We start from the raw sequence: 72089 nt of genomic DNA, 5'->3' as shown, positions 1-72089 counted from the left end.
CTCCCTGGGGAATGGACAGTGTCAGAAAGTGTAACATATGACAAAATAATAATAATTTATGAATTATGAAGGGTTCATAGGGGAAGGGGAAGTGCTTGACACAATGGATGTATGAATGGATTGTGATAAGAATTGTATAAGCCCCCAATAAAATGATTTAAAAAAAAGAAGCAAGTGAAATCTATTTTATTAATATAGTTTATGTAACCACATGCTTCATCCAAAACGCTACAATTTCAGCATATAAACAATATACAAAATTATTAATTAGATATTTTACTTCCTTTTTATAGTAAGTCTTGGAAAATATCAGGTGTCACTATTTGTTAAGTCATCTTTAAGAGAGTTGCATATACATCATCACAATCCATTCTAGTGCTCCCTCCCATCTCCTGCATTCATTATTTGCTCCTCAATCCCACTTACTCTCCCCACCCCTATTCCTGTTAAACCTTTGCATGAGTTATTATCTGGCTGCATCCACTCCTGTGTTTCCAAGTTTGGGTAACTAGCAGAAATGATTTAAAATGAAAGAAAGATAAATGAAACAGAAACAATAATATAAAATAAAAATATGGAGTAAGAAAGAAAAGACCACCAGAAATATATATTTTTTACAGCCAGAGAGGATATTTCTGTTGTGGGACAAGAAATATTTAAACCTAGAATACATTCATGTTGGGTCAAGAGGGATGTCATTTAACTGGATATCATATTATACTGTAGTTTCATCCACCACAATCAAATTTACAATAATCTCTGTTTGATAGCAAAATTGTTGCCATCGCTCAGCTGTGGTCAGAGGGGATCTGCCAGAGGCTTAATCTGACAAGATACCTGCAGATGGGTTTTGGGATCCCACTGTCCTCCATCACCTTCTACAGATTGGGTCTCCACAATTTAACCTCTACTACTTTTTCCTTCATCGTTTTTGGATTTTGTTACTTTCTTCTTTGGATCACACAGGCTGGTGTGCTTTTTCGATGTGGACTTAGTTGACACCTCCCTTAGCTGGCTGCTTGTTTGAATACAATCCCTTAAGACCCCAGACACTCTTCCACTTGATAGAGGGACAGCATCAGCTTTTTTCACCACACTTTGCTGTAGCGCCCTTATCTTCAGAGATCGATCTCTTCATGAAGGCGAGTGTAAAGAAGGCTGAAGAAAAATCGAAGCATTTGAATCATGGTGCTGCCAAAGAATACTGAAAGTTCTGCCAAAGAACAAACAGTTCTGTTTTAGAAGAAGCACAGTCAGAATGTCCCTTAGAGGTAAGGCTGGCAAGCCTCGCGTACTTTTAACATGTCGCCAGGAGAGATCAATCTGTGGAGAAGGGCACGCTTGGTAGAGTAGAGGGTCAGCAAAAAGAAAGTCCAAGACCAGATGCATCGACACTATGGGTACAACAATGAGCTCAGTGAGAACAATTGTGAGGATGACGCAGCCCTGGGCAGGGTTTGTTCTGCTGAACGCAGGGTTTCTGTGGATCGGAACTGACTTGATGATACCTAACAATAACGGCATTTGCTCCCTAAAAATTTACAAAACCTTTGGAAATGCTGTGTAGGTTTGCTATGAGTCAGAATGGAATCAATAGCTATAGATTTGGTTCCCATTTATTAAATGTACAGCGAATTTCAATTGAGATGACCCACCTATCAACTACTCAAATAGCCAAATGTGACCAATGCTTCGTAATTTCTTAAGAGCAGGACTAGAATGTTAGACACAAACTTAAGGCATTAACAAAGAAAGTGGATGTAAGAGAGGAGGTAGGAAAGATAACAGAGAGAGCTTCTACTTCAATGAATTTGACCAGAACTTTGCAAATTCATTTAGAAAGAACAGGTTTTAAAATAAGCATGCCCTGGTGGTGCCACGGGATAAGGGTTGGGCCCCTCTCAGTAAGGTTAGAGATTTAAAGCCACTAGCTGCTAATTGGGTGAAATATGAGCTGACTGCACTTGTAAAGATTTAGTCTTGGAAACCCAAAGCGCCAGGTCTAGTCTGCCTATAGGGTCACCATGTGTCTGGTTTGGTTTGGTTTTTGTCGACATCTTGTCTTTTCATTTTATGTTCATTTTTAATTACTAGCTATTTGTGAAGGCTCTCTGGTGGCATCTTGGGTTTGGGGTGGGGCTGAGAACCACAGGGCCATCATGCAAACACCCTAAGGGCTCCTTCAGACAAAGAGGAGATTGTCTGCTCCCAGAAAAAGTTACAGTCTCAGGGAATGGTGTGGGGAGGGGGCGGGGATAAATGGGGAGCTGATATCAGGGGTTTAGTGGGAGGAGAATGCTTTGAAAATGATGATGGTGGCATACTTGCAAATGGGTTTGAAACACTGGATGAATGTATGGATTGTGATAAGAGATGTAAGAAATCCGGCTAGACCAGAGCATGTACACTGGCACAGATAAGAGCTGGAAACACAGGGAATCCAGGACAGATAAACCTCTCAAGACCAACAATAAGAGTGGCGATACCAGGAGAGGAAGGGGAAGGTTGGGTAGAAGGGGGGAACGGATTATGAGGATCTACATATAACCCCCTCCCTGGGGACTGACAATAGAAAAGTGGGTGAGGGGAGATGTCAGACAGTGTAAGACATGACAAAATAATAATAATTTATAAATTGTCAAGGGTTTGTGAGGTAGGCAGGGCAGGGTGGGAAGGGAAAAAATGAGGAGCTGATACCAAGGGCTCAAGTAGAAAGAAAATACTTTGAGAATGATGAGGGCAACAAATGTACAAATGTGCTTGACACGATTGTGATAAGAGTTGTATGAGCCCCCAATAAAATGATTTAATATATATATTACTATAATACCATTGCCACACCTGAAATTAATAATACTTTAATTATCATCAATGAATAGTGTTTAATTTTTTTAAAGAGAGAGATATAAGAGCCCACAATAAAAGAAAGAAAGAAAAAAGCTGAAATAAATATGCAAGTGGCAAATTTTTTTAAAAGGTGTAGTCTTGGACACCCTGTATTGGGTTGCCATGAGTCAGAATTGGGTCGATGGCTGTGGGTCTGGGTCAGCATATGAGCAGTCACTTTACTCCAGGTCCTCAGCCTCACTTGGTCCCGCCGGCTTTTTACCTTGGTAAGTCTCAGCCACTCAATCCACACAGTCCATGGAGCAGATTCCGACTCACAGCGACCCTGTAGGGCAGGTTAGAACTGTCTCTGGAGTTTCATTGATCTAATTCTTTATGGGAACAGCTGGTGATTTGGAACTGCTGACCTTGGGGTGAGCAGCCCAATGTGTCCTCACTACTCCACCAGAGCAACAACACACAACTTCACTAGCCCTTTAACTTTCATTTTCTTGTTACTATTGAGATGGGACCTCATTCAGATGATTAGATATAGTCAATTTATTGGGCCCTTCTAGCCATATTAGCCTTCCTTCTAGCCTCTGCCTTAATCTGTGACAAGGCTAAAATGGGGTGGATCTTAGTAGATATAATCTTGCTAGAGGGAATGACATAAATCACTGTCCTTTGTTGTCCTTGGAGATATGGTTAGCTGAAAGATAAAACCCACACCTCCAGCACAGTCATTCCTCTGTGGATAACAACCATCTCAGAAGCAGAAAAAATGTCCAGGACCATTGGAAGCAGAGCACATTTGAGATCTCTGTCTTAAGCGAGGGAGGCTTAGAACAGAGGCACCATAGGCTGAGGCAAGAAGACCATGAGACAACAGATGATTAGCACCCAAACTATGTGTCTTTGAGGCAGAGTAGTGGACTGGCTTCCTGGTTTATGGAGGGAGAAGCCAAGGAACTACATGACTGAAAACCTGAAGGGAGAGGGAGAAGGAGAGACGGCCTGAGCCTGAGACTTTGTTTCTGACTATGGACTAGTATCTGTATTATGACTATTTATAACAGGTAGTAACCTGTTAACTCCCCTAATATTGCTGTTGTCAGGTGCTGTCATGCACACTGGCTGTACTTCTCCCAAGACAGATCTGGCAGTCCCTGTACTTTCAATATTCTTGGCCAACAACACCATAGTTCAAATGCTTCGATTCTTCTTCAGTCTTCCTTATTCAGTGTCCAACTTTCACATGCATAGGAGGAAACTGAAAATACCATGGCTTGGGGCAGGTACACCTTAGTCCTCAAAGTAACCTTGATGCTTGTCAAAACTTTAAAGAGGTCCTGGGCAGCATGTTTACCCAATGCAATGTGTTATTTGAGCTTTTGACTATGGATCCAAACAAGATGAAACCATTGACAACTGCAAACTTTCTCTGGTTATCAGGATGTTACCTACTTGTTCAGTTGTGAGGACTTTTATTTTCTTTACATTGAATTGCAATCTATACTGAAGGCTGCAATCCTTGATCTTCATCATCAAGTGCTCAAGTCCTCCTCACTTTCAACTAATAAGATAGTGTCATCTACATACCTCATGTTGTTAATAAACCATTCTCTAATCCTGATGCCACATTCTTCATCATATATTCCAGCTTCTCTGATGATTTGCTCAGCATTATACATTCAATAAGTATGATGAGATGATACGTGTTAGAGGGGGTTGACTATAGAAACAAATCCAGTGACACTCATGTGTAATGGAGAGCTTTATATCAAAGAGCAATTGTATATTGAGAAAACATCCCAGCTCAGCCCAGATCAAGTCTATAAGCCCAATATTAGCCTTTATGTCCAATACTAGTCAATAAATTCCTCTTTAGACACATGGTTGTGAAATGCAGGAAGGTCACAAGCCAGTGGTGGATCCAGTGGCAGTGGAAGCCTCTCAGCGTTGGTGTGGGTCTCCACAGGGCTCCTCCAGCTCCAGGGCTCTGGTTGCCATCAGCCTGGCTCCATGTGGCTTGTCAACAGAATGTGAAGCAAAGAGAGTGTGTGTCCCATCTCCAGGATAGAAGAGAAGAAGTCCCAGAATCCTCATGAGAAAGCCATGTCCACAAAAAGGGATCAATCAGGCTGTGACCTGATTGACAAGTTAGACTCCACCCCTTCATTCTTTTATTAACTTGGCATAAAATTGTGTAACTACTACAGCATACAACCCTGACACACACATCTTTCATGATTTTAAATCAAGCCTGATTTCAAAGTTGTTAATAAGCCTTCCTCCAAACCCGAGGCCACATTTTTCATATAGGGTTTCTTATAAAAATTGTCCTAATTAACTCCCTTAATTCTGAGTATTGCCTGTGGCATCAGCGTGGCCATTACAAAATTGAACCTGGTGTAGAAGTAGAGTCCCATGAGAGGAATGGTTGGCATCAGAATAGGGTAAAGGATGTGTGTGTGTGTGTGTGTGTGTGTGTGTGTGTGTGTGTGTGTGTGTGTGTGAAAGCATGTTTAACCCCTGCCTTCTGGCAATAGGGAAGCCAGAGGTCAGATATGGCATCCCTCCATGCCATTTTTCCCAAAGATAATGGGCCACTCATGTTGCCTCTTCTGAGAAATGACAGTTTATATATCTTTTCTATTTTTATATTAGAAACCCTGGTAGCACACTGCTTCCATGCTCAGTTGCTAACTACAAGGTCAGTGGTTCAAAGCCACTCCAGAGAGAGAGATGTGGCAGGCTGTTCGGTCCGTCAGTATCACTGCCTTATTCTTCCTGTGAGCGGCTCTGCTGCTTTGTAGGCTTGCTCTGAGTCTTCTCTTGACAACAGTGATCTTGTTTTACTTTTGAATTTGATTTTTTCTTATTAATTCATACGTTTTCTATATATTCTGGATTCTAATCATTTATCAAATAAATATCGTCAAATAACTTCCCTGATTATTTAGCTGTTCTTTCCCTTTATTATATATTTTTATAAAGTAATTCTTTATCTGTTGCAGATATTTATATTAAACCTTATAACACAAGGATCATATTTAATCTCACTGACCTGTGCATGTGAATATTGTTGAAGTGATTAAAAAATTGTTACTATAAAATTACCACACTTTTTTAACCCAATCTTTCTCTATGTTTGTGTATTACATTTAAATGTTTTTCCCTCTGAAACTAGACTTCATTTAGTGTTATTAATAGGATTCAATTTCACTGTTTTCTTAAATGGATAATGAATTGTTTGGGTGTCATACATTGAGTTGAGTATCACTCTCCATTTTTCTCACTGCTCTTTGTTTAAAATCTTTTCCATATATTTGTGTATCTGTTTCTAAACTCTCTGCACCCATGTTTTATTCTTGTAATAATCAATACCAATGGATTTTTAAAATACTATTTTTGGCACATAAGTCATGTCATAAAATTTAATTGTTTAGAGTGGGAATTGCACCTGATCTGATTCCACCACACCGAAGCAAAACACTAAGGGCGTGCAACAAAACAGCGAGGGAACAGAGCAATGAAGTCCTCAGGGAATACCAAAAATAGACTTTGGGGCCACAGCTTGGTGCCCCATCAGACTCCACCGGAAAAAACTCCTAAAGGCCAACAAACAGTCCTTGAACTAACTACAGGTTTTTTGTTGTTGTTGTTTTTATCATTGGCTCTTTGTTGTTGTTGATGTTTTGTTTTCTTATTTTCTTTTGCTCTGTCTTGTTTTTGTACACATGATTATCTCCGCAGGTCTGCCTAATTAAGATAGGCTGGATGAACAATCTGTAGGAGAAAACAACGGGGACCGACAGTTCTGAGGGGTACATCGGAGAGGGAGAGATGGGGGGAAGGAAGTGGTGTTAACAAACCCAGGGACAAGGAAACAACAAGTGATCCAAATAGGTGGTCAAGAGGGGATAGGTGGCCTGATAGGGCATGACCAAGGGTAATGTAACTGAGAGGAATTACTGAAACCCAAATGAAGGCTGAGCATGACAGTGGGACAAGAGGAAAGTAAAAGGAAATAGAGGAAAGAACTAGGAGCCAAAGGGAATTTATAGAGGTCTAAATACAGGTGTGTACATATGTAAATATATTTATATATGAGGATGGGGAACTAAATCTATGTGCATATATTTATAGGTTTAGTATTAAGGTAGCAGATGGACATTGGGCCTCCACTTAAATACTCCCTCAATGTAAGAACACTTTGTTCTATTAAACTGGCTCCATGATGCTCGCCTTCCAGACAGGATTGCTGAAGACAAAGTGGGTGCATAAGCAAATGTAGTGAAGAAAGCTGATGGCGCCTGGCTATCAAAGGTAAAGTGCCTAGGGTCTTAAAGGCTTGAAGGTAGACAAGCGGCCATCTAGTTGGGAAGCAACAAAGCCCACATGAAAGAGGCACATCAGCCTGTGTGATCCTGAGGTTTCACGTGATCAGGTGTCAGGCATCAAAGAACCAAAAGAAAAAACCCAAAATCATTGTGAATGAGGGGCAGTGCAGATTGGGGACCCAAGACCCTTACAGAAGGGTTACATGGAGTTGATGAGCCAGTCAGGGTGCGGTGTAGCAACAATGAAACATACAACTTTCCTCTAGTTCCTGAATGCTTCCTCCATCCCCCACCCTGACTATCATGATCCCAATTCTACCTTACAAATCTGGCTAGACCAGAGATGTACACTGGTACAGTTAGGAACTGGAAACACAGGGAATCCAGGACAGATGATCCCTTCAGGACCAGTGGTGAGAATGGCGATACCGGGAGGGTGGAGGGAGGGTGGGGTGAAAAGGGGGAACCGATTAAAAGGATCTACATATAACCTCCTCCATGGGGGATGGACAACAGAAAAGTGGGAAAAGGGAGACGTCGGACAGTGTAAGATATGACAAAATAATAATTTATAAATTATCAAGGGTTCATGAGGGAGTGGGGAGCAAGGAGGGAGGGGAAAAATGAGGAGCTGATACAAAGGGGCTCAAGCAGAAAGCAAATATTTTGAGAATTATGATGGCAACCAATGTACAAATGTGCTTGACACAATGGATGTATGTATAGATTGTCATAAGAGTTGTCCGAGCCCCCAATAAAATGATTTTTAAAGAAGTGGTGTCAAACATCATTACAATGAACTTCAAAATATTTTCTTCTTAAAATAATTGTGAGCTCCCTATTTCCCCAATTTTCAATGCCATGCTCTTAGGTAATTATTATCCAGTTACTCTCTCTCTAGATCAACCTATCCTGGTTTGTATATACAGAATATCATGCAAAACACAGCAGGAAGCAAAAAAAAAGCCCACAACAAAAACAAAAACAGGAAACCTCAATTGAAAAAAAATCAGAAAATATTAAAAATACAACAAATTAAAAATGTGTCACAAGGGAGATCAAATAATAAGGTATGATATTTTAACTTAGCTACATCTGCCATAAAAGGTTTTACAGTGCTCTCTCTTTGTTTCATAACCAAGCTATCACAGACAAGGGTTAAAGTGGATTCACCACCAGAGGCTTAAGCCCTGTGTGGGCCCTGCAAATGGATTTTGAACTTCTGTGGCGGGAATAGGCTCCCCACAACTAATCACGAGTTCAGTAAGCACAATTGTACGGTTGATACATCAAGATTATAATAAAGTCATAGAGAGCATGAGAGATAGAAGAGAGATTGAAGCAATGGATTCAGACAATTCATGGTAGCATGTTCACCTCAGTCCTGCTTGGTGGTCCATGTGGAGGGGCCAACTTTATTGCTAAGCAAGGTTTAGCACTACTTAGGAGGGGCGTGATTCCAGGTAAGCACACATCACAGGAAGGGGATGTACAATAGGCATGAGCGTGGTAGGAAGGGATGAGCTAGGGGTGTACACATGGGAAGGGGTGTAACTAGAGGTATACATGTGACAAGAAGGGTGGACCCTAGATTAATGATGGCAGCCTAACCTTGGTCACCCTTGGGTGGGCTTGACTTCTCTGGGGTCTCCTACAAGGAAACAGTCAACTACTATCCTTATCAGAAGGGAGTGGGTCCTACTTGTTGTTGGATAAACAGTAGTGACTGCTTGCTCTAGGTGGCTGATAACCCTCAGGGAGAATAACCTCTGACCTACTTCTGTTGACCTCTTGTAGCAAGCAGCTAAGTTTGGCATATATTTGGAGGAGACAACTTGGGACAAATCTTTGTTTCCCACAAACTTCCACTGACATTTTCTGCCCATTGGTTGTACAGCGGTGGCTTAAGTGATGCTGGAAGCTAGGTGACTGGTATTTCAAATTCCAACAGGCCACCCAAAGTGAACAGGTTTCAGTAGAGCTTGCCGATGAAGAACATACTACAAAGAAGCAATAGGCTGTCCACTTCAGCGCAATTAGCCACTGACACATTTATGGACAGAACTGCCACATTGTCAGATACTGAAAACCTCTTGAAAAGAAGGAGAGCTCTGCCAGAGATAGTACTAGAAGTTGAGCCATCAGTAGGCACTCAAAATACGACTGAGGAAGAGCTGCCTTCTCAACATAGTCAACCACAATGGGATGGAGGGAGCAAGTCCTATGGGAATAAAGTCTTTGGGACCTTCATTTGCTGATGGAGCACTGCTCAAAATGAGAAGACATAGCTGCAAACATCAACTAATAACCAGAACTTGGAATGTACGAAGTATGAACATAGGAAAACAGGAAGATCTTACAAATGAAACACAACAGCCAGAAATCAGTGTTCTAGGAGTCTTGGGAATTATGGCTACCAGATAGCAAGCCTGGGAAGATCTCCTGAGTAACTCTCAGGCTAAAGGGACCCATGTTTTTAAGTGGTGGGAGAGCAGCAACACCTGCTGACAGACTCCCCTTTACCACTGACCAGCAGCTTGAGCTGCTCCTGTGAGCTCCACTGTTTCCCCGCATAGCTGATTTTCATGGCACACGCGGTTACCCAGCCAGCCCAGCCTATTACCTTGCTAGCCTCTGCTGGCCCTGAATGATAGCAGATCAGTGGACAGCTTGCTGCAGACATAATCAGTACCAAAGTTTCATTTTTCACCATTTCCCCCCTTTCCTACTTCTTTCCTCCTTTGTTTTCTGGTGCCCTCTGCCCACATGCTCCACCTGCCCACTCCACAGCACTATCAAAACTTTGTTTTCTTTGGGTTTTGTACTTCTGTTCTATGATAACACTGCTTTTTCTAGTGCATTCCCACTTCCTCTGCTGGTGTGACCCCAGCGTCCTGAGAATTTCTCTCTAGGAAAAAACCTGCAGCCCGGTAGATTCCAGCATACTTGCCCAAAAAAGAGATTTAAAAAAAAATTTTGGTCCCCTCTGAGTGCACAGATGGACCTACATTCACATCATTTTAGCAACAGATCTTCAGCACCAACATCCAAGCCACACCTGATGTTTTGTCTTTTTGTCCCTCCGTTTTCTTCCTCTTTCAGCTCTCTCTCCTTTCCTTGTAAATTATATGTAGATGAAATGGATTAATTCTGATTACTCCTATTAAAACATACCTCCCATTATTTTTACATATCTGATAAGCTACTGAGATACTGGCTTGTATTATCATTACTTTAAAAAAATCATTTTAAAAATCATTTTATTGGGGGCTCGTACAATGCTTCTCACAATCCAGCACATTTGTACATTTGTCGCCATCATCATTCTCAAAACATTTTTGTTCTACTTGAGCCCTTGATATCAGCTCCTCATTTCCCCTCTCCCCCACCCTCCCTCCTTCATGAACCCTTGATGATTTATAAATCCTCCCCTCCCCCATGTCTTACACCAACTGCTGTCTCCCTTCACCCACTTCTCTGTTGCCCATCCCCCTAACAAGGGGTCATATGTACATCATTGTGATAGGTTCCCCCTTTCTCCCTCTCCCTCTTCCTTTCCTCTCCTGGTATCTCTGTTCTCATTATTGGTCCTGGGCTTATCTGTCCTGGTTTTTTGTGTTCTTATCTGTAGCAGTGTACACGCTCTGGTCTAGTAAGATTTGTAAGGTAGAAATGAGGTCATATAGTGGGCGGGAAGGAAGCATTAAAGAACTAGAGGAAAGTTGTATGTTTCATCAGTGCTATACTGAACCCTGACCGACTCATCTCTTCCTCGTGACCCTGCTGTAAGGGAATGTCCAACTGTCTACAGATGGGCTTTTAATCTCCACTCCATGCCATCTCCCCTGGCCACCTTGCCCCATTCCAGTAATATGAATTTTTGCTCTGGGTCTTTGATGGTTGATACCTGATCCCATTGACACCTCATCATCACACAGGCTGGTGTGCTTCTTTCATGTGGGCTTTATTGCTTCTCAGCTAGATGGCCACTTGTTTATCTTCAAGCCTTTAAGACTCCAGATGCTACATCTTTTGATAGCTGGGTATCATCAGCTTTCTTCACCATGTTTGCTTATGTGCCCATTTTATCTTTAGTGATTGTGCTGGAAAGTGAGCATCACAGAATGACTGGTTATTAGAACAAAGTGTTCTTGCATTGAGGGATTACTTGAGTTGAGGCCCAATGTCCATCTGCTACCTTAATACTCAGTACATAGATCTATTTCCCTATTGTCATATATAAGTATATTTACATAAGTAAATGCCTGTATTTAGACCTCTATAAGTATCCTTTGTCTCTGAGTTCTTTCCTCTATTTCCTTTTACTTTCCTCTTGTCCCACTATCATGCTCAGCCTTCATTGGGTTTCAGTATTTCCTCTCGGTTACACTGCCCTTGATTAAGCCCTAGCAGGCCTCCTATGTACTTCTCTTCACTGATTTCACATCACTTGTTCATTGTCCCTGGTTGGTTGGCACCCTCTTCCTTTTTCGTGCCTCCCCTTTTCCTATGTCCCCCGGGAACTGTCAGTCCTGTTTTTTCCCTCCTAATTATTTATTCCACCTATGTTATCTAGATAGACATGCAGAGACAATAATAAGCACAAAACAAGACAAAGCCAGACAAAACAACAGAGGAAGACAAAACAAAACCAAAAACCAACAAAATAACAACTAAAAAACCAACAACAAAAAATGAAAAGCCTATAAACAGTTCCAGGTCTGTGTGTTGACCTTTAGGAGTGTTTTACAGTCGAGTCTGATGGGGTGCCATGTTCTGGCCCCAAAGTCTATTTTTAGTATTCCCCAGGGACTTCATTGCTTTGCTCCCCTTGCAGTTCTGTTGCACACCCTTATTGTTTTGCCCCAGTGTGATGGGGTCAGATCGGGCACAATCCCCACACTGTGTCTCCTGTTTTGTTCCCCATAGCACTGTGATTCAGTAAGGAACATTGTGTCTCATGGTGGGGCCAGCCCTATGGTCCTCTCTGTGCATTGGGTGCTCTAAGCAGGAATATCGTCCTCAGGGCTTGGTGGGCCAGGATGTGTTCCACTCTCTTCTTCCCTCTTTGTTTGCTCCTATGTGCTCTGATCAGACACGTACCTCTCCCTGATCTGTACCTTCAGTGCTGTCCTCTGAAGTGCATTCTTATGGTGGGGGTGAGGGTCCATGTAGTTGGGATTGGAGCCGGCCTGCAGACCTCTCTACTGGTTCCTTGCTACATGCTGGTATGTTGTATTCACATCTTGGCCCACCTGGTTGAAGCCTGGTCTCTCTCTCCTTTTTCTGTGGAGATATAAACAATACTTATGTTTTATTCCTTCTAGTTTTAATCTTACTTTCCCCACTTACGCATTTTTCTCCCCCTTTCTCCATTTCACTTGAGTATGATTGTCAGCTCATATTAGACCTCTCAGATGTCACTAGACAAATCCAACTGCCTCTACACAATTCATAGAACACTAATAGCTGTACCACAATGCCAAAGAAGCAGTAGTCAACCGAAGTAAACACCCACACACCAAGAAAGACAAACACAAACAATTAAAATCACCCAAATATAATGGAGTACTCTGAAGAAGGGCCTCTGCAAGTACCAGAAAAAGAATTCAGAAGAGTAAAGTTTAGATCTTTTCAAGAAATTTGGGGAACACTCATGTGAACAATGGAAGAAATTGAAAAGCTAAAATCCTTAAACCAAAAAACTCCCAAAAGATAAATAATATGATAAGAATATTAGGCAACATAGTAAAACCCCAAGGAATAAAATGGGAAAAAGAAAAATTGAATCAGTGAGGTTGAAGACAATCATTCTGACTATAATTGATGAGGAGAAAATAAAAGTCCACGAATCAGAAGAAAGCCTGAGAATGATGTGAGACACTATCAAGGGAAATAAGCTCTGTCTCATCCAGATCCTGGAACAAGAGCAAACAAAAAAATGACAGTAAAAATGTTATGAGAAATCATACAAGAAAATTCCCCAGACTCACAAAGAAGGAGAAAATAATTATTGAAGTAGCTGAGAGATCCGAAATAAGATAGATCTTGAAAGAAAAACTTCACGACCAATTGTAGTCAAAATCACCAATTTCAAGGAAAAGGAGAGAATGCTGAGGACAGACAGTGAGTAAAGAACAGTCACCTGCAAAGGAAAACTGAAAATGATAAGCTCAAATTTCTCAGCAGAAAATATGCAGGCAAGCAAGAAGAAAATGGGGGGGGGGGGGGAATGAGGAGCTGATACCAAGGGCTCAAGTAGAAAGAAAATGTTTTGAGAATGATGATGGCAACAAATGTACAAATGTGCTTGACACAATGAATGTATGAATTGTAAGAGCCCCCAACAAAATGATTTATTACATTTTTAAAAATGAAGACAATGGAATGATATATGAGGGGGTACCTCCCGAAAAGAAAACAGATTTTTTTTCAAAGCAATGTATTTAAAAAAATTTTTACAAAACAATATTATCACTTTCAAAGTATTCTCCATTATACTTAATACATTTGTCAAATCTGCGATTCCATTCTTGGGAACATTTTTCAAACTCATCTCTTTGGATGGCTGACAGCACCTCCCTCGTTTCTTTCTCCACCTTTTCTATGTTGTCAAATTGCTGTCCTTTCATGCTCCTCATCATTTGCAGAAACAAAAAGAAGTTGCACAGAACAAGGTCAGATGAGTAAGGTGTGTGGGACACTACAGGCATGCTGTTTTTATGCCCCAAACTGGCACACTGAGATGTCTACATGAGCAGGTGTATTGTTGAGGTGGCAAACCAGTCCCCCAACTGCGACAAATCAGACCTTTTTTTTGGTCACATACTGTTACACAATCTTTTCATAACCTCTAAATAGAAAGCTTGACTAATAGTCTGACCTGGTGGAATGAACTCCAAATGGACTATAAGTTGATGTTTTTTTCCATTCAGGAAATTGATGGGTGTCCAGAACAAGGTTTGTCATCAATCGACATTTCACCTTTTTTGAAAGGAGAAAACCACTTGTATAGTTCAGTTTTTCCCGTAGTGCTGTCCTTGTAAGCTGTGTTCAACATCACAAGAGTTTCTGTGGCATTTTTCCTGAGCAGGAATCAAAATTTCACAGCCACATGCTCTTCTCTTAAATTGACCATCACAGTGTGAGGGGCGATGCTGGGAGAGCGGAGGGCAAGTGGGTTGGAAAGGGGAAACTGATTACAGGGGTCCACATGTGACCTCCTCACTGGGAGAGGGACGGCAGAGAAGGGGGGGAAGGGAGACTCCGGATAGGGCAAGATATGACAAAATAACGATATATAAATTACCAAGGGCACATTGGGAGGGTGGAGGGGGGAGCGGGGAGGGAGGGGATAAAAAAAAGAGGACCTGATGCAAAGGACTTAAGTGGAGAGCGAATTCTTTGAGAATGATTGGGGCGGGGAATGTATGGATGTGCTTTATACAATTGATGTATGTATATGTATGGATTGTGATAAGAGTTGTGTGAGTCCCTAATAAAATGTAAAAAAAGAAAAAAAATGATGAGGGCAACAAATGTATAAGCGAGCTTTGCTCAATTGACGTATGTATGGATTGTGATAAGAGTTGTATGAGCCCCAATAAAAATATTTATTAATTAAAAAATGACCACAATAAAACAAGGTTTGAGCCAAAATGCTTTTATGAAAAAATTCATTGTGATCATAGAAAACCTTCCCAGGTGATGCCACTGGGTGCACTAACTCAGAGTGAATTATTCTATGCTGCTTCCCTAGTGGGAAAAATGCATACAATGAAAGCTCCCCTCCACCCAGTGCAATTCCAGGGTGGTTTTTTTTCTTGGGGGGGGGGGGTACCTGTGTGTGTGTGTGTGTGTGTGTGTGTATCTGAAACAAAAAATTGGTCAAGCAAGAATTCTATATCAAGAAAATTTATTCCTCAAATATGAGGGAGAAATAGAGGTATAACCAGACAATGAAAAAACTAAAAGAATTCATAAAAACAAGACCACCATTCCAAAAAATATTAACTGGATCACTGTGGACAGAGAATCAACAACAACAGCAGCCCAAACTAAGAGCACAGCACCACCCAGAAACCGATACAATGAAAGCAGCACTCAAAACAACCCACAAATAGAGGAGGAACAAAGACCCAAATAAAACAACAAAAAAGGCAGGGTGGTGGAGGAAGAGAGGGAAGAAACCAAACACAAACACAGCAAAATGACAGCTGAAAACCCTCACATGTCAGTAATGACACGGAATGTCCATGGATTAAATGCACCAATCAAAAGACAGAGTAGCAGACTGAAGTAGAAAGCAAGACACATCTATCTGATGATTCAAGAGACACACCTTAAATGCAAAGACAAAAATAAATCCCCTCAGCAACTACCAAAGGAGATCAGCCAACGGGGGATATCCTGCACGTCTTAACAGTAAGAATCTCAACATAAAGATAAGTCGATCCAAGTTTTTGAATTGGGAAAGCAGACACATCTGCTGTGGTTCTCCCCTTTACCACTGACCAACAGCACAAATCACTTCTGTGGGTCCCACTCCTCCCCAGCACAGTCCATTTCCCCTGCTCCCTAAGGTAGCCCAAACACTCAAACTTCTTGTCTTGCTGCCCTCTGGGAGACAGCTTTGGGTGGGCAGCTTGTTGAAGACATAATCAGTACCCAAGCTTAACTTTTTGATTTTTTCCCCCTTTCCCTCCCGCCTTCTTTCTTGTTTTGTTCTCTGGTGCCCTCTACCCCTACTGGCCCCACCTTCTCCAAACAGCACATATGTTAATAAAATAACACTATCAAAGAGCAAATTTCCGACCCATAAGGCAGTTTTACTTTCTACTTTATATTATTTTCTTCATTTTTTGGTACATTTCCTCTATAACTATACGCTCATGTTTTCGGTGTTCTCGCCCATTTCCTCTTCCAGTGCCTTCTTCCGGAGCAGCCTAACCCTCCTGAGAATACATATTCGCCCCCAGGAAAAACAGACAAGCCTTTAAATCAGCGCTTCTCAAACTGTGGGTCACAACCCCTTTGGGGGTCAAATGACCCTCTCACAGGGGTCGCCTGATTCATAACAGTAGAAAAATTACAGTTATGAAGTAACAACAAAAATAATTTTATGGTTGGGGGATCAGCACGACATGAGAAACTGTATTAAAGGGTCATGGCATTAGGAAGCTTGAGAGCCACTGCTTTAGATTCTGGCACATATACCCAAACTAGGTTGTTTTGGCTCCTCCCACATCCACCTCTGAGTGTGCCAACACACCCATATTCACAATGCCATAGCAACAGAAATTAGTACCACACCCATGCCACACCTTGGTATTTTGCCTTTTCCCCCTTTCTCCCTGTAATTCAGCCCATTACCGCATTCTGCTCTTTCTCTTTTTTTCTTGTGAAATCTATTTCAGTGGAACTTGTTAATTCAGATTACCTCTCTTACAATACATTACCCCATTATTTATACAAATGTTGGCTGCTCCAGACATCTGCTTATTCTGAGGAAATTCTGAGGAAAAAGCAATCAATCACAGTAAAATAAAAAAGAAAAACAAACACAAACCAGTGAAAATTGCTCAAGCACAATGGAGTACTCTGAAAAAGAGGCCAGGCAATGACTGATAGAGAATTCAGAAGAATGATGTTCAGGTCCTTTCAGAGAAGTAGGGGTGCTCAAGAGAACAATGGAAGAAATCGGGAAACTGAAATCCTCCTATTAAAGGAATGACCTAAAACCTGAGATAACCACACACGGCTTCACAGGGGCATTCCACCAAGGATTCACTGAAGAGGTAGCACCAATTTGACACCGATTATTAGGACATATAGAAAGGGACAACAGATTCTCAAAGTCATTCTAAGAAGACAGTGGAACCCTGATTCCAAAACCAGGCAAAGACGCCCACAAACACAGCAAACTGTAGACCAATATCCCTCATGAACATAGAGGCAAAAATTCTCGACAAAACTCTCATCAATGTTTCCAAAAATATAATTCATCATGATCAAGTGAGATTCATACCAGGAATGCAAGGATGTTTTAATATTTGAAAACAAATCAATGTTTGCTACCACATGAACAAGGCAAAGAACAAAAACCATATGATCATATCAATAGATGCAAAAAAAGCATTTGACACTAACACCCATTTCAAACTTTTTCCCCCCAACAGTTTTATTGGCACCTAATTCACATATCTTATAATCCAACAGTTCAACCACATCAAGATAAATTGGGCAATCTCCACCACAATCAGTTTTAGAACATTTTCTTCATTCTTGTACTCAAGCATTCCCCCACTCTTTTTTAAATTAAAGACTTTTATTTGGGGCTCTTACATCTCTTATCACAATGCATTAATTCATCCATTGTGTCAAGCACATTTTCATATATGCTGCCATCATTATTTTCAAAGCATTCTTTACCCACTTGAGCCCCTGATATCAGCTCCCCATTTCTTCCCCCTCCCCCCTGCCCACCCTCCCTCATGAACCCTTGATAAGTTATGGATTATTATTTTCATATCTTACCTTGTCCTCCATTGCCCCTCACCCACTTTTCCATTGTTCATCCTCCTGGGAGGGGGTTACAGGTTGATCCCTGTTAGGATTCCCCCCTTTCCCCCTTCACTCTTCCCTAATCCTCCTGGTATCTCTACTCTCATTGTTGACCCTGTGGGGGCTATCTATTCTGGATTCCCCGAATCTGTATTTCAGGCTCTTATCTGTAGCAGTGTGCATGGTCTGGTCTAATCTGATTTGTAAGGTAGTGCATGGTCTGGTCTAAGCCAATTTGTAAGGTATAATTGAGGTCATGATAGTGGGGGGAAGGAAGCACCAAAGAACTAGAGGAAAATTGTGTGTTTCATTGGTGCTATACTGCACCCTGATTGGCCCATCTCTTCCCTGTGACTCCTCTGTGAGGGGATGTCCAAATGTCTACAGATGGGCATTGGATCTCCACTCCATGCCCCACCCCCATTCACATTGGATATAATTTTGTTCTGGGTCTTTGATACCTGATACCTGGTCCCATTGACACCTAATGATCACACAGGACGGTGTGCTTGTTCCATGTGGGCTTTGTTACTTCTCAATTAGATGGCCGCTTGTTTATCTTCAAGTCTTTAAGACCCCAGACACTGTATTTTTTGATAACCGGGTACCATCAGCTTTCTTCACCACATTTGCTTATGCACCCATTTTGTCTTCAGTGATCGTGTTGGGAAGGTGAACATCACAGAATGCTGGATTATTAGAACAAAGTGTTCTTGTGTTGAGGGAGTGCTTGAGCCAAGGCCCCATGTCCGTCTGCATCCTTGATTCTTAACATATAGATATGAGTACATGTCTGCTTATGACTTTTCCCCAGCGTTGTCTCCCCAAATATATATCTAACCTGAGAGGCTGTTTGCCAGCACACGGTGGGAGGTCAGATGCTTAGAGATATTCTCCCTGAAGGCATTCAGCCATCAGACTATGGTCTGGTCCACTGTAGGTGGGGCTCACACCCTACTGATAAGGATAGTAATTGTTTCCAGGGAGAGCCAGAGAAGTGGTTAAACCTGTTCAGTGACATTCAAAGTTAGGCTGCAATCCTGAATCTAGGATCTGCCCATCTTGTCACATGCATACCCCCAATCCCTCCCCTTCCTATTGCATGTATACCCCTAGATTTTCCCCCTCTCATTACTGTATTACTTATAGTACAACCCCTTCCTGTGACATATGTCTTTATCTGTAATTATGGGGCTTGTACACCCCCAAAAGATATATAAGCCTTGGTTAAAAATAAATCTCTCCCCTGCCATTCCCACCTTCTACAGCCCCACATGGATCACTAAATGGGACTGAGGTGAGATTACTACCATAAAATGTGTCTAACTCCTTCATTTTATTCTCTCTCCTATCTCTTTTATTCTTTGTTACTTTACTAGAATCTTTAAAATATTATTGCTTTACAATTGTGTCTGCCTGGTCTGTGATCATTTGTCAGGTGCTGGCTCCCCTGACAAGTCCATAGTTTTAGTCCCCTCTCATTATATATAAATATATTTACAGATGTCCATGCCTGTATTTAGACCTCTATAAATTTCCTTTTCCTCCTGATTCTTTCCTCTATTTCCTTTTACTTTCTTCTTGTCCCACCATCATGTTCACCCTTCATTCAGGTTTAGTAATTCCTCACTGCTACATTGCCCTTGATTAAGCCCCACTAGGCATCCTACGTCCTTCTCTCCATTGATTTTCATTCACTTGTTTCCTTGTCCCTGGGTTGGTTCCCCCCACCCCCTTCCTTTGTCCCACCTCCCCTTCTCCCGTAACCCTCTGGAACCATTGGTCCCGTTCTCTTCCTCTGAATTGTCTATCCTGCTTATCTTAGCTAGATAGACATGCAGAGACATTAATAAGCACAAAACCCAGTAAAAAGCCAACCAAAACAGCAAAGGAAGTCAAGACCAACAAATCAATAATAACAACAACAAAAGCAACAACAAAAATAAAGCCACTGAAAACAATGGAAAAACCTATAAATAGTTCAGGGTCTATTTGTTGGCCTTTACGAGTGTTTTCCAGTGAGTCTGATGGGGTGTCACACTCTGTCTCCAAATTCTGTTTTTGGTATTCCCCAGGGATTTCATCTCTTTGCTCCCCTTGCTGCTCTGTTGCATGCCATTAGTGTTTTGCCCCAGTGTGATGGGGTCAGACTGTGCATAATTTCTGCACTGTCTCTCCAGTGTTGTCCCCTGCAGCGCTATGGTTTAGTGAGAGACGTTGTGTCCCATGGTGGGGCGGGCCCTATGGTACTCTTTGTGCATTGTCTGCTCTGAGCAGGAACATTCTCCTTGGGGCTTGGGGGCCAGGATGTCCTCCCCTCTCTCTCCATCCCTTTTCATTTCTCCTGTGTGCTCTATTCAGATACGCCTCTCTCCCCAAACTATGGCCCCAGTGCTGTCCTCTGAAGTGCATTCTTCTAAGGGTGTGTGTGTGTGTGTGTGTGTGTGTGTGTGTGTCCACATAGCTGGGATTGTGGCTGGCTCCGCAGACCTCTCTATTGGTTCCCTTGTACATGCCTGGTATGTTGTAGTTATGTCTTGGTGCATCAGGTTGAAGCCTGGTCTCTCCGTCTCCTATGGAGATATAAACAATACCCTCCCCTTGGGTGGGTTAGTGTCCTGCTTCCCTCCCCCCCACCTTCCCATGTCTTTTTTTTCTCTTTCTTTCCCCTTCCTATTTAGTTGGCTGCTATATGTATCCCTTGGGCCCTGCCATAGTAGCTGGACCTCTCCTCAGGAATGTATGTATGTAGTAACTTTTCCTCTATGCCCCATTTTTTTAAAAAGCTTATTTCAGCGACTCATGTTGTACTTGTCCTTTTGTGCTTGACTTACTTCACTTAGCATGATTTCCTCCAGCTCTTCCCATGAGACAATGTGCTTCAGCATTCATCACTGATTTTTTTTCATCACTGCTTTTCAGGGATGTGTAGTACTCCATTGTATGTATGTACCATAGTCTTTTGATCCATTTGTCTGTTGATGGAAATTTGGGTTGTTTCCAACTCCTTGCAATTGTGAACTGTGCCGCGATGTACATTGGAGCACAGATGTCTGACCATGGTTTGTTTCTTGTCTCTTTGGGGTATATGTCCAGTAGGAGGATTTCTGGGTTGTACAGAAATGCCTTCATGACAGTAGTCGTAAAATAACTAGCTACAATGGATGTATGGATTGTTGTAAGAGCTGTAAGAGCCCCAATTTAATATATATATCCGATGAACCCCTCAGGAACAGTGGTGAGAATGGTGATACTGGGAGGGAAGGGGGTGTGGAAAGGGGGAACCAATTACAAGGATCTACATAACCTCCTCCCTGGGGGAAGGGCAACAGAAGAGTGGGTGAAGGGAGACGCCGGGCAGTGTAAGATAAGATAAAATAATAATTTATAAATTATCAAGGGCTCATGAGGGAGGGGGGAATGGGAAAGGCGGGGGAAGGAAAATGAGGAGGTGATTCCAGGAGCCCAAGCGGAAAGCGAGTTTTGAGAATGATGAAGGCAACGAGTGTACAAGTGTGCTTTACACAATTGATGTATGTGTGGATTGTGATAAGAGTTGTATGAGCCCCAATAAAATGATTTTTTAAAACACATATATAAAATAACTCACTTAAAACCGAAGATTCATGGAGGGTACCTCTCAGCCAAATAATAAAAAGAATTAAAATCAAACTAACTGCTATTGAGCAGATTTCAATTTGCAGTGACACTATAGGCCCAGACTATTTCTCGGAGTAGAAAGCTTCTCTCCAGCAGAGCCGCTGGTGGTTTCAAGCTGCTCACCTTGCCCTTACAGCCCAGCGCCTGTGAAGAATGTGCTCTTTATAGCAATCAACTCTGCAGAATCCGAAAGGCAAATTTTGCCCCAAGTCAAAGATAGGAAGGCAGGGGAGGCAGGAAAACCAGATGAATGGAAATAGGGAGAGTACTGTCACATTATGGGGACTGCAACTACTGTCGTGGGACAATTTGTGCATGCCAAAAAGTTGGTACTATTGATTGGAATAAAGATGTAAACTTACACCTAAAGCGTGATAAAATGTTCAACCATCTCAAAACTTAAGTGCTGGAAAGGACGGAGGACATGACATGGTCTTAAATCTACCCAGTATCGGGGACCTGTAATCCCCACAGTATAATTGGCAGCTGTGGTGGTTAATATTATTTGTCATCTTGGTTAGACCATGATTGTCTGTGATTTGGGAGGTATTTTGTATTCATTCTCCGTTTTGGAATCTGAGATATGAATATCTCATCAGTTTGGATTTAGAGGATTCAGAAGGTGAGATTTTTTTTAATTTGGAGTTAATCTAAGACCTTTGGGATGAGGTGATGGCATAAATGTGTTTTATATGTTGCAAGAACATGAATTTTGGAGGGTCACAGTGTGGACAGTGATGAATTGAAGTGTGCTTCCCAAAATATGGGTTGCAAATTCTAGCCCTTATAACTGTGGGGTTTCTCTGTATGTTAACCAGACAGGATTAGTATAGGGTGTGTCTTAAATCTATCTCATTTGAGATATAAAAAAGAGATTAAATAAGCAAATGAGAGAAGTAGGGATTAGGCAGACACTTGTCAAGCCAGTTGAAGATCACCAGGAGCAGAAGCTCAAAGAGATAAGGATTTTCTTCCAGTGTCAATAGAGAAAGAAAGCCCTTCCCTTAAATCCAGTACCTGAATTCAGACTTCTGGCCTTCTTGATAAGGAGTATGCCAGAACACTTCATTGTGCTCATGTGGAATTTGTTCACAGATCAAGAGCCAGTTGTGTGAACAGAAGAAAAGAATACTGCATGGTCCAAAATCAGGAAAGGTGTCTGTCAAGGTCATATTCTTTCACCGTACTTATTCAATCTGCATCTGAGCAAATCATCAGAGAACCTGGATTATATGAAGGAAAATGTGGCATCGGGATTGGAGGAAGGTTTACTAACAGCCTGTAATGTGCAGATGACACAGCCTTGCTTGCTGAAAGTGAAGAAGACTTGACCCACTTGCTGATGACGGATTGCAGCCTTTAGTGTGGATGACAACTCCATGGAAAAAAGACCAAAATCCCCACAACTGGACCAATAGGTAACATCATGGTAAATGGAAAAAAGGTTGAAGTTGTCAAGGATTTTGTCTGGCTTGAATCCACAATCAATGCTCATGGAAGCAGCAGTCAGGAGATCCAACATGCATTGCACAAGAACACTCTCTTTCACAGGCATCGAGTCAAGGTTGACTGTCACTGTTTACAGGAAGAGAAAGCCCAGTCTTTCTCTTGTGGAGCTGCTGGTGATTTTGAAATGCTGATCCTGTGGATCACAGCCCAACACTTAACCACTACACCACGAGGACTACATAAGACCTCTTTAGAGTGTTAAAAAAAACAAACATGTTATTTTGAGGACTAAATTGCACGTGACCCAAAGCATGGTATTTTCAATTGCTTCATATACATGTGGGAGAAATATGGGCTTTCTACTCACAGGGGGCCTTCTACTCTGCCCTATAGGGTCGCTATGAGTCGGTATCCACTGTGAGTTGGGTTTGGCTCCTATGCATGTGCAAGTTGGCATTGAATAAGGAAGACTGAAGAAGAATGAACGCATTGGATTATGGTGCTGGAGAAGAATATTGATAGTACTATGGTCTGCCAAAAGAACAAATAAATCTGTCATGGAAGAAGTACAGCCAGAATGCTTTTTAGAGACAAAGATAGTGATGCTTCGTTTCACGTACTTTGACATGTGATCTGGAAAGACCAGTCCCTGGAGAAGAACATCATGATTGGTAAAGTGGAGGGGCAGCAAAAGAGAGGAAGCCCTCCACAAGATGGATTGACACAGTGACTGCATCTATAGGCTCAAACATAAGAACAATTGTAAAGATGGCACAGGAGTGACCAGTGTTTCGTTCTACATAGGGTTGCTATGAGTCAGAACGGACTCAATGGCATTACAAAACGAGTCTCCTTAGCTGTGAAAAAAATAAATTTATTGAGACTGTATATCTTGAAAGGAATAGAAAGGCTTCATCTTTCCTCTGCAGAGCAGCTGTTGGTTTTGAACTGCTGACCTTTCAATTAGCAGCCCAATCCCCAATCCACTATGCACAGGGGTCCTCAGCATGCTTTAGTCTACTTAAATAATAGGCACAGACAAAGGTGATCTGGGCACCTCATTGAAATAGAAATCCAGTTTTAAAAGGAGCTTCATTTTTTTTTTCATTTTTTTCTCTTTTCTTCTTTTACATTTTATTAGGGACTCATACAACTCTTACCACAATCCATACATATACATACATCAATTGTATAAAGCACATCCATACATTCCCTGCCCCAATCATTCTCAAGGCATTTGCTCTCCACTTAAGCCCCTTGCATCAGGTCCTCTTTTTTTTCCCTCCTCCCTCCCCATTCCCCCCTCCCTCATATGCCCTTGGTAATTTATACATCGTTGTTTTGTCATATCTTGCCCTATCCGGAGTCTCCCTTCCCCCCTTCTCTGCTGTCCCTCTCCCAGGGAAGAGGTCACATGTGGATCCTTGTAATCAGTTCCCCCTTTCCAACCCACTCACCCTCCACTCTCCCAGCATCGTCCCTCACACCCTTGGTCCTGAAGGTATCATCCACCCTGGATTCCCTGTATCTCCAACCCTCATATGCACCAGTGTACAGCCTCTGTCCTATCCAGCCCTGCAAGGTAGAATTCGGATCATGGTAGTTGGGGGGAGGAAGCATCCAGGATCCGGGGGAAAGCTGTGTTCTTCATCGATACTACCTCACACCCGAATTAACCCATCTCCTCTCCTAAACCCCTCTATGAGGGGATCTCCATTGGTCGACACTTGGGCCTTGGGTCTCCACTCTGCACTTCCCCCTTCATTTAATATGATATATATATACATACATATATACATATACACATATATACACATACATACACACACTTATATCTTTTTTTTTTGTGCATGATGCCTTATACCTGGTCCCTTGGGCACCTCGTGATCGCACTGGCCGGTGTGCTTCTTCCATGTGGGCTTATTTGCTTCTGAGCTAGGTGGCCGCTTGTTCACCTTCAAGCCTTTAAGACCCCAGACACTATCTCTTTTGATAGCTGGGCACCATCAGCTTTCTTCACCACATTTGCTTATGCACCCATTTGTCTTCAGCGATCCTATCATGGAGGTGTGCAGTCAATGATATGATTTTTTGTTCTTTGATGCCTGGTAACTGATCCCTTTGGGACCACTCGCTCACTCAGGCTGGTGTGTTCTTCCATGTGGACTTTGTTGCTTCTGAGCTAGATGGCCGCTTGTTTATCTTCAAGCCTTTAAGACCCCAGTCACTATCTCTTTTGATAGCCGGGCACCATCAGCTTTCTTCACCACATTTACTTGTTCACACACTTTGGCTCCAGCCGTTGTGTCGGGAGAGTGAGCATCATAGAGTTCCAATTTAATAAAAGAAGGTATTCATGCATTGAGGGAGTGTTTGAGTAGAGGCCCAAGGTCCTTCCGCCACCTTAATACTTGACCTATAAATATAGACACATAGATCTATTTCCCCATCCTCCTATATATATTTGCATGTACATGTCTTTGTCTAGACCTCCATGAATGCCAAAAGGAGCTTCATTAATGGAGTGAGGATTTTGTAAAATAAGGGATTCTGAATGAAATGGGTTGTTGACAGATAAAAATAAACCTGCAGCGTCTCCCAGAAGTCACACCATTGATTCACAGGCAAGGAAGAAACCAAGCGTTCTTGTGCTGTTGTAGAAATGTCTTCCTGGCTCATCGGGGTAAACCGTTTTCATTCTTAGTGTTGCTTGCTGGGTTATTTGTTTGTTTGTTTGTTTGTTTGTTTTCTCAGTGAAAAGTTGGAATCCAGACAGGCTGGCACCCAGAGATTGATTTCCTAAGGACAGACGTGCAGGCACTGCGGCCTGCAGACTCATCAGTCCAGAGAGACGAGCCTCTCCTTACCCCATTCCAGCACGGGAATCCGTTACCGGGCTGCTATGTTCTCCAGCACCATTCCTTGGAGGAAGCTTGGGAAACCACTGTGCTGATCCCCAGCTGCGGGCTGGGCGGGAAGCGGGTCGGGTTACAGACAGGCGAGGATGTGAACTGTGGACACTAGAGCGTCTTCCCAATCCCTGGAGGCTGGATTGTCTGATCACCCCAGGAAGGGGACGCACACAGCCTCCAGGAGCCGGTGCAGGGCGTGTCTGGGCATCCCCTGACTGGGGCGTGCGTGCACAGGGGCAGCGTGTCTTTCTCTTTCTACTTTCTCCCAAGGATCAAAAAACAAAAGCAAACAACAACAAAAAACAAATGTACTGCCAACAATTCAATTCTGACTCCTGGCTACCCTGCAGGAGAGGGTAGAGTTGTGCCTGTGGCCGGCTGAGATGGAAAGCCTTCACAAGAGTGAAACTCATCTTTCCCGCGTGGAGCAGCTGCTAGGTTCCTGGGCTTTTACACAGGGCCGTTAGGAACAAACAAACACACAACACAACACATAACAACAAACCCACAAAAAACAAATGGAAAGCTTTTCCTCTAACTTCCCTGGATCTGTTATGTTGAAAGGTCATTTACCAAAAAAAAAACTGTCACTTGCCAGCTTCAGAATTTGGTGAGTGAATGGATAGCGGAGACAACAAATGGGTGGAAGAGGTACGATCTGATTTCAGAAGCTGTACTGCACAGCATGTACTTGACTTCTGTTTTCATGTAGGTGAGAGGATCTTGGGGTGCTAGATCTTCGGCTGGAAGCTGTTTGGTCAGAGCAGCCGGTTTCTTTAGATTGTCTGGCACGAATCAGTAAAATAAAGTGTTCTCGAGATGCTGAGAGATGGCGCAGTGCTTAATCATTGAGTTGCGATCCGCAAGGGCAGCAGTTGGAAACCATCAGCCGCTTCGGGGGAGAAAGGCAGGGCTTTCTACTCCCTTAGAGAATCCCGCGGGCAGTTTCATCGTGTCCCATAGGATTGCCTAACGAATTCATCTCTCGGGAACTCGCAGAAGCAGTCTACCCTGTCCTACCGAGTCGTTCGGAGTAATCACAGACTCCACGGCAGTGGTTTTTTTAAATTTTTAATGAGAGATGCTGAATTTTAAAATCCATGAATGCTGTGTTTATTTGAGGGGTTGTCGCAGATAATGGGAGCTTAGTTTAACAGGTCCTCCTTCAGCCAGACAGATCCATGTGGAGTGACCCCCACGGACGCCACTTCAGCCCACAGAGATTTCAGAAACCTCAACATTCACTTCCAGAACTGGCGAATATGTTGGAGCCAAATCCACTGGGGGAGGGGGGTGGGGACATGGAACTGGTGGAGGTGGGGGACTGACAGGAGCCTTGGGGACTAGATCGGGGTTTATCAACCAGTTTCCCTTACTGTCCCTATGATGGGTGGGTGGGGGGTCGTGATTTGAACACACCTTTCCTTTTTTTTTTTTATAAAGGGGAGGGGGAGAATCAGACGTTACATTCTTTTGCAAACATTCATGCCTAAGGAAGGGCTGGATCAGGCAGGCGGCCGCCGGAACCGGTTGGACAGGTAGCAAGCTTGTTGACACCGTTATGTTGCAGGGCGCATGCTCACTCTCAAGTTTCCTGGTGCCTTTTCTATTCCACTTTATGAAACTTTTCCCCGCCGGCGTGGTCTTGCCTATGCTTTAAGGCGTGGGGGGCGTGAAGCCCGAAGGGTGGGAATCTCGGGGTGGGCGTGTGGCCCGCCGGGGCTGGAGGGAGAAGTCTAGCGAAGCGGGAAGGTGAGCTCCGGGGTCTGAAGCTCAGGACCGAGTCACCGGCTGCGGCCGACGCCCCTAGGGAACAGCAGAACTGGGGGGTCGCTGCTGGGGAGGGACCCATCATGCCTAAAGTCTTCCTGGTGAAGCGGAGGAGCCCGGGGATCATGCACCGCAGCTGGACTGAACTCCCGGATGAGGAAAGGGCAGACACCTACATCCCAGGTAAGCCAGGGCGCCAGGCCTGGGTGCTGGGCTCCCCGGTGGGGGAAGGGATGGGCCAGGAGGGCCTTTGGACTCCTATGCCTGCTTCCTCCTGCAGAGAGTAACGGGGGTCTTGCGGGAGAGGAGAGGGGTGGCCCATGCTGCCGCTAGAGAGGCTTGAAATGGACACCTACGTTCCCATTAGTGGGTGCCTCTTAATTGTCTTGCGGAACCGTTGGCCGAGACACAGGTAGAGATGGCCCCTGGAGGCAGGTGTGTAAAAGACCCTATCCTACTTCCTCCTGCTGCCTAAGGAGCCCCCAGCGCTCTGTGACCAGATGCAAAGAGGGCCGCTTCCCTTGCACTAGAGGAAACTTGAAGTGCTAGGTCCGTCTGGTTTGAGCCCCCCGCCCCCCCGCGCCCCAGTTCCTCGTGGGCTCCAGGCCTGGGAATTAGGAGCCGACTTCAGCATCCCCAGCACTCTGGGAGGCCAAGCTAGCCGGCCTCCGAAACATTGTCTATGGGGTGTGATGCCCAGGTCCGGGGTGGGGCTGTGCACCTGAGGTCTAGTGTTTGCCCCCCTGCAGTGAGCCTAGGCTGTCTGCTTCAGGAGCCCTCGGAGGACTGCCGCAGTGACAGCGGCGATAGCAGCATCGCCGAGGAGCCGGCAGGGTCCCGGAGCAGCTCGTCCCCCGGAGCCCCTGAGAGCAAAGCCCGTGAGCCCGGCAATGCCCAAGGTCCTGGTGGACACCTGGCGGCGAAGCAGGGCCCGGTTGCCCGGTCGAAAATCAAGGTATGGTGTCAACTCTGTCCCCCGCCATTATTTGCACCACACCCTGGTGACAGGCTCCCGGGTCTGAGCCCCTCCCCCGCGCACCTTAGCTACTGGGCCCAGGGCGCCAGTCACGCCCTGCCTGCACCTGCCCCTGTCCCTGGGTTGCACTGGCGAGGGCGCCTCCCTGCTGAGCTGTCTTCCGGGCGGGCTGCTGTACTCGCCTATCAGCTTGGCTCCATAGGGTGGCCTTAGGGACTGCGTACAAGAAAATAGCCTGGCTGTCTAGGTTCCTGGGATTTGAAAAGGGGGGGGGGACCCCACTTTTGGACAATTCTGCCCCTGAGATGCAGTGGGCAACACAAGTGGGTTTCACACTTCCCCTGTGTCCTGGAGAGAAATGACTGCAGTTTGGCACATGGTAGGTCTCTCCCCATAACAATGGTTTCCAGTGTCAGTTATGGAGTGTCACTTTGACAGGAGGCCTACCTGGCACTTCAGATTTGTCCTGTCTCTCATATCTATAATCAAATGGATGAATAAGAGTTCAGCTTCCAATTGCCTTAATGCTCCTTCCACCCCAGTGGGTGGGGGTACGTATCTTCTATTGTGTGTATAGACTTGTAGGCCATAGGCCACTAGAGACAAATTTATCTAGGTATCTATCCTCATATTCCCAAATAGAACTAAGAAAATTGTTCAAAGGCATCCCCAGCCCCCAAGATTAAGGAACCTGTTCCACTGACTCATAGCCGCCTGGAGTTACGGGCTTATGAATCTCTGGACCTCATTTCCTCACCTGGCCTTCCCTAGCATCCTTGGGTGGATGCTAACTTTGGCATGTAATAGGGCAATCCTGGAGGTGAGCGAGCAGGACGGGGACGAAAATTAGCTTTAATTGGAAAGCCACCAGTATTGTTTCTGGGAAAAGCTTTTATCTCTGTGAATATTCCTAGATGGAACAGAGTTTGACAGCGGAGGCTGGCTGGATTGGGACACATTTAGTTTTGGACTGAGGCTAGAGACTTTTGAGCTAGAATACAAAGGGAAGAGATCTTTAAAGGATGCTTCTGTTTGGATGAGCTCTGGTGACTTATGGGCTAAGTATTGCTCTGCTAACTTCAAAGTCAGTCTCCCTGCAGGAAGAAAGATTGTCTGCTCCAGTTAAGATTATGGCCGCAGAATCCATAAGAAGCAGTTTTACTCTGATTTATATGGTCCCTCTCCAAGGCACTGAGTTCAGGATTTTCTTACAAGTGTTCTTGGACTTTCACTTGGCTCTCTCTCCCAAGTCTTCCTGTAGCAACTTAGAGTCATTTTCTCTTCCTCTTAATTTTTTATTATAAACTATTTCTCAGGCAGAGTAGTATGTACCAGCCCCAACAACCCTTAACCTGGCCAATATTGCTCCATCCACATAAGTTCTATTTTACCATTTATATAATTTAAAAAAATTTAAAGTCTGATTGTTGAGAATATAATATACACATCAGAATATACACCATTTCAACTATTTCACCACAGGGGAATGGGTGGTGACTGAGGTATGGATGGCAACTGGGGTAAGGGTCGTGACTTGAGTCGTACCCTATAGTAAGATGTTGACTCCAGATAAATCTCACATTAATCTTGCCTCATTGGCATTATGGATAATTCATTCTCATGGCCACATGCGACCATACTTATAGAAGAATCAAAAATACATTCCACAACACTGAAAACAGGGCACTGAGTGGAACCATAGCCAGAGGCATAGGAAGTAGGATTTATAACACACCCCAAATGGAGGATGGTCATAAGTATGGTGAATCCTGGCAAAGCCAAGTTGACTCATCACCCCAACTATGACATATCCCAGATATCTTATTTGCATGGTTCAATTTAGTCTAGACACAACAGAGTTGGTGTCTAGAAAGGCCATATTAAGTTATTTATTGCACTAAAGAACCATCGAGGGGTTTGTTGCTATTGTTGAGAATATATGAAGGGGATTCAAAAGCTCATAGAAAAAATAGAAATGAAGAGGACCTGATGCAAGGGGCTTAAGTGGGGAGCAAATGCCTTGAGAATGATTGGGGCAGGAAATGTATGGATGTGCTTTATACAATTGATGTATGTATATGTATGGATGGTGATAAGAGTTGTATGAGTCCCTAATAAAATGTAAAAAAAGAAAAGAGGAGAAAAAAATGATTAGGGCAAAGACTACAGATGTGCTTTATACAATTGATGTATGTATATGTATGAACTGTGATAAGAATTGTATGAGCCCCAATAAATTGTTTAAAAAAAAAAGAACTGTAAAAGCCCCAATAAAATGATTTGTTAAAAAAAGGAAAAAAAAGAAAAAATAGAAATGAAAAGATATAATTTTTAAAGCCCCCTGTACATAGCAGAACATGCATCAATTAATCAATTTCTAATTCTCTTTTGGTGACATTGATTACTTTCTTTGAGTTGTACAGCCCTTCTAGCCCTCCTTTTCTGAGTGGTTCCTCCTCCATTCATAAACTTACTGGCCCCTAAATTTCCTCCCTAAACTTCCAAGATGCTGTTGTCAATTATAACCATATAGATAATTTTTTTTAATTTATAGATTTATTGAGGGAGGTGCGGTTTGTAGGGAACAGGAAGTCAAAGGAAATTAGGTGAAAGAGGTTTAGGATAGTAAGGTAAGAAAGGTTAGAACTGGCCCTTCGTCTGAAGCCAGAGGATTAGCTAAATTACAAGGTGTAAAGTCCATGAGACCCGCTGTTACATAAAGGAAGAGAACATTAGGCTTAACACAGACCCATGAACGACTACAGCAGAATGGGTGAGGAAGGGGTTAAACAGCTCTAATGTCTGCTGCAGAATGGCAGAGAGAATCTAAGCTGGAGGGAGAGCCAGCCTTAAAGGTAGAGAGAAGAGATGAGAGCCAAGGAGGCCAGAGCAGCAGGAGGGTAGAAGGAGCCCAGTCCAGTAAGAACGAAGGATCAATTTGGGTATGTAAGTCTTTGGGGTGTCTGTAACTCTTTGATAGGAGGGTTCCTGCACATCTTTCTGGTGGGTGTGGATAACTCCAATGGAATGAGTGCCAGCTTCCACAGACTGACATCACTTAACTGGGCTGCAAGATGAGAGGAGTAAGCTTTGTAAACAGAAGAAACCTGTGCTATCCTTAGTAAAGGCTTCCAATAGACCCTAGAAGGGGTCTGGCCCTTCTATAGAGACCTGCAAGCCTTCCCAAAAAAGACTGGGCCTCGCTTGGGCTGAGTTCAAGGTCATTGAACCCCATCTTTCTAGAGCTGGGTCTATGTCTTCTTCACTTGCCAGCTGCCAGAGTGTTGACTAATAGCCACCCAACTAATAGCCACCCAACTGAGCCATCTCCTTGAGGCCCCCAGTCCTGGAAGGGCTTAGCCCAGCAACCTGGGAATGCCACTCACGTTTTGGGGCACGGTGGTTGCGCTGGAATATCACTTCAACACCCACAAGGCTCCCTGCGGCCACACCCCAGCTGGCATGAAGAGCCAGGGAGTTTCTAGACCTGGACCTTGGGTTCTCCCCCTGCGCCGCTCCAGCTCCCAGGAGAAGGTACCGCACAGGTGACAAGACTTAGCAAACCTCCGGGGGAAGCCCTTACGTTTTGTGCACCAGCTGCAGCCACTCGCTTCCTGAGACTCTCTCTCTTCTTAGTAGTGAGAGAAGCAATAGGCCCGGGGGCTCACCTTTGAGCTGAAGAGCTACAAGGTGTCTCTGGGAGAAGGCACCGCCTGGGGAAGGGGAGGAAGAAAGGATGCTTGCACCCCAGCAGGGCTGCTGTGTGCACCAGGGTACCCCAAACTGACCACCGCCCACACGCATGTCCCTGTAGCCGAGCACCCCTCACCTGGGAGCGCTGGCTACACAGAGCTCAGGTTGCGGGCGCTCCTCTGGCTACACGTGCAGCGCACAGTCCCATATAGATAATTCTTGCAAGAGCACAGTGTTCAAGGCAGACATTCTTCACTAGTTATTTTATTGTTTGCTATTGGCAAAATTTGAACGATGCAAGAAGCATCCAAAGAAGATGGAAAGAACACACAGAATCACTGTACCCCAAAGAACCGGCTGACATTCCACCATTAAAGGAGGTGACGTAGAAGCAAGAACCAACGTGCTGAAGGAAAAAGCACTGAAAGCATTAGCCAAAAGCAAGTTTCCAGGAATTGATGAAATACCAATTGAACTCTTTGAATAAGCCAATAAAGCACTGGAAACACTTAATCATCTATGCCAGGAATTTTGGAAAACGGCCACCTGGCCAACTGACTGGAAGAGATTCATATTCATATTCATTCATATTTGTACTCATTCCAGAGAATGGCGATCCAACAGAATGCACAAACTACAGAACAATATCATTGATATCATATGCAAGTAAAATTTTTCTGAAGATCATCCAACAATGGTTGTAACAGAACGTTGACAAAGTGCTGCCAGAGTTCAGGGTGGATTCAGAAGAGGACATGGACCAAGGATATTATTGCTGATGTTATATGGATCTTGTTTCAAAGCAGAGAATATCAGAAAGTTGATTATTTGTGTTTTAATGACTATGCCAAAGACTGTGACTGTGTGAACCATAATAAACCACGATAGCCTTGAGAAGAATGAAAATTCAGAACATTTCATTGTGTTCATATGAAACTTGTACACAGATCAAAAGACAGTTGTTTGACCAGAACAAGGGGATACTTCATGGTTTAAAATCATGCAGAGTAAGTTGTAAGTTAAGGGAAGGTGTAAGTTAAGGTGTATTTTCTCACTGTATCTATTCAATCTCTATGCTGAGCAATTCATTAGAGAAGCTGGATTGTATGAAGAAGGATGTGGCAACAGGATTAGAGGAGGGCTTATGAACAACACACAGTATGCAGATCACACAACCTTGCTTGCTGAAGAGGAAGAGGACTAGAAGCCCTTGCTGATGAAGATCAAGGATTTCAGCCTTCGGTATGGATTACAACTCAGTGTACTGAAGACCAAAATCCTTACAACTGGACCATTAGGTAATCTCATGATAAATGGAGAAAAGATTAAAGTTGTTAAGGATTTCACTGCTTGGCTCCACACTCGGTGTTCACAGAAGCAGCAGTCAAGAGATCAAATGACTCATTACATAGGGTAAATGTGTTGCACAAGGCCTCTTGGAATATTTGAAAAGCAAGGGTGTTAGTTTAAGGACTAAGGTGCACCTGATCCAAACCATGGTATTTTCAATAGTCTCATATGTGTGAGAAAGCTAGGCATTAAATAAGACTGACCCAAGAAGAATGGATGGGTTTGAATCATGGGCCTGGCAAAGAATATTGAAAATACCATGGAGTGCTAAAAGGAAAAGCAATCCGTCTTGACAGGAGTACAGCCAGTGCTCCTTGGAAGCAAGATGGCAATGCTTTGTCTTACATACTTTGGACATGTTGTCAGGAGAGACCAGTCCCAGGAGAAAGGCATCATGCTTGGTAAAGTGGAGGGGCAGCTAAATAGTGGAAGGCCCTTGAGGGGAAGGACTGACATAGTAGCTGCATCAGTGGGCCCAGGCAGCAAGCCACTAAAGAGATATTGTGTACTCTGAGCAGGGAGAGAGGTGTTCCAAGCGCCTTCCCCGTTAACTACACTCTCATCTGAGCATCAAGTTGACACTACTTTGAAGGGTAAATACATTTTTCTATTTTATATGGACTGTGTATTTATAGTATCATTTCTGTTTTTACTAAACCCAAACTAGGCTCACTGCCACCGAGTCGACTGTGACTCACAGCGAGCCAGCAGGACAGAGCGCACTGCCTCTGGGGTGTCTGCGGTGGTGCATCTTTACAGCACTAAAGCCTCATCTCCTGGGAGCAGCTGGTGACTTCGTACTGCTGACCTTGCAGTTAGCAGCCGAATCTCCTATATGCCAGCGCTACTTTAGGTTTCAGGTGTTCTTTCGTACGATTCAGCAAGTTATTTCTTGGCTTGATCAAAAGTTTTCCCATATAAATTGATGGTAATGTCTTCTGTATAACTTTTTAGTTTACAAAGAAGTTTCATAAGAACACTCTACTTTCTGCTAACAGGGGAAACTTGTATTAGACTCTTTAATTTTAGATATATAATTTTCAAAGATAGCCTCCCAACCAGTAGTTTGTCTCTTCACTTTTATTGTAAAATCTTTTGATGAACAAAAGTTTTTAATTTTTGTGAAGTCTCATTTATTAATTTTGTCATTTGCTGTTTTCCACTTAAATAATTTTGAAAAAAAATCTCAGACATCATGTTATTCCACTCACAAATATCTCAGAGTCAAATGCTGAGATTATTCAAATTGTATTCAAATTGCTAATTGTCTCATGAATTCATTTTTTTCAATTTGCTTATTGATGTGTAAGTAATGTCTTGAGGGTTGCTATGAATCATAATGAACTCAAAGGCACCTAAGAACGACTGCAATGTCCACAGGTTTTAATTGGTTGATAAGCCTTTATTTTTTATTGTCCAAAATGGATTTCTGGGGATGGCGTCCCGCTCATCTTGATTCAGGGTCTTTTGGTGCTGCTTCTGAAGCAGCATCCTTCTGCAGCCTTGCTCTTCCTTCTGTGGGCTGACAGAGGGCAGAAGAGCAGCCAACACATGCTCAAGACTGTGGTCATTTTATAGCAGCCTGGGCATTTGACGTCATGAAAGAGGAATTGGGGCTCTGCACCAGGTGCTTCCTGTGATTCCTCTTCTCTCCTGGAGAGGGATGAAGGAGATCCTTTGTGAGAGGCGTGATCGCTGTGGGGATGGCGTCCTTTCAATCTATTTGTTGAAGGAAAGGGTAATTTACTTTGTAGAACTCTTCCATAATCTGAATTTTGCTGATTGCCTCAATGTGATACTTCACAACTTCAGTCCCTTAGGCTGCCCATTGCCACCCCGTAGATTCTGAGTCAGCAACGCTGTTGGACCTAGTAGAACTATCCCTTTTGGTTTATGAGGCTGTACATTTTCAGGGGAGCAGAAAGCCTCACCTTTTCCCCATGGAGTAGCTGGTGGATTTGAACTACCAACCTTGCAGGTAGCAGCCTAAGATGCAACCTGTTACACCACCAGGGCTCCATGTTGAGTCCCCTATGTTTTCCCTAAATGGTAGTTCACTTTAAAATGGCAATGTCCAAAAGACATAGCTACTTGTATTTAGATTAATTAAAATTATGTAAAATTAAACTCTTCAGGCTCGTCAGTCATATTTCCGAGATTCAGGAGTCATGTATGTTATATGGTGCCTGTATTGGACAGTAAAGAATAAAGATTTCTATTACTGAACAGTCTGTTGGATAGTGTTGCTCTAGAATCTAGATGTTTAGTTAGGTACATTTTAATTTTGGCTGTATTTTGTCTCGTGTTGTCGTAAGGTGCCATCCAGTTGCCTTATAGTAACTCAGGTAAAGCAGAACAAAACCCTGCCCAAGTCCTGGGCTGTCCTCCGAACTGTTGCTGTGCTTGACCCTTTGTTGTAGCTTCTTTGTCAATTCAGCTCAGAAAAGAAGAGTGTTCCTATTTTTCACTGAGCCTCTGCTTTACCAAACATAGTGCTCTTCTCCAGGGCCTGCTGTCTCCTAATAACACATCCAAAGAAAGGGAGACTAAGTCTAATCATCCTTGCTTCCAAGGAGTATTTTGGCTGTACCACTTTCTTTCTTTCTTTCTTTTGTGATCCAAGTAAGTTGGGTTTTTTAAATAGTTTTATTAGGGGCTCATATAACTCTTATCATAATCCATACATACATCAATTGTGTAAAGCACATGTGTACATTCATTGCCCTCATTATTCTCAAAACATTTACTCTCCACTTAAGCCCCTGGCATCAGGTCCTCTTTTTTTCCTCTCCCTCCCCACTCCCCCCTCCCTCATGAGCCCTTGATAATTTAGAAATAATTATTTTGTCATATCTTGCCCTGTCCGACATCTCCCCACTTTTCTTTTGTCTGTCTCCCAGGGAGTAGGTCACATGTAGATCCTTGTAATCAATTCCCTCTTTCCAACCCATTCTCCCTCTACCCTCCCAGTATTGCCACTCACACCACTGGTCTTGAAGGAATCCTCCGCCCTGGATTCCCTGTGTTTCCAGTTCCTATCTGCACCAGTGTACATCCTCTGGTCTAGCCAGACTTGCAAGGTAGAATTCGGATCATTCTAGTGGGGGTGGGGGGGCGTGTGTGTGTGTGTGTGTGTGTGTGTGTGTGTGTGTGTGTGTGTGTGTGCGGAGGAAGCATTTAGGAACTAGAGGAAAGTTGTATTTTTCATCATTGCTGCATCGCACCCTGACTGATTCATCTCCTCCCCTAGACCCCTCTGCAAGGGAACTCCAGTGGCCTGCAAATGGGCTTTGGGTCTCCACTTTGCACTCCCTCGCTCATTCACGGCTGTACCACTTTCAAAACCGATTTGGTCAGTCATTTGATGGCCCATGGCCCATTCACTGTTCTTCACCAACACCACCATTGAAATGCATGAGTTCTTCTTTGGTCTTAATTATTTACCTTCAAAGTGACATATTTGTTTTTAGAATCTAAAAAGAGGTCTTTCATCCCCATTTTAAATTTATTCTAGTTTTCATTGTCTGCTTTCCCTTGGTTTGAATCTCCTCTGTGGCTTTCTGTTTGTTTTATTATTATTTAAGTGTTTTAATTTTTTGTATGATTTTCTTTATATGAAAACTGGGATCTATGTGAAAAGGGATTTTAAGAGGTGTGCCAATATTTGTTAATTAATGTGGAAGTGTGTTTCACTAGGAAAGGGAGGCGGGGGTCTTGAAGTAGTGGTGGGTGGGGTTGGCAGAGGGTACAGTTAAAGAACAATGCCCAGGCTGAGTGGCAGGAGCGATAAAGCTGTGTGTCTTTTTTTGGTGAGTAGTTCTTAGAGCTAAAAATCCTAAACACCTTTACTGAGGGCAACTCTTTCCGTGTCTCTCTGATTTTCATTCCTCAGAAGTGGGGGTGGTGCCCTGTTAGGCTTTTGGAGAAGGGAATGTGGTGGGAGTGTTTGTCCCACCTGTTTCTGCAGCCATGGGTGTGTGGTGAGAGGCCTAAGGTTCAATAGCGTGCATCCACTAATCCACAAGCAACAAGCACACCAGCCTGTGTGACCCAAGGATTGTAAATAATAGAATCCAACTCTGAAGGAGGAAATGGTATCAGAACTTAAATTGTGAACTCTTGGTTTTCAGAGGCTATGGGTGACAATGGAAACCTAAATCTGTTTGCAGGATTTACACAGAATCAAACTCCAGTGATTTCCCTGTAACCATAGTTGCAGGATGTGAATAATATAGTCATCAGACAGAGAGCATTGTAGAGATTACAGTAGATTAAAATATAGCATCTGATGTGATCCGTCAACCCCCTGTTTTTTTGACTTATCTAAAAGTTCTAGCAGTTTAAAGAAAAAAAAGGGGGGGTGGAGGTGGGGAGAGAAATACATCTGGATGAAGCCTCCAGTGAATCTTCTCCGAACACAGACCAGGAATGTGAATGGCCTTGCTCTCAGACAGACAGTCTTAGAAAATGTAATATGACAGATACAACTAGATTAAAATCTAACACCTGATTTGATCTGCATTTGGACCCATTTTAAAGTTGTTTTAGTTCTTCATATTTTCAATATTCTTTCTAAATGGGATTTTCCCCTATTTTATTTTGTTTTTGTTGTTAGCTTTTTTGACTCCTTCTTTTGTATTTTTGGATTTTTTCCAGTATGTGAAATCCAGGATGGGTGAAACAGTACCTGGATTAATGGTTGCTGGGGAATATTGGGAGGGAAGGTTGAGGGGGTAAAGGGAGCTAATAACAAGGAATACATGAAAAAAATAAAATGTCAGAACTGATTGTGGTAAATCCATAGAGATAGTAATTAGATTGATAGTTTTTAGGAGAGGTTGTGGGGAAGTAGGATGCTAATGAGTACAAGAATAAAGAAAATATTCTGAAATGGAATTATATAGTTGAATCATATGTCATGTGAGTTATATGTCTATAAAACTTCAAGTAAAAAAAAATCTGCACCCTTAGAAATACATACATATATTGTAGCATATAAAGCCCAAGAATAACAAAAAGAGGTGTTTTGACTTGCCATCTGATTTTTCGGCTGCTGCTTTGATTGTAGATTCAAGTAAAATGAAATCCTTAAAAATGTCAATCCTTTTTGCATGTATTGTGTTGTGATGCTTTATGGTCAAGTTGTAAGGATTTTTGTTTTCTCTGTGTTGAGTTGCAATCCATACTGAAAGTTATAGTCTTCCAGAAATTTCTTCAAGTCCTCTTTCCTTTCAGCAAGTAAGGTTGTGTTGTCTGCATATAGTAGGCTACCTGTTGAGTCTTCTTCCAATCCTTCCACGTAGTGCAGTTTCTTAGGTTATTTTCTCAGTATACAGAATGACTAAATATGGCTAAAGGATAACAACCCTGATGCATGACTTCTTTACTTTAAGTTCCACAGTATTTCCTTGTTTTATAGAACTGTTCAATAGAACAATCTGTCTCAGGTTTGTATGAACAAACAAAACGAAAGGTTCTGACATCATTTTTTCAATTGGCATAGTCGATAAAATACAGGTAAAATTTTTTCTAGTGTTTTCTGCTTTCAGACAAGATCCATGCAATATCAGCATGAATTTCTGGCAGCTCCTTGTCATGTACTGATACAACCAATTTTAATTATCTTCAGCAAAATTTTACTTGCGTGTAATATTAATTGTATTGTTTGATAATTTTCACATTCTTTTTTTTCTTTTGAATCACCTTTCTATGAGATGGGTACAAATTTGAATCTCTTCCAGTTTGTTGGCCAGGTAGCTCTCTTCCAAATTTCTTGGCATAGATGAGTGACTGCTCCCAATGTTGTATTGATTGTTGAAACTTAAAATTGGTAATCAATCAAATCCTGGAGCCTTGTCACTAATGCTTTTATTGCAACTTGGACTCCCCGCTTTAATACCATGGGTTCTTGATTAACAAAACACCAAGCTCACTGCCCTGAAGTCGATTCTGACTCAGAACCACCCTAGAGGAGAACTGCCCCTGCTGGTTTTCAAGAGGGTAATGGCAGTATAGAGCTGGTGGTTTTGAACTGCTGACCTTGTGGTATCCCACTATGCCACCAGAGTCTATGCGACCTCCACGTAGCAGGTTAAGCGTCTTTTGGCACAGTGATTCTCTATTCCTTTCACCTCTTTTTGGTGCCCCTTGTCACTCCTACTGCCATCAGGTCAATGCTGACTCATGGTGACTGTGTGTCATTCAATATTTTGCCCACTGAACTTTTCAATATTGTAACTTGAAGCTTAATATTTTGCTTTTATTCCAGCTGGAGAAATGCCACGCACATTCTTTCCTTTTGGTTCTCTAACTCCAAGTCTCTTCTCATTTCGTTATAATATTTTATTTTGTCTTCTCAAGCTGCCTTTTGGAATTTCCTGTTCAACTTTTACTTCATCTTTTCTTCTTTTTTACTTTAGTTTCTCTAAATTCTAGAGCAAATTTCAGAATCTCTTCTGACATATTTTGGTCTTTTCTACCTTTCCTGTATTTTTAATGATCTTTGATTTATTCATGTATGATGTATATGATATCATTCCACAAATTACCTGGTGTTCGATGTGTAAAATCTATTATTGAGTTGGCCTCTAAGTTCAGGTGGAGCACAATAAAGGTCGTACTTCGACACTCATGAACTTGCTTTAATTTTTTTCACTTCAACCTTGGCTTGCATATGAGAAACTGATGGCCTGTTCCACAGTTGTCCATGGCTTTGTTTTAGCTGCTCACGTAGAGCTTTCCCATTGTTTTTCTACAGACGCAGTTGGTTTGATTACTTTCATCCTGCGAGGTCTATAGTCACTGGTTATGTTGTTGGAAAAAAGATAGTTCTGACATTTAACCATGGAGATGTAAGACATGTAAACACTATATTAAGAAAACTACTTAAGAAAACAAAAAACTTGACCAATAGTTGCCATGGGTGAAGGAGGAAGAGTTGTTGCGTAAGGGGCATTGTGTTTATATAAATAGTGATGGGCTAATTTGGAAAAGGATATCAATATTTGTTGTAGAGCATGAGGAATATAATCAATGGTCTGAAATATTCATGTCGCAGTTGTGGAATTGGAGAATGCCCTGTTGTGTAGATTTTTGCCTCAATTAGAAAATAAATAATAATTACATGAATAGCAATAAGTACAAGGAAGAAGAATATATTCCAGAATTAAATGTGATAATTGTATAACTCTTCTTGATATGATTGAATTATTGAATTGTATGACATATGGATGAAGTGCTAGTGAAACGGTTAAAAGAAAAGGATTGTTCTTGGTCTTGCAAAATTCTATTATAACATCTCTGGTGTTTTTTCTATCTTCAAGGCCAAATTTTCCAACTACTGGTCCTTCTTTGTTTCCAACTTTTACATTCTGATCATCAATAATTTCCAGTACATCTTGGTTGTCTGTTTGATCAACTTCAGACTATGTTAGTTGATAATCTTCAGTTTTTCTCACCTTAGACATTTATGGTTGGTGTATAAATTTGGATAATAGTTGTATTAATAGGTTTTTCTTTGTAGGCATATAACTATTATCCTATCACTGACAGCATTGCGCTTCAGAATATATCTTGAAATATTTTCAACAGTGACCGTGATACCAGTTCTCTTAATTTATCATTCCCAACATAATAGGCCATATAATTATGTCATTAAAAATGACTGATACTAAAAAAAAAATGACTGATACTAGTCCATTTAAGCTCACTAATACTTAGGATACCTATCTTTGTGTTTCATTTCATTTTTCACAACTTCCAATTTTCCTTCATTCATATTTGTACATCCACATTCTGATTATTATGACTGTTTGCAGATTTTTCTTATTATTTTGGATTGTGCCACATGAGTAAATGAAGACCTTGACAACTTGGCTCCAGCCATGTCATTGACGCTATTTTGAGAGAGCACTTTTCTACAGGCATATTTTGAGTGCTGTAAAACTTGAGAGGCTCATCTTCCATTATTATATCACAAGATAGTCCACCACTGCTCATGAGGATTTCAGTAGCCTTTTCTTTTTTAGAAGGGGGTAACCAGTACCTCCTTCCTAGTCTGTTTTACACTGAAAGAGCCACTGAAACTTATCCACCATGGACAACCCTGCTGGGCCATATTTGAATTACCAGTGACAGTCTCCAGCATCACAGCAACACAGAAGCTACCAGAGTATGACAGGCTGGCAGACAAGAGGCATAGTAATTTCTCTTTTTGTATTGTGTTCTCTTAAGACTTAGTTTCTTAATACTTTGGGTATTAAAGTTTGCAATATAGTGGTTTTCTAATTTTACTTTTATTATCTGACATATGTAAATAGAGACAATCCCCTTCAGCTACTATTTGATCTCCCAGTGGAACAACTCATTTAGAACGGTATATTAAGACTTGATTATTCCATTTATTTTCTAAGACAATCAGCACATCAGAATAAGTGATAACCAATTAGTTGGGGGCACTTTGGGCCCTTTGTTTCTATATATGTACATTTTAACATTACATATATCGATTGTGAATTAGGTAAATCTTTACAGAGGAGAACATCAATTTTACATTGAACAATTCGTACCAAAAAATGCATCCACACTCTGACTCAATGCATGCGTGGCAATCCCTCACTGTACTGTTGCTTACCCCACCTTCACCCTGTGATTCCTGTTCCCATCTCTCCTCCTTTCTGAACCCTCTGAACTTCCTCCTTGAGTAACTGCAACATTTTTGGTCTTAAATATTTGATTATGCTAGCATCAGTGTGAATCCAGTTCCATCCCTCAGGGCCATAGTCTCAGGAGTCCCACCAGCTTCTATCCAACCCATCAAACTGGTCTCTTGCATGATTTTAAGTTCTGTTCCACATTTTCCTCCTACTCCATCCAGAGACCTTGTACTGTGGTCCTTTTCAAAGCAGTTGGAAGTGGTAGCTAGGCACCATCTAGTCTTCTGGTCTCCAGGTGTGGAGTCTGATGTTGTGCGATATAGTGGGCTAGTTAATGATTTCCATGTTTATTTTCATTTTCATCCTTCTTCCTCTAGATGGGATCAATGGCTGCATCTTAGATGGTGGCTCACAAGCTTTTAAGACCCCAATCGCCACTCAGTGAACTAGAATATAGAACACTTTCTTATGAACGATGTTTCGCCAATTAACGTGTTGTCCACAAGACTATGGTACTTATCCTTCAAGCCCAGCAACTCATTCCCTCAATGTGTTGGTTTATGTCTAAAAAGTTTTCATAACTTTGTCCCTGTATGCACCACCACATTCATGGATATAATCGCAGCAAAAGTGACCTCGCACATGCAAATAGTTCTGTAAGACCCAAGAATCCATTCATTTGAATTATGCTGCTGGAGAACATTGAAAGTACCACAGACTGCTAAAGGGACAAACTGGTCTGACTTGGAATAACTTCTTTAGAAGCAAGGATTGCAAGGTTTTGTCTTACAGACTTTGGACAGTTCAGGAGAAACCAGTCGCTGGAGAAGGACATCGTGCTTGGTAAAGTGGAGGGGCAGGGATAGAGAGGAAGGCCTTCAAGGAGATGGATGGACACAGTGGCTGCAACAATGGGCTCAGGCAGAGGAACAACTGTGGGGCTGGTGCAGGCCCAGGCAGGGTTTCGTTCTGTTGTGCACGCGGTCACTATGGGTTCAATTGACTCCATCGCACCTAACAACAGCAACTAACAACATTGTTAGCATATGATTTTTGTATGTTGATCTTGCCCTCTGCCACTTTGCCAAATCTTTCAATAATTTTCTTGAAGAACCTTTGGAATGTTCTTTCTTTCTAAAATGTGCCCTAGGCATGAAACAGCTCTGGCCACCAGCCAAGCATCAAGCTAGGATGAACAAAGGACTTCAAGTTGGCTCTGGCCCTACTGATAGAAGAGCTCCACCACCAATCAGGTGTCTCTTTGCCCAATGGAATTTTCAGTGGTTAGGACCATATCATTCTCCTCTTTTTCCTGGAAACCAAGTCCACAGGTGTCAGTGGCCAAACTCAACCCATCTCTTTATTGCTGCATTTCTCCCACTTCCACTCAACAAGTAGATCCAGCTGGTCACCTAGCAAGCACCTCAGCCTTCTGGAGCACATGCAATGACGCTGAATGCAGGAAGATCACAGGCCAGTGGGTATAAAGCCTTGTACATCCAATGGGTTTCCACATGGCTCCTCCAGCTACAGGGCTCTGGTTCTATCAGCTTAGCTCCATATAGCTTGTTCAACAGGAATGTCTAGCAGGGAGAGTGAGTATCTGGCCCCCAGTCAGCTATTTATCTCCATAGCACCTCCAAATGAGGTCATCAAGCTGTGACCTGATTGATAGGCTAAACCCCACCCCTTCACTTTTAATAGTCTCAAGTTGACACCAGATTATGTAATTTCCTCATCGTATGATAGGTATTATTCTTAGGTGTCATCAGGTCGATTTGGACTCCTAGCAGCCCCCACGGACAACAGAATGAAACACTGCTCTAACCTACGTCATCTTATAATTGTTGCTACATTTGAACCTGTGTCCATCTATCTCATTGCAAGTCTTCATATTTTTCACGGACACTTTACTTTTCCAAGCCTGATGCCCTTCTCCAGGAACTGGTCCTTCCTGATGATAGGCCCAAAATATGTAGAAAGGGGCTTGCCACCTTTGCTTCTAAAGAGCATTCTGACTTCTTCCAGCCCAGATTTGATCATCATTCTGGCAGCCCATGGCATATTTAGTATACTACCATGTAGGTGTTGCTAGGAGCCTGAGTGGTGTAGTGGTTACACATTGGGCTGCTAACCACAAAGTTATCAGTTCAAAACCACTAATTACTGTGAGGGAGAAAGATGGGCTTTTTACTCCCATAAAGAGTTACCGTCTCAGAAACTCACAGGGGCAAATCTGCCCTGTCATAGGATTGCTATCAGTTGCAATCAACTCAGTGGTAGTTTGTTTTTTTTTCAATGTAGTAATTATTAAGTCCTTTTGCATCAGTCTGTACTCATAGCAACCCTATGCACAACAGAGCAAAACATTGTCTAGTCCTGTACCCTCCTTCACCATGGTTATACTGGTTGACACAGCCACTGTGTCAACTGATGTGACTGAAGGCTTTCCTCTGTTTTTGCTGGCCCTCCTCTGTCCCACTATGCTGTAGGTCCCATTGAACTGAACTTTTCTGATTGAATTCCTTGATAATTTTGAGGCAAACATTATGATCTACATTTTACAGGTGATGAAATTAAGATGTAGAGAGTGTAAGTAACCTGTCTAGCTCACACAGTCTTTAAGTGTTGGCGAGTGATTGGAAATAAGCATGCTGGAAAACATGTTCTTATGTGGTCTCTTATTATATTTCTGAAGAGACCATCTGCTACCCTTTTATCGTGTTAGGCTCATAAATGACATTCTACATCGCACAACTAGCCAGCTCTAGGTTTTTCATTTGATCCATCGGCGTCTTTTCTCTTTTCCTTCCGCATTTCTTGTCTTTCTACTCCACTGTAATCTGCAACTAGGATGACTGCTTTCGCCTCAGTTTGATCTAGATAAGATTGGTTAACACGATTTTTAACTTGTAGAATGTTGTGTATAGATGTGTGGCCTCCCACTCACTTAGGAACTAGCCTGTTATGTAGAAATGATGACCAGGGCCCTAGCTCAAGGCGACCCATGTGTAACAGAATAAAATGTGGCCCAGCCCAGCACCATCCCTATAACTGAGTGGTTCAAATAATACATATGTCCAATGAGTGGACATACAATCCAGAGGGAAAATCCCATTGCGATTCCTTTAGTCATTTCTCTAACGAACTGTTTGGTGGCCAGTTTCGACTTGAATTTTATGACGGTGTAGGGATGGAGTCCAAACTGATGATGCCTCCTGGGGGCATGAAAAACAGGGAATCAATCTCTCTCTCTCTCTCTCTCTCTCTCTCTCTCTCTCTCTCTCTCTCTCTCTCTCTCTCTCTCTCTCTCTCTCTCTCTCTCTCTCTCTCTCTCTCTCTCTCTCTCTCCTTTGCCTTCCTGTTTGCCGGACTCTGCCGCCAGGGGCGGCTCCACGTGGGCTGCAGGACCCTGAGGGCTGTCGGCGCCCTGCCATGCTTCCAGCAACCTTGGGTGCATGTGACTCTGCACCCACCAGCTTAGGACCGCCCTGCATCTGGCCGCCCCTTTCTGAATTATCAGCCTGGCTTGGATCCGACTTACAGTCTTGAGTTGGACTGGGCTGGAATGCTTCTTGACCTAAAATTACTGCTTGATATAAGGCTCTTTCCTGTACATATGTGAGTGTCCCTGGATTTGTTTCTCTAGACAATCTGGCCTAACACATTACAGAACCAGGGGAGTGAGGTACGAGTGAAAACAAGTCATGGTAATGAGTGGAATTGGATGTTCCTTCTCCTTGGGCAGCTAGAGGCTCCAAATATAGCCACATGGTTTACTTAGTTATTATCTGAAAAGTGATATAAATGAATATTATTTTTAGAGGGGACTTGTAAGCCCACCACCACCACCACTAGACTAAGATGAATCAGAAAGGAAGGTCTGACAATCTAAACAAATCAGCCAGTGAAAATGCTATAGATCCCAATGTGCATGAGGTTTTCTTGAGCCAGAGACTTCTAGGGATCAAGCAACAACCTCTCACTGTCCTTTGTCCTTGGGAAGCTCCGAATACTCGGTTTGCCAAGACAATGGCCATATTTGGTCTTTGCCTATCCTTCAAGGAAGGAGTTGATCCACAAAGGGGACTTCCAGACAGAGGACACTGTGAGTGCGCTGTGGCAGGAAGAGCCCTGAGTAGAGCGGAGTTCTCCTGGGGCTGTGCGGCTGCCATGTCACTGTAGGGGAGCTAGTTGGGGAAATGCTACAACTTCAGGATGTGAGTCAGCCAGAGGTTGTCATACTCAACCCCTGGGGCTATCCTCCTTTACTTCCATCCAGCAATTTCTCACCCTTTTAATCGATTATTAGGGTCACCAAGAGAGACCCTGTGGCAGTTTCATAATTTCAAGTCAAGTTGAAGACAAGTGTAGGGGTGGAGGTTAGCCTGTCAATCGGTCACAGCCTGATGGAGACTCCTTGTGGGCGTGGCATTCTCATAAGGCGGGCCCTGGGAACCTCCCCTCTCTCTGCCTTCACCTTCCTGCTGGCCGATCCTGGTTGCTGCCTGAGCCCTGGAGAAGTATCCATCGCTGTTGGATCCAGAGGACTTTGCACCCACCATCCCGTGATGTTCCTGCATTCTGCATCATTGCCTGTGGCTCCATGAGTCTGAAGAGCGACTTATGGATAGGATCAGACTTAGGGACTTGAGTTGGACTGGGCTGGGGTGTTTTCTCGATATGTAACTACTTCTTGATATAACGCTCTTTTTTACACATAAATGAGTTTCACTGGATTTGTTTCTCTCATCACCAGGCCTGCTTTTCTCATTCACTTCCTCCTTTCTCTGTCTTCCCTCAGGCTCAGTTCCGAAGACAAAACCAGCACACTTCCCCCTTTATCACTGGCCATTTCCCCTCCCTCCCTTATCTGACTGAGGAATTCACTTTCTCTGAAAATGTTTTTCTTAGCATTTCATGTTTAGGGTAGCTAGCCCTTCAGGTGACTATTGCAGACTGGAGTTCTTGGAGGTCTGTGGCCCATGAACATGTCTGCTCCTCCGGTAGACTGTGGCAGAATCTTGGGGACAAGCCATCCCTGGGTGCCATACTACCTGCAGCTGTGCACAGAGGGCCTGGCACTTAGTAACTAGTAGCTGCTGAGTCAATTCCAGCTCATAGCAACCCATTAGTGGCAGAGTGGAACTCTGATCCACGGGGTTTTCAAGGAATTAAAAAACAACAACAAAGATCAGCAAGCCTTTCTTCTGAGGTGCCTCTAGGTGCTTTTGAACCTCCAACCTTTTAGTTAGCCGGTGACAATGCTAACCATTTATACACCCAGGGACTTCTGTCACGGATGAGGCTGTGTCTGGAGGTACAAAGAGTAATGAACCTGGGTCCTAGAGGAGGATCAGGACCACTGTGGAGAAAGGAATTGCAGCCTGGGAGACAGTTCCACAACAGCACCAACTGTTTTTGCTAGTGATGTTTTTTATTTTGGTTATACATGTATAACTTTCAATACACGTTTATTTTGCAGAAAGAAGTACATGATTTGAAAATACAATTAAAGACCATTGTGACAAGTAAACAACATTATTCAGAACAGGTCAAAGATCTGAAATCTGAACTTGAAAATGAGAAGTATGTTTCTGTTTGTCTATAAATAGTCTGTGTTCAAATTATAAGCTTTCCGTTAGTAAATAATAAGTAAATTATGCTTAATATTTATTGGAGTGGACTTAGAGTTTTTATTCCTAATTTAAGATCACAATAATTTACCAGCTTTATTGCTAAGTATGTATAACCAACATCCAAAGAGTACATCACAATGTTGGGAACTGCTTTAAAAGAACAATATATTATTACTTTTATTGGAGATACTTAGTTCATAATAGGTATAATTATTTATAGTTGTCTCAGCTAGTGATGCTTTTATGAAAATAATTTTTAGGCCTTTTATATGAATAGAATTTTTTGTGTATGTGTGTGATCCAAGTGGGTTTTTATAAAGGATAGAAGAAGTTTCCGGTTTCACAGTTAACTGAACATGGGACGAGAGCGAGCGCGAGCGCGAGCGCGAGGTACCCTGAGTGGAAGGCAAAGGAGAAGCAGGAAAGAGTATGAATAGAATTTTGACCAAGGAATTAGATCAATTTCCTTTTGAAGGATCTGATTTGTAACTAGAAATCCTTCAAGCGTTTCAGCTATGGTGTTATATTCATCGCATAGTTGGTTTCAGTTTTCTTCCTTGGCAGCAGAAAATGTAGTTGAGAGATCACTGGGCTCAGAGTCTAGAGATTGGGGTTTGGTTGTGGCTCTGCTGGTAATGAACCTGTGTTCCTGACCAAGGCCGTTCCCCAAAGGACAACCGTGTCCTTTGTTCATGAGTTTGCGGATAAGGAATTGAGATGTGGCTCAGCTAGGCCACGGTTCTGATCTTGGTGGCATTGGCTGGGAGCAGAACCGGGAGTGTTTCGTCCTTTTACACCCATCATTGCTATGTGTCTGAGCTGACTTGACAGCACCCAACCACAACAACTCTCCCAGCTGGTGGCAACACAGGGCTAGGGTGGAAGGTCAAGTGAGGCCTTTCAGTGTTCCTCCTTCTACTTGGCTCGCTTGGGCTCCTTGGACTTCTTACTTGGTAGCTGGCTTCCAAGAGGAGGAAGTGGAAACTGCAAGGTTTCAACCTGGGAATAACAAGCCATTGCTGCTTTGTTTTGGTTCAAGCAGTCACAAGCACAAGGGGAAGAGGGAGTGGTCACAATCTCTTGATGGATGGAATTTGTTTTGACGTGGTTTCATGAAGTCATCAGGGTCCTAAACTCCTTTTTTTTTTTTAATTAATTTTTCCTCAACACTGGTTTCACCTCATGGTCAAGATGTCTGTTAGGGGTCTTGCTAGCTAGAAGAAAGGAAGGAAGAAGGAAGGCATGGAGCTTATCCCCACCCCACCCCTCCGCCTCATTTGGTAATTTTGTTAGTTGTCATTGAGTTGGCTCCAATTCTTGATTTATTATAGAATGAAGCATTGCCTGGCCCCGTACAATGTTCATGATGATTATTATGTCTGAACCCATTGTGTGGCCAATGTATATTTTGAGTATTTTCCAGCCTAGGAGACTCATCATTCTAGCATGGTTTGCACAATAATCTGTTGTAATCCATAGGATTTTCGCTGGCTAATATTTGGAGGTGGGTTGCCAGACCTTTCTTCCTACCCTCTCTTACTCTGGAAGCTCCACTGCAACTTCTCTATCATGGGTAACCATACTGATGTTTAAAATACCAGTGCCATAGCTTCCAGCATCATAGCAACATGGCAAGCTATCACAATGTGACAAACTGACAAGCAGTTGTGGACTGCTCCTTAGAGGTAGGGTCACATGGCCATTCATTGCTATAAGATTAGAAAAATTGTTATTTAGCTCCAAGTAATGTACTCAACTAAAAATCAGCAGTCTTTCATGAGGAATAAGGAAGAATGGTGATCGAAAGGAACTGTCCATTTTTATTTCACCTTTCTCAAAGCCACAAGCTCCTTGTCATTTTTAGAAACTCTAGTCTGGCCACCCCAGAGGCACAGGGATGTGGTCTCCTGGAGTGAGCCGCAGGATATCTTGAGTGGTAAGGGCTCATTTTCAGAAGGTGCTGGCTCGCTCACAGTTTCTCTCTTTTTCTCTCAGTTTACAACAGGCTCATGTGATGACTCAGTGGTTCACAGCTGTGACCTTTGTGGAAAGTGTTTCCGCCTTCAGCGCATGCTCAACCGGCACCTCAAGTGCCACAACCAGGTGAAACGGCACCTGTGCACCTTCTGTGGCAAGGGCTTCAACGACACCTTTGACCTGAAGAGACACATCCGTACGCACACAGGTGAGGGAGTGGTTATTTCTCTTGCCAACGCTTCTTGTTCCTTTCCAGCTAGAAAATCAAGTCAATGGGTATGTAGTAGTGTAGTATTTCTGAAAAGATCACTGGGAAGGACATTAGTGGCCAACCCAGCTGGATTTAACAACTAATCAAACCAACTAATCAAACTAACATCAAACCAGTTACTGTCTCTATAGATTCACCTATCCTAAATTTCATATCCTGAAAAACATACAAAAACAAAGAAATAACAACAGATATATAACTATAAAATAGAGGGGGGAAACCTTAATTTAAAAAAGAAAACAGAAAATATTAAAATCTAAAACAACTTTAAAATAGGTCCAAAGGGTAGTCAAATGATACGGTGTTAACCTGTAATTACTGCTGCCATACTCCACTTTCCAGTGCACTCTGATGATAGCAAGGCTGTTTATATCCCTGATCTGTGGTTAAACGGAATTCACAGGAGGCTTAATCCATGTGTATTTCCCTTTACTGAAAAACATTGATTTGGCCTCCACTCAAGTACTCCCTCAATGCAAGAATACTTTCTTCTATTAAATTGGCATTCTATGATGCTCACCTTCCCGACATAACCACTGAAGTCAAAGCGGGTGAATAAGGAAAATGTGGTGAAGAAAGCTGATGGTGCCTGGTTATCAAAAGATATAGTGTCTGTGGTCTTAAAGGCTTGAAGGTAAACAAGTGACCATCTAGCTCAGAAGCAACAAAGCCCACATGGAAGAATCACACCAGCCTGTGTGATCACGAGGTGTTGAAGAGATCAGTTATCAGGCATCAAAGAACAAAAAAATCATATCATTGTGTGCTCACCTCCATGATATGATCACTGAAGGCATCATCAGAACAAAAAATCTTATCATAGTGAATGAGGTGGGGAGTGCAGAGTAGAGACCAAAGCCCATTTGTAGGCTACAGAAGGGTCTCGGAGAGGAGAAGAGCCAGTCAGGGTGCAATGTAGCAACGATGAAAAATACAACTTTCCTCTAGTTTCTAAATGCTCCCCACCTCCCCCCCAACCCCACTATCATGCTCCCAATTCTACCTTGCAATTCTGGCTAGACCAGAGGATGTACACTGGTACAGATAGGAACTGGAAACACAGGGAATCCAGGGCGGATGATCCCTTCAGGACCAGTGGTGTGAGTGGCGATACTGGGAGGGTAGAAGGAGGGTGGGTGGGAAGGGGAAACCAATTACAAGGATCTACATGTGACCTCCTCCCTGGGGGATGGACAACAGAAGAGGGGTGAAGGGAGATGTCGGACCGGGAAAACAGAAAAGTGGGTGAAGGGAGATGTTAGACAGGGCAAGATATGACAAAATAATAATTTATAAATTATCAAGGGTTCATGAGGGAGGGGGGATCTGGGAGAGAGGGGAAAAATGAGGAGTTAATGCCAGGGGCTTAAGTGGAGAGCAAATGTTTTGAGAATGATGAGGGCAATGAATGTACAAATGTGCTTTACACAATCGATATATGCATGGATTGTGATAAGAGTTGTATGAGCCCCTAATAAAATGATTAAAAGAAAAAAATGATATAACTTTAAATGAGTCAAGAGGGACGAAATAGATGTTACATTTTAACTTGACTATATCTACTGTAATCACCTCTATAACACTCTCTATCTGATAGCGAGGCTCTTTATATCCCTCCACTAGGGTCAGAGGAGATTCACCAGAGGCTGAATCTATGTGTGGATCATGCAAATGGCTTTGGACTGATACTTTTATCCATAGCTATCTGCAAACCAGGTGGTCACAATTGAAGCTCTGATATGATTCTTCCTTTAAATTAGGGTTATATTATTTCCCATCCTTGGATCACACAGGCTGGTGTGCTTTTTCTATATGGACTTATTTGATGCCTCACTTAGATGGCTGGTTGTTTAAGACAAGCTCCTAAGGCCCTAGATGCTACTCTTTCTGATAGCTGTGCACCATCAAGTTTCTTCACCACATTTTACTATAGCACTCAAATCTTCAATGATCACTTCGTGAAAGTGAGTATCAAGCAGGGCCAATGCCATAAGAACTAATTGTTCTTAGATTTGGGCCATAATTAACTGCAAGCCCAATATCCATTCATATGTTCATGGTTCCTATATATGCCTCTGGTTCACCTTAGAGACATTATTGTCATATTATGTTAGAGAACATTATCAATCATCTCCCTGGGGATTGATTATGTCATTGATTTAGCCAATAGTACAGAATTTAAAGCACAGTTAAGAAAATAAGATTATAGGCTTGGTCAAGGGTAATGTAACCAAGAGGAATTACCATAACCCAAATGAAGGCTGAGCATGATAGTGGGACAAGAGGAAAGTAAAGGGAAATAGAGAAAAGAACTAGGGGGCAAAGGGCATTTATAGAGGTGTAAATAAAGGCATGTGCATAAGTAAATATATTTATGAGGATGGGGAAATACATCTATGTACATATATTTATAGGTTTAGTATTAAGGTAGCAGATGGACATTGGGCTTCCACTCAAGTACTCCCTCAATGCAAGAGTACTTTTTTCTATTAAACAGGCATTCTAAAAAACAAAACAAAAAAACGGCATTCTATGATGCTCACCTTCCCAATGTGATTGCTGAAGACAACGCAGGTGCATAAGCAAATGTAGTGAAGAAAGTTCATGGTGCCTGGCTATCAAAAGATATAGTGGGGGTGGGGGGAGGAAGGAAACCGAGCTGATTCCAGGAACCCAAGTGGAAGGCGAATTTTGAGAATGATGAGGGCAACGAATGTTAAGGGTGCTTTGCTCAATTGATGTATGCATGGATTGTGATAAGAGTTGTATGAGCCCCAATAAAAGGATTTATTAATAAAAAAAGATATAGCATCTAAGGCCTTAAAGACTTGAAGGTAAATAAGTGGCCATCTAACTTAGAAGCAACAAATCCCACATGGAAGAAGCACACCAGCCCGTGTGATCACGAGGTTCCAAAGTGATCAGTTATCAGGCATCAAAGAACAAAAAATCATATCATTGTGTGCTCACCTTCCTGATACGATCACTGAAGACAAATGGGTGCATAGCAAATATGGTGAAGAAAGCTGATGGTGCCCGGGTATCAAAAGATATAGTGTCTGAGGTCTTAAAGGCTTGAAGGTAAACAAGTGGCCATCTAGCTCAGAAGCAACAAAGCCCACATGGATGAAGCACACCAGCCTATGTGATCATAAAATGTTGAAAGGATCAGGTATCAGGCATCAAAGAACAAAAAATAAACTCATTGTGAATGAAGGAGAATGCAGACTGGGGACCCAAGACCCATCTGTAGGTAACTGGACATCCCCTTACAAAAGGGTCATGGGGAGGAGATGAGACAGTCAGGGTGTAGGGTAGCAACCATGAAACATACAAATTTCCTCTAGTTCTTAAATGCTTCCTCCCCTCCCCCACCCAATTATCATGATCCCAAGTCTACCTTACAAATTTGACTAGACCAGAGGATGTACACTGGTACAGATAGGAACTGGAAACACAGGGAATCCAGGACAGATGACCCCTTCAAGACCAGTGGTGAGAGTGGCGATACTGGGAGGGTGGAGGGAAGTGGGGTAGAAAGGGGACCGATTATAATGATCTACATATAACCTCCTGTCTGAGAGATGGACAACGGAAGGTGGGTGAAGGGAGACATCGGACAGTGTAAGATATGATAAAATAATAATAACTTATAAATTATCAAGGGTTCATTAGGGAGGGAGAGCAGAGAGGGAGGGTAAAAATGAGGAGCTGATACCAAGGGCTCAAGTAGAAAGAAAATGTTTTGAGAATGATGATGGCAACAAACATACAAATGATGGCAACAGACGTAACACAATGGATGGATGGATGGATTGTAATAAGAGTTGTACGAGCCCCCAATAAAATGATTTTTAAAAAGAAAATAAGATTATACAAATATAACCTGGTTTGTACAGATTAAAATCTTAAGTGACTGGACACTATTTATACAAACATTGGGACTTGGCATTAAGGTAATACTTTCAATAATATTCATTGACAGTGCTAAAACCAGGCCTACCAATTAATACATACCTTAATAAAGCAAGGAGGGCATTAAAATATTAAGTATATGGTAGTCCTGTGTCACTATCTATTAGACACCAAGGCAAGAGATCCAAGGCAAAGTCTGACAACCCCCAGTTCTATCCCCTTAGTATAGTAGCCATCTGCTTCTTCTCACTTTGAAGTTTTGGCTTTATGTCCAAGGGCTACAGGTGAGTTTGCGGTAGAGCCCTGTTCACTTAGTGGGGTTTCCATCTAGTCCTTCTGGTCTAAGAAGAATGGTATGTGCCTCAACAAAACAGGATGTAAAATCTCACTAGTCTATAGTACTTGCCTTGGTTCACCAAGGACTGACTAGAAAGTGGGTCAATAGAGTCTGATTGGGAACAGTACTAGGCATAGTTGTAGCGTTGTTGCGTTGTTGCTGGGGAGAGTGCTCTGTGTATGTTTAAGAGGTCAAGCTGCTTGATTGTGTTGTTTAGCTCTTCAGTTTCTTCATTGAGTTTCTTTCTGATGATCTATCTTTCCTCGAGAGAGGCTTGTTGAAGTCTCCTATTTAAAAAAAATCATTTTATTGGGGGCTCGTACAACTCTTTAACACAATCCACCCATCCATCCATTGTGTCAAACACATTTGTACATTTGTTGCCATCATCATTCTCAAAACATTTTCTTTCTACTTGAGCCCTTGGTATCAGCTCATTTTTACCCCTCCTTCTCTGCCACCCCCTCCCTCATGAACCCTTGATAATTTATAGATCATTATTATTTTGTCATGTTTTACACTGTCCAATGTCTCCCTTCACCCACTTTTTCTGTTGTCTGTCCACAGCAAGGATCTGTAGATCCTTGTAATCTGTTCCCCCTTTGTACCCCACCTTTCTTCCACCCTCCCGGTGTCACCACTCTCACCACTGGTCCTGAGGGGTCCTTCTGTCCTGGATTTCCTGTGTTTTCAGTTCCTATCTGTAGCAGTGTACATCCTCTGGTCTAGCCGGATTTGTAAGGTAGATTTGGGATCATGATAATTGGGCGGGGGAGGGGAGGAAGCATTTAAGAACTAGAGGAAATTTGTATGTTTCATCGTTGCTACTCTGCACCCTGACTGTTTCATCTCCTCCCCACGACCCTTTTGTAAGGGGATGTCCAGTTGCCTACAGATGGGTTTTGGGTGCCCAATCTGCACTCCCCCTCATTCACAATGATATGAATTTTTGTTCTTTGGAAGTCTGCTACTATTTTTGCCAATCTGTTTATTTCTGTTTTCAATTCTGAGCATTTGATTGATGTATTTCATAGGTCTTTCATTGTATTTGTATGTTTATTCAGGTTATAGTTTCCTGGTGTAGTGTTTCTTTAATCATTATATAATGTCCATTCTAGTCTCTCATTATGTTATTTGCCTTAAAGTCTATTTTATCAGAGATTAATGTTGCCACTTCTGCTTTTTTTTTTTTTGGTTGCCATGAATTGGTAGATTTTTTTTTTCACAACCAATCCTTTGGTATGTAGTTTTGTCTTTTGAGATTAAGATATGTATCTTGTGGGTAGCATATAGAAGGGCATTATTTTCTAATTCAGACTACTACTCTCTGTCTTTTGATTGGTGCTTTTAGTCCATTGACACTCAGTGTCATTATTGATATATGCAGGCTTATCACTGGCATTTATCTCTGTGTTTGGTTTCTTTTCCTTTTCTCTGTGGTCTTGTATTTCTGTATTATTTTGAGTGCTGTTGGTAGTGTTGTCCTGTTTTGTGCTCTCAGATTCACCTGCTGTTGTTCTTGATTTTCGGTATATAGTGTTTCAGTTAATATTAGTTGTAATTCTAGTCTCTTTATTAATTCTTTGAGCTTTTCCTTGTCTGGAACTATCTTTATTTCTCCTTGATATCTCAGGGATAATTTGGAAGAACGTAAAGTAAAGTGAAAAATAAAACCACTCTGTGTGTGGATTCCTCCTCCTTTGGTTTTGTTATTGTGTGTGGGGTGGGGGCCCCATGGGTGGGGGTAGAAATGGAGAACATAGCAGGAAAAGGGGTGCGTGGCAAAGAGTGAAGCTCGAATACTGATCAATTCTGCACCAATCTGTACACTCCTTCTGCTACCACCAAGGCTCCTGGAGGCCAGCAAGGTAAGAAGTTTAACTGACTGGGTTGCCTCAGGGTTAGGAAAAATTGGCTGTACTCAGGAGGAGGAGTGGACTCATAGAAGCAGCTCATGCTGCTGATAAGCAGTAAAGAGGAGTCTGTCCACAAGCACTGCTGCTCTCCACTTTAAGAAACTTGGTTCAAATTAGCTTTTAAGTTAAAATTTCTCACTACCAGTAAGTGCAGGATATCCCTCCTCGTGGAATCTCTAGTAGTTTCTGAGATGTTCCCCTTCTTATTATCTGGCCATCATATTCCTGAGGCTGTCAGTAGGCATTAGTCTTGAAGCTCTGCTGAGACCTGTTTACCAGGTTACCGACATGTAACCCTCCAATGACAATGGATAGTGGTTGTATATGAAGTCCAATGTCTGAGAATCAAAGCCTGGTCTTTTGCATGGAACAGGAATTCTACCACTGATATCACTTTAGATGTATAATTAATTTTTCAAAGAATGGTACCTCACATTAAGCCTGACATTCTGTATTTAGAAAGGAATGCCATTGCTCTATGAGCATCAACATGGAAAAGTCTCCAAGAATATTTTTAAGTTTAAAAAGTAAATTCAACTCTGTCCTGTAGGGTCACAGTGAGTCAACATCAACTCAATAGCAGAGAGTTTGCTTTTATTTGGTGTGTATGTTTCTATGCATAAAGCATTTTCTTAAAATACTTCCAAAAATATTTCCAGATACTCTAAAATACTTAAACATAATAATAATAAATATTTGAATACACTTTTAAAAAAAAGTAAATTCAGAAAATATCATTTGAGTGTTTACTCCCATCTTTCACTTTCTAAGAGGGAATCGTTCTAGAAGCAATTTTGTTTTTGTTGTTGTTGTTTTTTTACATTTTATTAGGGGCTCATACAACTCTTATCACAATCCATACATATACATACATCAATTGTATAAAGCACATCCATACATTCTTTGCCCTAATCATTCTCAAAGCATTTGCTCTCCACTTAAGCCCTTTGCATCAGGTCCTCTTTTTTCCCCCTCCCTCCCAGCTCCCCCCTCCCTCATGAGCCCTTGATAATTTATAGATTGTTATTTTGTCATATCTTGCCCTATCCGGAGTCTCCCTCCCCCCCCTTCTCTGCCATCCATCTCCCAGGGAGGAGGTCACATGTGGATCCCTGTAATCAGTTCCCCCTTTCCAACCCACTCACCCTCCACTCTCCCAACATCGCCCTTCACACCCGTGGTCCTGAAGGTATCATCCACCCTGGATTCCCTGTGCCTCCAGCTCCCATATGCACCAGTGTACAACCTCTGCCCTATCCAGCCCTGCAAGGTAGAATTCAGATCATGATAGTTGGTGGGAGGAAGCATCCAGGATCTGGGGGAAAGCTGTGTTCTTCATCGGTACTACCTCGCACCCTAATTGACCCATCTCCTCTCCTAAACCCCTCTATGAGGGTATCTCCAGTGGCCGACAAATGGGTCTCCACTCTACACTTCCCCCTTCATTCACTATGGCATACACACACACACACACACACACACATATATACACATATTATTTTTTTTTTGGCATGATGCCTTATACCTGGTCCCTTTGGCACCCCGTGATCGCACAGGCTGGTGTGCTTCTTCCCTGTGGGCTTTATTGCTTCTGAGCTAGATGGCCGCTTGTTCACCTTCAAGCCTTTAAGACCCCAGACACTATCTCTTTTGATAGCCGGGAACCATCAACTTTCTTCACCACATTTACTTGTTCACCCGATTTGGCTTCAGCAGTTGTGTTGGGAGGATGAGCATCGTAGAGTGCCAATTTAATTAAAGAAAGTATTCATGCATTGAGGGAGTGCTTGAGTCGAGGCCCAAGGTCCTTCTGCCACCTTAATACTAAACCTATAAATATAGACACATAGATCTATTTCCCCATCCTCATATATATATTTCCATGTACATGTCTTTGTCTAGACCTCCATAAATGCCTCTTGACTCCTAGCTCTTTCCTCCATCTCCCTTGACTTTCCTCCTGCCCTACCACCATGCTCCGTCCCCACCTGGGCTACAGCTATACCTCTTCTCTACGCACTCTTACCCTTGATCGTTCCCCACCAGGCCTGCCACTCCCCCCTCACTACCATTTTGGGTCCCATGTTGTTCCCTTGTCCCTGTGTTTGTTGACACCACTTCCTTACCCCCCTACTTCCCCCCACCCCAAGTCCCCCTGGAACTGTCGGTCCCATTGTTTTTCCTCCATATAGTTCATCCAGCCTGTCCTATTCAGACAGACCTGTGGAGACACTAACATGCACGAAAACAAGAGAGGAAAACAAAGCAACAGTATATAACCAGACAACAAAACAACAAAAACAAACCACTAACAGAGAACAAAACAAAACACTTCACGAAAGAAAAGCTTGTAGTTAGTTCAAGGATCGTTTGTTGGCCCTTAGGAGTGTTTTCCAGTCCTGTCTGTTGGGGCACCACGCCCTGGCCCCAAAATCCACTTTCAGGATTCCCTGGGGACCTTGCCACTCCATTCCCTTGCTGTTCCGCTGCACTTCCCCAGTGCTTTGCCTCGGTGTGGTGGGATCAGGTCAGGTGCAATTCCCACACTGTGTCTCCGGTGCTGTCCCCTGTATCGCCCTTAGTCACTGAGGGGCATCATGTCTCATAGTGGGGCCAGCCATGTTGTTCTCTCTGTGGACTGGCTGCTCTACTCAGGAACATCATCCTCATGGCCTGGTGGGCCAGGCTGTGTTCCACTCTCTCCTCCTGCCCCTTCATCTGCTCCTGTGTGCTCTGATCAGATATATCCTTCTCCCGGAGCTGCAGAATCAATGTTGTCCTTTGAAACAAATTCTTCTCGGGGAAGGGGGCAATTTTGTTTTATATAACTATATATTTTAAAAGAATCTGCTTTGGTTTCCCAAAGTCTATTTTTGGGGACGAGAAACTTGGCTTCAAGCAGAAGGATGAGGCAAATTAGAGCTGACTCGATTTGAGGGGTCTGTCCCTGTATCTCACTTAGACCCTAGACTTGCCTCTCGGAATTCCTCTTGCCTGGTTGTTGACTCTGTTCATTCCATATCTCTTCTCACATTGTCCGAGAGTAAAAAGCTCTCTGTGCCAAAGGAAGAGAAAGCCTAAAGTATCTTATTATCTATTAAAAGAATTTTAAACCATGAGAAATATATGTTTAAAGATATTCACCAGAACTTTAAAGTTCATTATATTAAGTGTTTATCCCGAGTGAGAATAGTAAGTACATAACTTCTAGTTAGGTTCCTTTCCCTAATCTCTTAGGTTGTGTGTATAGAGTTTGCTTGGACCAGTCCTGTGCCCACTAGTCCCCTGCCATCTCTATGTATGAATCAGAATAAGACAAGCTGCACTGCACTTTCAGAACCTCCTTCCACTTTGTTGTGTGTTCAATTATCATAGCTTTTGCTTTCATGAAATAAACTGGAAATTTTGGGTGGTTTAGGCTTTGTAAACTTTTTCAGCGGAGAAGTTTGATGCTGAAGTAGCTCCTCTGGTATTAGCTTTGATTGGCACTTACCTTGACAGGCAGCCACTTGGGAAATGTCTCACAACACAGGGAAGATTGAGAGAAAAGAGGGGACATGACTGGCCACTTTGTCTACTCTCCACCACTCACTGCAGACTTCATTCCACACCTACTGAGGAAACAACAGCTGAGTCCAACCTGGAGTTGGGTTCATTCCCTTATCTGAAAGGATGGATGGAAGGATAACCAGGCTGTGTCTGTCAAGGACCATTGAAAGACGTTCAGGTTGTTGAATAAAAAATAAAAAGTTGAACTACCAGGTCCAGTGGTAGCAATGTCTGATCATAGATTGCTAAAACCATAAAATCTATCTCTGTACGTCAGGATTTAAATCAGGAAAAGTGTGGGAAAAAATGAACCTTTCTTTCTTTTTTAAGGGAGCTCTTTGATTTTTAAAATAATTTTGTCAGGAGCTCTTACAGCTCTTATAAAAATCTATACATTAATTGTGTGAAACATATTTGAACATATGTTGCCATCGTTTTCTAAACATTTATGTTTTAGACAGGGTTCTCTAGAGAAACAAACCCAGGATATTTATGGTTTTATATATATATATATATATACCTATATATGGATAAATACATACAGCCTAAAGGAATATAACAGCCTATTAGTCCATATAGCAGTACAGAGGGCTCAGTTCAACTCACTTTGGTGGAAGAGTTAATATACTGGAAGTCCTTCAACTCAGAAGGGCTTCTGGGTCCAAGGTCAAGGGAGCAGACAGCTGAGTCTCTCATAGTACAATGCAGGCAGTCTGGCCGCAGGCAGCAAATAGCAGGAAGGGTCACCAACAGTCAGCCAGATGACAGGATCCGACAGTCCCAAGCTCAAGCAATGTGTACACCAGCAACCTGGCGAAGCAGTTCTTGAAGGAACCTCAAGCTCTAGCGACATGATCCACAGGTTGGGTGTCCCACATGTAGTGTAGTTCTCAAGTCAAAGCAGAGAACTAGCTAAGCAGGCAACCTCATGCTATTCTGATCACCAGGGAGCAAGAGAGAAACAGGTGAGGCTTGCCGAGCCATTTATCTCTTTGCCCTCCAATCAAACTGCGACCTTATTAATCCCACATGTTCCTATTGGTCAGGTTTGCACAATAAACCACCTATCACAATTTACTTTCTATTTGAGTCCTTGGTATCAGCTCCTCTTTTTTTCCCTCTCTCCTCCCTCCCACCCTTGTGACCCCTTGATACATTATAAATTATTATTACTTTCATATCTTACACTGACCACTGTCTCCCTTCCCCCATGGTTTCTGTTGTTGTTCTTTCAGGGGGTGGTGGTTATGTGTCAACTATTGTGACTGGTTCCCACTTTCCCCCTTCTGCCCCCACCTTCTCCCTACCCTCCTGGTATCACAACTCCCCTTTCTGTTCCTGAGGGGTTTATCTGACCTGAATTCTATGTGTCATGAGCTCTTATCTGTATCGGTGTACATGCTCCAGTCTAGCATGAAGTAAAAGGCAGGACTGGGCTCATGACAGTGGGTGTGTGAAAGCCTCAAGGAACCAGAGGAATATTGTGTGTTTCATCAGTGCTATACTGCACCCTGATATATATTTCTGTGTCTTACACAATCCGATGTATCCATTCCCCTACTATTCTGTTATTCAATCCTCTTGGGTGGGATTATACAGTCATAATTTCTATCCTTGCCCTCTTCCCTCTCCCCCCTTCCTGTACCCTCAGGAAATCATTACTTCTGTTACTGCTTCTTAAGGGTCACATGTTTAACAAGATTAATGAGGTAATACAAGAAACATAATAGTGAGGGGAAGAAATATTAGAGGACTACAGGATAGTGCTATACTGCCCCCTGTACTTAACATCCCTTTCGTGAGGTCCTTTTGTGTGGCCCTTCTGTGAGGGACTGTCCAATTATCTTACAGGTGGGCTTTGGTTCTCCACTTTGTCCACTCTTCTCCACATCAATATTGCTTGTTTTTTGAATTTCTGACATCTATTCCCACTGAAACCCCATAACCACACAGGCTGTGTGCTTCTTCCATGTAGGCTTTGTTGCTTCTCTGCTAGATGGCCGCTTGTTTAACTTCAAATCTTTAAGACCCCAGACACTATATCCCCAGGCACCATATGCTTTCTTCACCACATTTGCTTATGCACCCTTTTTGTTTCCAGCTATCATGTTGGGAAGGTGAGTATAAAACAATTATTAGAACAAACTATTCTTATACTGAGGTAAGATTTGAGTAGGAGGGTAAGCCGAAAGTGGGGGTGCAAAGGGGAACCGATCACAATGATCTACATATAATCACCTCCCTGGGGGAGGGACAACAGAAACATCGGTCAGTGTAACACGTGAAAAAATAATAACAATTTACAAATTATCAAGGATTTGTGAGGGAGGGAGGGTAAAAATGAGGAGCTGATACCAAGGGCAAATGTTTTAAAAATCATGATGGCAACAAATGTATAAATATGCATGACACAATGGAGAGATGGATGGATTGTGATAAGAGCTGTATGAGCCCCAATAAAATGACTTAAAAAAAAGAAAAGATTTGAGTAGAGGATCAAAATCCAACTGCTTCCTTGTTGTATATATGTGTGTATATATACACAGTATACCTGTGTTTATATCTATTTATATATTTGCATGTATACATAGCTATATTTATCTCTCTATCTATAATTTTAAATTTCTTCTTACTTCCTTTTTTCTTTGAAAGTTGAACTTTTCCATGAAGGCAAGGTGGCAGTGGCCTTGCCAGCCCTCATCGGTTCCCTATAAGCCATTAATGCAACTCCTGCCCAAGCAAGTGTGGGCTAGGATGAAAGGAAATCCTTTCTTTGGCAGTTTCTGGCAAATTTTTTGTGCACGATAATATTTTGGTGTTTTAAAAAAATGCTTGGAAATCCTGGGATCTCGAGAGGGTGTGCCTCCAAGTTGGCTACTGAGGGTGTTTTCAAAGTGGGATCCGGGTGGACGTGCTCCAGAGGAGTCCGGAGATCCTGTCTTGGCGGTCTGGTCAGGTCAAAATACAGAAACTGTTGAAATTTTTGTTCAGTTGCATTGGCTTATCCAACTCGAATAAACCCATTCAAGTAGCAAGCTAGTTGTCATTGTCACACATACACCCAGATTTTAAAATATTTACTGTTCCCCTAAAGTTACTGAATATGAGATTATGTAAATTACTGTCTATAGATCCTTTTCTGAATGATGACATCCACATTTTAAAATCCCCTAAATCAAATCTCCTGTGTTAATTAATTTCAAATGGTTATATTTTGTTCATCCTGGATATTTTGCATTCATTTTTATTTCTACTACAGTGCATTAAAATATTGTTTATCTTGACAGCTGAGGTTTTGGTGCCACCTTAAATTTCATGTCTGAGGCATATGCCCACTCTAATACCAGCCCTGGAATGCTACAAAGGGAAAAGTAACTGCCCCAATAGTTGCTGTTAATATTAAAATATTATTATTAATACTGATATGTGGTCTGCAATTTCAACTAGCACAGAAAGGGACACAGTGGAAAACATTACCAACCTCCCGTCCCCACCTCCCTACACACGCACATGCACATTCCAGGACTCTCTCCAGAGCTTGGTGTTGCTTTCATTAAAACTCATGCTGTATGTGTTTCAGCTCAAACACAAATCCTCATGCTGGGCCGCCAGTTAGATTCTCCTACTGCTCATGTCTCACCCAGAGTAACCATATATATTTACGTATCTCTAACTGTCTATCTCTATAGCAATCATCTATCTATTTACACAGACACATGTGCATGTGTGTGCACGCAGAAATCTTGATTAGTGCACAAAAGACTTCACAGTGGATCTAGGCATGGGAGGTGCATGGACGGAAAAGGGATATTTTCTTTTCCACCTAAATATTCTTTTGTGTTCCATTTTATACTTTCATATTTAAACATTTTTTAATGTTAAAAATGAGAATACATCTTCCTCATCCCAGCCCCAGACCTAGTACCCAGGAATCTGTATAGGGATTTGGGGGTTCTTGTATCTCCTCAATTTTAAGGTGGTCTGGTGGCTCCTCAAACTCCACATTCCCCCTGCAGGAAGTTCCCTGTCTCTGGGGTTTCTCTGCTGTGCTGCACTGTCCCCGCCTTTCGAAATAGACCTCACTATGATTGTTTCTGAAATCTGCTTATTTCCCTGCAATGTTTAGTACAGTAGGCTGTCCATAGCAAATGCTCAATAAGATCTGTTAAAGTGCAAAGCTGGAATCTCCTTAAAACCTGTCCTGGGAGACTTCAAGTTGACTGCCTTTCTTTCAGTCAGGAAGCCCAATCTTCTCTTTGTCAGACCCTAGCCAAACGCCTGCTGAAGGGATAGCCTGGGCCAGTGGAAGAGACTGAGTTAAAGGTGGACAGTGGTCTCCGCACTGCCACAAACTCACCTGATCCCACATGACTCCACACGAGCACTAGCCTTACTTGATGCCTCCATAAAACCAGTTCAAATATCAGGATAGGGGTGTTTGTTAAAACAGATTCCAGATTACAACCCAGACCCAATGAGTCTTAGGAGAAAGATATAAAATATTAATAAGCTACTAGGCAATTCTAAAGGTTCCAGCTAATTTATAAAAGATTGTTCACTGAATTAATCACCCCCCTGTAGTTTGCAATAATATTTCTGTATCTGCGCTTCTACCCCCACAGAGTTGTGACAGTCTAATGCCAGAAGGAAAAAGCACTTGTGCTTTGATAGGCTGAGCTCTCTGCTGTGTACTGTACCTAAGCACAATCCATCTAGAGGGAAGCCTCACGGGGACGAAACCAATGCTTATCAACTTGACGCCAACACATGCTGACCCATGTGTATCCGAGAAGCCTGTGCTCCATAGGATTTTCAATAACCAAGTTGAGGGAAGTAGTGGTGGGTGGACTTGAACCTCTCATGTTCTAGTTAGCAGCTAATCATGTTAACCATTTGTACCACCCAGAGACTCTTTCACTAATATTAGCCATATTCCAAAGCTAGCCCAAGATTTTGTTTAGAAATGTATTCATAGTTGTGACTGATGCTGTCAGTATCCCACCCATGACAGCACACTTACCATTTCTGGGTTTCTCTCTATCAGGGTAGATACTCACGGTGTCCCCACAGGGCAGGGTAGAACTGTCCCTGTGGGTTTCTGAGACTGTAATTATTTATGGGAGTAGAAATCTCATCTTCCTCCCAAGGAACAGCTGGTGGAGTCAAACTGCTGACCCTGTGACATAGCCCATTATGCCATTGAGTCTCCTTTCCAACCTACAACTCTGTCTAAGGAGCCTCCTCTGTGCAAGGCCAGATGTCCCAGGGAGGGGGACTCAGTGCCACTCAGGATCAACACTCAAACAATAAGTGATGGACCTGGTGGACAGACAGTTCTGAGGCCTGGGACAATTCAGAGGTGTATGCGCTATACTGTGTCCCATAGTTCCCCAGCAGGACTGAGCTCCAGTTACCCACTGTGGTTACCAGCTTGATAACACCAAGTTATCTGTGTTCCTTTTCATGCTTCTGAATTCCCTTCCAGGTGTGTGCTGAGATCATCAAATAAACTACTTTCACTGTGGTCTTCATATCAGTGTCCGTTTCCCTAACATCAAAACGAACTTGAATTTGCTCACTCTAAGATTAAAGCAAACTCACTGCCAGAGAGTCAGGTCTGACTCCTAATGCCCCTACCGGGTTTCCGAGGCTGTAAATGGTTACAGAATTAGAAAGCCTCGTCTTTCTCTCACAGACTGACGAGTGGCTTCCAGTTGCTGACCTTGTAGCCAGCAACCCAACACATAATCTACTTTAGCACCCAGGCTCCTTCACATTAAAACACTAAGGCATAAGTGTGGGAGGATAAAAGTCTTCCTCCCAGGGTGCAGAATGTTAGATGGGGTTTGATCAAGTGCAATGTAGCCACGAGGAATTGCTGAGAGCCGAATGAATGTCAAACATGATAGTGGGATCAGAGGAAAGTAAAAGGAAATAGAGGAAAGAACTAGGAGGCAAAGAACATTTATAGAGGTATAAATACAAGCATATACATATGTAAATATATTACTATACAATGATAGGGATATAGATTAATGTACATATATTTATAGGTTAAGTATTAAGGTAGCAGATGGACATTGTGTCTCTAATCAAGCACTCCCTAAACACTTTGTTCTAATAACCTGGCATTCTGTGATGCCCACCTTCTCGGCATGTTTACTGAAGACAAAATGGGTACATAAGCTAATGTGGTGAAGAAAGCTGATGGTGCCTGGCTATTAGAAGATATATGTCCTGGGGTCTTAAAGGCTTGAAGATAAACAAGCAGCCATCTATCTGGGAAGCAACAAAACCCACATGGAAGAAGCACACCAGCCTGTGTGATCCTGAGGTGTTGACAGTATTAGGCATCAGAAGACCTCAAACAATTAATCATATCAATGCAAACAAGGTGGGGCGGAGTGGAAACCCAAAGTCCATCTGTAGACAGTTGGACATCCCCTCACAGAAGGGTCACAAGGAAGGGACAAGCTGCAGGGGTGCAATATTGCACCAATGAAACACAACAGTCCTCTAGTTCCTCCCCCATACTATTATGACCCTAATTCTACCTTACAAATCCAGCTAGACCAGAGCATGTACACTGGTACAAATATCAGCTCTTGACACATGGAATCCAGGTCAGATAAACCCCTCAGGACCAATAATGGGAGTAGTGATACCATGAAGGTAGGGGAAAGGTGGGGATGGGGTGGGGAAGGGGGAGAAAGAGGGAACTGATTACAATGATTGAAGTATAGTCCCCTGCCCTATCCCCCGGTGACGAACAACAGAAACATGGGTGAAAGGAGACAACAGATGGTGTAAGATATGAAGATAATAATAATTTATCATTTATCAAGGGTTCATGAGGGTGGGAGGGAAGGAAAAATGAGCTGATACCAAGGGCTCAAGTAAAAAGAAAATGCTTTGAAAAGGATGATGGCAACGTATGTACAAATGTGCTTGACACAATGGATGGATGGATGGATTGTGGTAAAAGCTGTAAGAGCCCCAGTAAAATGATTTATTCAAATTTTAAAAGTCTTCCTTCAAAATCCATTACCCTTTAAAAATTGTGTTCATAACCATTTTTGTATGATTTGCTCATGTGACTGTTATGCTCCTTTATAGATGATTTGTGCCTCGTTTTAGTCATTTCCTCGTTATCACAGATACTGGGCCATAAGTTTTACTGACTCCATAGTTGGAGACTCTGGCTTCGCTCGCTGTTGGTCAGCCAGTGACGTGTCTTCCTTCGTCCTTGCAGGCATCCGCCCCTACAAATGTGACATTTGCAACAAAGCTTTCACTCAGCGCTGCTCCCTCGAGTCCCACCTGAAGAAGATCCACGGGGTGCAGCAGCAGTATGCCTACAAGCAGCGCCGGGACAAGCTTTACGTCTGCGAAGACTGTGGTTACACAAGTCCCACGCAAGAGGACCTGTACCTGCACGTGACCAGTGTCCATCCGGGCAGCATACTTCTCAAAAAGACGTCCAAAAAGTTGGCAGCTATTTTGCAGAACAAACTGACGTCCACATTGCAGAGGGACGCCGACCTGAATGAGAAGGAGAAGTAAGGGAAGGAAAGGTGTCAACACAGCCTAGTTTACATGGTTTTCCAGTTTTGTGGGTCTCCCACCTCTCTGCGTCTTTTTATTTTCTCTCTATGTCTTTTGGGACCGCACTGGGGCGCCCACTCTGGCGCTATCAGTTACAATAGTGACATCAAGCTCCTGGTGAGCACCGTTGCATCTGGCTTCCCACGGGTGAGCGCATGGACATTTCTTTTCCACACGCTGACAGCCATGATCACCATGCAGACATGGAAGCAGAGGTGTTCTGAAGGGATGCCATCATTTTATGGTATTTTGAAATAAAAGTATTTCCACTCGAAATGTTACTCAAGCAAGGAACATGAACTTCATTATTCTGAAAGAGTTTACAGAAGTTATTTTAAGAAATGAAATGTTCCTGTGAAACTTAACTTAAAAAAAAACCAATAAAACAAAATGGGAGAGTGTTGACCTGTTCAGGGGTGGTTGTGTGATGTTTGACTTCAAGTTGTTGGGGATTTTGATGATTTTGTATTAGGAGATGGCTCAGAAGAGGCATGTTTTGAGCACAGGATAGAACAAATAAGCAAACAATATAGGAAGATAAAAGAACGCAGGCCAACAGGAAGATGCCTTGAGTCAGCATGGTGGATTCTTCAAATAAAAATAGGTAAATCAACTCTCTTGTCCCTTTTTATGCCTCTGGAGTCCCTGCAGGATAGTTTGCCTTGCTTGAAGCCTTGCTGGATGTACAGCATTCAATGGGGGAGAAATGCTCGTTGATGTACAAAGGCCTCTGGCAAGATGGACAGTAGTGTCAGGGATTCTTTGCTGGTGCTTGATGGCCAAGTGTGGTGACCTTCGGCCACATGGATCTCCTTACTTTGGAGGCCTGCCCCCAGAGGTGTAAGGTGCGAGTTCAAAAGAGGGCACAGTTTGGGGAAGTTTTCCCATGGTGCTGCCCTTGCTGCAAGGGCACCAAGAAGGGCTTAGAACCCTCAAGAAGGCACCAGTCCCGAGAGGGACTTCACCTCGGTGTGTGAGCTGCTGCCTGAGGAGCACATGGTGGTCAAGTCCACCAGGAGTCCTTCAGTGCCTGCCCCTTACTCCCAGCACTTCATTTCCACACTGGAAGATCAAAAGAATCCTGTTTGGGGGTTGCTCCCCTCCTGGCTCTAAGGAAGTGTTTGAAAGATGAGAGCATTTCCCTACGCCTTCCCTTGCCTCCCCCTTTCCTGCTCCCTGCCTTCCTGTTCCTCTCCTCCTCTTTCGGTAGTCCATCTCTTCCTGTCCTACACTACGCATTTGTTATATGGAAAACCAGTTCAACCCCCATCTGGATAGTTTAAGTGGCATACGCTGTACCTTGAGCTAACATTTTTTCATTTCTGAGTCAGCAATTTCCTTTTGGAACAAAGGAAGCAAACACATATTTCTCTCCAGCACTTAGGATGTAGGTGGTGCTGGGCCAGGCACCCCTTGATGGGTAGATAGAGTCTGGAGAAATGCGGACCTATTTCTGGATGTCAGCATCACAGTGCCCAGGAGCAGATGTGATAATCCCAAAGCAGAGGCTAGTAGTTGGTAAAAGAGGCTAGAAATCCCAAACTCTATTCTCTCTCAGAAGGAAAGGGCAGGATGTCAGGTTGGCCTTGGACTGAACTAGCGACAAGGCGAGAGGAGAGCCGCTCTGGAGGGCCTTCCCATGGGGGTTCTTCTGAGAGGGAAGTTTAGGCTGCTCTGGACACTCTGGCACTTAGGTAAGGCTAAAGCACACGTGATCTGAAGGACCACACCCAGGAATCAGCAGGAGTGGGTGGGACAGGGAGCTCAGCTGTACAGTGGGGCTGCTGGCAGCAAACAACCATTGCCCATCTGAACCTAGGCTTCAACTGGGAACTTCAATTGTGTGGCCTCTCCTAGCACTTGATAGAGGAGAGAGAGGCCAGTAGGCAACAATCTTATTGACTTTTAGGTTATCCAGGTCATTCAGACAACAAAAGTGAGCATCACCTGGGACAGTGAATTACGTCTGACCCATCTGATATGCTATTTGGAGCCAGACTTCTATTACAGAGTTCTGGGTTGCTAGTAACAGAAAAGGGGATATATTAGCTGAAAAGTGTAGGGTTAAGCTAGCTTCAGGTATGGCCGGAATCCTTAAACAATATCATCATCCTCTCTCACCTTTCTCTGTGTCCTTTAGCTTAGTTACCGGCTTCTTCTCAAGCAGGCTCAGAAGGAGGCAGGATGGCCACCACTGGCTTGGGAGTGATGTCACACAATATAGCAACACAGTAGGGAGATTTCTCTTTCAACCCAACATGTTGGACTGATGCCCTGGGTCTCTGATCGGTCTGATGTTGGTCTGATTCAGGCCCACCTCAGAATGAATCATGGAGCTCTGGGAGAGATAATGTGTTGGTCCAGCCCAGTTCTAAGCTCCTGCTTCCTCTGAGTCAGGGGCTGAGTGAATAATGAAGGCACCAAGTCAACTACATCTCCGGCTTGGGCGTGGGGAAAGATGCACGCCTCTCCTACTCCCCCCTCCCACACACCGCCCCCCCCACCAGATGAAATCAGGGCGTTGTGACTAGAAGAGGAAGTGGGAATTGAACAAGCATACCAGTCAAGATAAAGTAAAACTGCAGTAACAAAAGCTTCCCAACACATTCTGTTTCAACAAGAGGAAAAATTGCTTCTTTCTTTTGAGACATAGATTGTTTTCCTTGTGTTTTCCTGCCATGCCCTAGGGCATTATAAACGTGCAAGGTTGAAGCTGGGTCTCAGTGGGTTTTAGCCGACATAGAAGTAAATCCTGATACCAGGATTCAAGTTCAAGGACATGGTGATCTCAGGAAACATCTGTCTGGGTTGGGAAATTGTGACAAGAAAGATAATCAGTAGAATACGGTCAAGGAAGTTTACTTCTGTGGGTAATTGGAGCTTAATCCTACTGGGAATGCTTGGGAGACTGGATAGAATGTTCCTTGGCATCCCCCTGGAGGGATATAAGAATACACTTGTTTAGTGACTCCCCATCCCTTGCTAGAAGAAAGCTAGTGGGACTGGGGGCCCTCATTTCTAGGCCCTTCCAGCTGGCCAAGCGTACTTTCTGTAGAGGCAAAAACCTCAGGCAGTCCCAGCAGCTTTCAGCATAGAGGGAACCCAGGGAGCCATGCCTGCCATCAGTGCAGAATGGTCTCATCCTCCACTTGAAGTTATTGGCTTGGATGTGGCTCATACACACCCTGCCCGCACGCCCCCTACCTCTCTCCTCACCCACTTTCTAGGTGAGGATGTAGCTATATTAACATCCACTTTTGAAGAAAATTATGGGAGAATGGATTAAAGTGAATGTCTTACTTGGCACAGCAGCTCAGTGTCCCCTAGGCGATGAAACCCACGTAGGCAATGAAACCTCACATACACATCCCCTAGGAGACATCATCAGGCTCAGTTCTGTTGAGAGGTTGGACCCATACACCCTGGACCAACCTGACTCAAAACCTACCGCGTGCATGCACATCCCTGTCACACGAGCTTAGGATTTACAACATCTAGGATGAGTGCCTTTACAAACAGAGGAAATAAGGTCTAGCCAAGTTGGCACAGATTTTTAGGGGGACACAATTCAATCCATGACATTTTCTACATTTTTATACATGTGGAATCATACACTATTTATTTATTCATGACTAACTTATTCCACTCAGCATAATGGTTTCAAGGTTCCTGCATGCATGAGAATTTCATTTTTCCTTGTGGTTGTATAATATTGCATTGTGCAAATCACATTAAAAATCTACATTCATTTGTTGATTGTCATTTGGGTTGTTGTTTCAAACGTTTGGCTATTGAGACTAATGTTGCAATGAACATTAGTAGACAAGTATCTATTTCAGTGGAATTGCTGAGTCATATGGTAACTTTTGCTTCTTTTTATTACTATACAAGGGCATTTCAACTGTGTGGCCCGTAATAAACTATAGAAAGCCTTGGGAGGAATGGAAATTCCAGAACATTTCATTGTGCTCATGAGGAACTTGTTCATGGATCAAGATAGAGTTGCGCAAAGAGAACAAGGAGATGCTGCATGGTTTAGTCAGGAAAAGTGAGCATCAGGGTTGTGGCCTCTCACCATACAGTCTTGTTCAATCTGTATGCAGAGCAAGACCTCAGAGAAGCTGGGTTGTTTGAAGAATGTGGCATCAAGATTGGAGGAAGGCTTATTAATAACTTGCAGATGACACAACTTAGCTGGATGAAAGTGAGGAGGTCTTGAAGCACTTGCTGATGGAGATCAAGGGTTGCTGCCTTCAGTGTGGAGTACAGCTCAATGAAAGAAAACGAAAATCCTCGCAAATGGGCCAATAGGTAACATGATAAATGGAGAAAAGGTTGAAGTTGCCAAGATTTTTCTTGCTTAGATCCACAATCAATGGTTATGGAAGTAGCCATCAAGAGGTCAAAAGATGAGTCGCATTAGGTAAATCTGTTAATAGTTGTAATCATATCTAATTCTTTAGAGTATTGAAAAACAAGGATGTTAATTTGAGGACTCATCATTGCGCCTACTCAAGCAATGATATTTTCCATTGCCTCATATATGCATGGGAAAGCTGGATATTGAATAAAGACGACTGTAGAAGAATCAATTCACTTGAATTGCGATTCCGGAGAAGAATATTGAAAGTACGAATGGCTGCTAAAAAGACCAACCGACCTGTCTTGAAAATTCAATATG

General features: G+C 42.9%; 1 protein-coding gene and 1 non-coding gene across 2 annotated transcripts; one reads left to right on the top strand and one right to left on the bottom strand.

The window, feature by feature from the left end:
• Positions 1 to 27609: 27609 nt before the first annotated feature.
• On the top strand, positions 27610 to 67440 carry OVOL2 (ovo like zinc finger 2). The gene is made up of 4 exons (XM_075527846.1): positions 27610 to 27709; positions 28276 to 28481; positions 49834 to 50023; positions 67056 to 67440. Exons 1-4 carry the CDS (start codon positions 27610 to 27612, stop codon positions 67364 to 67366), a joined length of 807 nt encoding a protein of 268 aa, XP_075383961.1. The 3' UTR covers positions 67367 to 67440.
• On the bottom strand, positions 43337 to 43476 carry LOC142423691 (small nucleolar RNA SNORA48). Its single transcript, XR_012779294.1, has one exon. It is a non-coding gene; the product is annotated as a small nucleolar RNA SNORA48 (small nucleolar RNA).
• Positions 67441 to 72089: the final 4649 nt, after the last annotated feature.

The sequence above is a fragment of the Tenrec ecaudatus genome, chromosome 12 (genome assembly GCF_050624435.1).
Source record: "Tenrec ecaudatus isolate mTenEca1 chromosome 12, mTenEca1.hap1, whole genome shotgun sequence".
In the NCBI taxonomy this organism is placed as follows: Eukaryota; Metazoa; Chordata; class Mammalia; order Afrosoricida; family Tenrecidae; genus Tenrec; species Tenrec ecaudatus.
The sequence above is the reverse complement of the archived record's forward strand: the minus strand, read 5'-3'. Positions and strand labels throughout refer to the sequence as shown.

Bases quoted from the DNA above. Each gene is read 5' to 3' on its own strand.
- OVOL2 (XM_075527846.1), top strand. From the start codon at position 27,610: ATGCCTAAAGTCTTCCTGGTGAAGCGGAGGAGCCCGGGGATCATGCAC. The intron at 28,482-49,833 runs GTATGGTGTCAA...TTTTTCTCTCAG, and splicing joins TTGCCCGGTCGAAAATCAAG to TTTACAACAGGCTCATGTGA. The intron at 50,024-67,055 runs GTGAGGGAGTGG...TCGTCCTTGCAG, and splicing joins ACACATCCGTACGCACACAG to GCATCCGCCCCTACAAATGT.